The sequence below is a fragment of the Uloborus diversus genome, chromosome 4 (genome assembly GCF_026930045.1).
Source record: "Uloborus diversus isolate 005 chromosome 4, Udiv.v.3.1, whole genome shotgun sequence".
In the NCBI taxonomy this organism is placed as follows: Eukaryota; Metazoa; Arthropoda; class Arachnida; order Araneae; family Uloboridae; genus Uloborus; species Uloborus diversus.
Window position 1 is genome coordinate 192,114,401 of NC_072734.1, and position 72,089 is coordinate 192,186,489.

The following is a 72,089-nucleotide window of genomic DNA, read 5'->3' on the forward strand; positions in this document are numbered from 1 at the left end:
GTTTTAAAACAAAATATTTCAGTTATGAGTAACAATTAAAAATCCATTGTTGACATACTGATGCAAAACACTGTTGAACCTTCTTTCACGCACAAATACCAAACCTGAAGCATCCTTGAAATAACCAAGAATTTTTTCAAAGCTAATTTAAGACCTCTTAATTAATTTTTGGCACATTTTTACTAAGGTAAGTTAATTTACTTTTACAGTCACGTCTGAGTATTATACAGTTTTAAAACATTACATTCGACGAGTTTTCTAATTTTATTTTTTGGATCTACCTCTGTCCCGGACTGGAAAGATTATCTGCACTTTACAGTGATAGAATTACCAGCTACAGTTTACAGTTATATTTTCTAAATGCATACTTTTTTAAAAATGAATTTTGACTTTTAGGAATTTTTACCTTTACCTTAAAAAATTATGATAATATATACCAATAGAGAATAGCTCTGACAAATTTTAATAAATTTGATTTTTCTTGATACATTAAACTATCTTTCAGTGCATGGATTTTAATTACGGTTCCAAAGTTTTTTTTTAGCTCTGCCGACATTGAATCGAATTAACATGTCTGTTTTCAGAATGAAGACATCAGAGATCGCTTTTTTCGCCGCTGGATTTGGCCTGGGAGCCCTCGCAGGATATTATGCATCAAAGATATGGAGACAGGCTAAAGGAAATGATGGAGATATTGAGAGAGAGAGTGTTGAAGTGAGGAGGGAAATGGATGATGAGATGGATAGTGAAATGAGTAATGAGAAGGGTAAACAACTGAATGATGCAATGGAAAATGAAACAGACATAGAATTGACAAAAGCTCTGGATAAACAAACCCAAACCGAAGAAGCGTAAGCATTTTATTCAACTCACCAATTTATTGAGGAAAAAGAAAAAGGAGTTTGGGTCATCAGATGGGGGATATTTGGAGGAATCAGATTTAGGGTAACTTGACAGCTTGAAACAGTTTAAAAGCAGCTAAACTTAACCATCTCAGCAACTTTCTCTTTTGTGAGAACAATGGGGTCGTTTCCAAAAGTTTAAAAGTATTTGTTTTTCGGAAAAAAACATGCTTAAAAACATAGGATCTGACCATTTTTGAAATAATTTGTTGAAGTTTAATATTAAAAAAAATTACTTTGACTGTTTTACTTATTTATCTATTTATTATTATTATTGTTATAATTATTATTATTTTGCCGCGCTGTGGTTATAGCCAACGTGTATATAAACGAACGGATATCTTTTATTTAATTATTTTCTTTTTTTTAGCAAATATAGTTTATAATACCCTTTTGTGGTGTAAGCAGAATTTTGATGACCATTTATACCGATATGCAAGCGTACTTAAGTGTCAAATTCAAACTTAAGTTAAGATAAAATAGGCTAATTCTTGCATTTATATTTATAGCACACCTGACCATCCGGAAAACTTTAAAGAAATAGACGATTTTTGGTTTAAATCGATTGCAGAAGCCACAGAAAAGGGCCGCAACACCATCAAAGAACTTAAAGCTGACTTAATAGACTTTACCGAGGAAGCGAGCCAAATAGCCAGAGGCAATAGCCCAGACAGCTCAGAAGAAGAATATTTTTCCTGTGACGAACAATAGTAATTAATTCCAGCTAAAAACCAAACTACAAACTTTACACCATTTTCTCATCTTTTTTTTTTTGCAAAAATTCACGCCAACTTGTGCAGCACTTCTATTCACCTCACATTACAAAATAAAACTTTTTTTTTTTAATTTTATTGCTGCAGAAAACCTTTTTTTTAAAACTACAATTTTCTTTCAATAAAAAATAATATAACTATAAATATGCTTTGATTTTTTTTTTTTTTTTTTTTTTTTTTTGAGTTTTAAGGCAACACTGATATTTTTAACTTAGTTTTTCTATTTTATATTATTCTACCCATTTATTCAAATATTCAATAGAGCGGAGAAAAAAAACAAAATTTTTCTTTTAACGACGCTATCGCGCGGAAAAGTTGCTATCGGTGAAGACTTCAAAACAATGCCTTTTTATTGAAAATAGACAATGTCTTCCAATCACGCAACGAGCCTGAAAATTCGAAAACCTGTAGAATTAAATTTTTTTTAAAAATCAATTTTTGTAATTTTTTTAACACACATTTGTGTTATTTTTTTTAATAACCATATTTACGTTAGTATAATACTAACGTATAATACTGACGTACTACTACGTACGTCAAAAATTAGCACATAATCGATACATAAATAAATAATATGTAATAGCCCCCATATGTAATAAATACATATGTAATAAAATGAGTATTTTCAAACTTAAAAAAATCTACATTTTTTTTTCGAATTTTCAGGCTCGTTGCGTGATTGGAAGATATTATCCATTTTCAACAAATAAAATTTGCTTTTACAGTCTTCACCGATAGCAACTTTTCCGCGCTTTAGTCTCTCAAAAATTGAAATTTTGTTGTTCTTGCACCCACCTACTAAATAATTAAAAAAAAAAAATCTTCTTACCTACACAATATCGGCAAACAATAAATTTTTTCTAGTAGTTTTTTTTTTTTCTTTCTTTTTTTAACTGGAATAGAACTGCTGCACAAGTTGGCGCCGGAATTATTTGCAAAGGAAGACGAAAAAGAAATCTTTCGAAGATTTTAAAATACCTAAAGATTCAGCTTACTGAAAATAAGTCTGACTCATCTGCAGAACATTCTACGAAAAGTAATTCTGTTGCCGTCACCGATGAAAACTACAGAAGTTTAAGTAATCGACAAGACTGACGCAAACTTTTAAAAGCCTAGCATAAAACAATATTTCTCTATAATATACTAGCAGTACCTGCACGGCATTGCCCGGAGTAGAAAAATAAAAGGTCATTTGGTTCGCCTGTATATTTACAAGTAATGGATGATGACTTTCTCTCCAATATGCTACGTCAATTCATTCGTCCATGTTATGGTAATTTGCTCGGGGCAGAGGAATGAAATCCACCAATGGTGGTAAAAATAAAATCATAGAAAAAGAACAAAATCGAATTTTTGAAAAAATCGCTCCGAGGTTCACACTTCCATGCTACAAGCTAATTTTGTGCCAAATTTCATGAAAATCTGTCGAACGGACTAGGCGCTATGCGCGTCACAGACATCCAGACTTCGAGGCATTCAGAACTTCAACTTCATAAAAAGTAAAGAAAACATTCATAAAACATTATATTAATATTTCTGTCCTCAACTTTACCTTAACCGAAAGTGTAATTATTATGAAACAAGACTCATCCATTTGAAAAACATTCTCCGTATAGAACAAACGTGGAGAAGAAACATTGACAGTTCTGCAACAAGAGCCTGCTTCTGCAATTAGAGCCAAATTTCTACAGCAAATATTCCAAATTGGTTTTCTATTCTTTCCTAGACTGCGTCTTATGGACCGTTTGGCTTGCAAGAAAAGAATTTGAGTGCTTTCGTGGGGACTGAATTCCCTGAATTTATTCAGATCATTTCAATGGCGACATCGACGGCTGACTCTAGTTCTAACCGAATGAGAATCTTCCATATTCCACGGCAGTACTTTTTCAACCAAAAACTATCGGAAATATGACAACGGAATTATTCTTACACCTTTGAACTGAATTGTGAAATTTTATCAAAATAATACCTTTTTAATGGCTGCACAAATATTCAATTTTCGATCAGACTGCACAATAAGGAAATTTTATTAAATTTGTTTTTCGGCATCAAGAAGTGTTTTTACTTTGTCTTTTGAAGTTTCCTTTGTCTCTGTTTTAGCTTGTCTCTAAATTTACACTAGGACGTGACCTGATAAGGTCGAGCATACCCTTCTCTTTTTTGTTTTTATGAGCTATATTCGGCAGTGCGTGCCGTACCTTGCCTTTATCGCTACAAATTAATGCTTAAAAAATTTAAACTACAGTGAAACTTTGGTAACTCGACCACCCCGGTAACTTGACATTTAATTTTCTTATGGTTATCCCAAGCGAATTTTAATGGGTGAAAACCTCTAAACTTGACGCAGATTTGCAGGGAACTGCTAGCAAAATGGAAATTAAGGCTTATTTTAGAGTGAATTTTTTTTTCGCGAATACAATACTTTCTTTTTTGTAAAAGGAAGTAAAAAGTAAATATAACTGGGATCTAAAAGAAGAAATGCTGCAATCAATATACGAAACAAATTAAAAACGTCGATTTTTGGTTGATTTTTCGTAACTTTGCTGCTTATGCGCGAACGAAAAACTGCAAAGGAATGTAAATATTTTCAAAGATATACATTAAAAAGAAGCATTTAAATAGGATTAAAACAAAAATTTTGGAACACTTGGATTTTTATAAAAAATATTTGAAAACTGACCATTTTTTACCTTTTTTTCAAACTCAACTGCTAATGCGCGATCTGAAGACATAAATATTAATTTTTTCTATTATTTTTTCCATGTTTAGGATGGTATTACACAACTTTTTTTTGCTATTGGAAGTTGCTTAGCAAAAATTTCCTGTTTTCGGCCCACCCTATTATACAATAATTTAGTTAGCCGGTGCAGCGCTGGACATCATTTGACGAAGATCGGGATTGTAAGAGAAATGTTTGACTTTATTTGAAAATAGTTGACCTCGCTCGAATTGGAGTTTTTGAGAATTACCCAAAACTACTTCTTCACAACTCCTAAACGTTTTCGTGATTTATATTGTGTGGTTTTTTGGGTGTCTTCCTAGTTTCGCCGATATTTCATTTGCTCCCCCCCCCCCCGATTTTCAGTTTTAATCACACCTTATAGTTTATTAAAAGAGGGGGGGGGAGAATTTTAAATGTCGACGAAACTGGGGTCAGACCTTTTTTTTTTTGGTAACTATTTGACCTCTGCCTGTGTTAACCAGGGTTGCCAGATTTAATCACTGTGAATACGGCACAGGCTTCTAGGAGTGAAAGGGGGGGGGGGGGGATTTTTCAAGGTTGAGGGCAATTACTGGATATGGTGCATTTTTAAGGGGTGCTTGTCTACGTAGAACGTTTCTTCATGACAAATCTTAGGAATTCAATTGTATCAAAGCATTAAACTTTACAAAATGTCGCCGATCAAAGTATAAAAATCGTTTTCAATGCGATTGCCATGCGCAGGGGCAATTCCAACATTAGTCAATGATCAAAGAGGAAGTAATCATTGGTCTGCCGCTCATGCCAAAACAAAAACCAAATTGAAACGAAAATAATTTTTGCGTTTGCTGCCACATGATTTTCTTTTTGCTCTTTTTTTTTTTCACATTTTTTTTTGCTTTACTTAATTTTTTCCACTTAAAATAATGCCTCGTTTTGTAAAATATTGTAATAAGCTAGAATGCGGGACTTTAGCCGTCCCGTATGGAAGTTCGCCGGGACGCGGGAATATTTTTCAAAATACGGGACTGTCCCTTGAAATCTGAGACGTCTGGCAACCCTGGTGTTGACCAATAACTTGAATCGAATGAAAAAAAAATAACTACATCAACGTGAGCGAAGTCGCGGGTAAAAGCTAGTTGTCGATAAATATTAACACAAAAACCAAGGTTATGCTCTTTTTGCGCATTAGATATTTAACTAAACGGAAAAGAGGCCTGTGACTGTGAGGATTACTTGATTCTTAGTCATGGGTGGTTGGTTTGATCCATCTCAAAGGCTATAGTTGACTCCTGACTCCGCGCCATCAAAAGTGAAGAGAGATCAATAAACAATCTTCTTGGCTGCTCCCCCCCCCTCCACACCAAGAAAAAAAAACTGATTTTACATAATGACTAATACAATCAACTCTATATAGTCAGGGTTGATTGTGTTTCGGTATTTTACCGAATTTCCGGTATTTTTATGTCCGAAATTATGTTTTTTTTTGTTATGCTTTTATCTCCCTTTAATTACATAATATTCATCAAATATACCTGCAAGAGCCTTAAGATGGACACCTATCCTTTAAGGTGGACAAATGTCAAAATAATTTCTATAACACCAGCTCAAAAGCAACTTTGTAACCACATTAAAAATTTAATCAAATGTACACACAATATTTTGACTCAGAACTATTTAATACTATGGCAAAGGTGCGCTTAAGTAATAGGGGCCAAAGATTCCCCCCCCCCCTGTTCTCGCTTTGAAACTTTCAGGTATTTTTTGATGAACTCACAATCACCCCTGGTATAGAACGACCTCTTATTTACTGCAACCCTTCCTATAGCGACCGATACATTAAGTACCATTTCCCTAATCCGTGGATGCAATCTTATTTTGCCGTCCATTAGAGCGTCCGAACTGAACCGTTCATTCCAATATAACGTCTAAAACTAAGTTTCAATTTTTGTGTTATCATCAGGGTTAACTATACGAAAACTAATATTGAAACATTTTATGTTTCTAAAGGTAAAATCTTACCTTTGAAAATAGCTATTTGTTGGTATGGGGTAAAAAAAAATGAGGAAAACCAAACCCAAATAGTAAACATTACGAATTATATTTTTTTGAAAAAATTAAAAAAGCAGAAAGCTTCTACAACTGCAGCATAAATTTTTTAAAAAGAAAAAGAAACGAACAGAAAATTTTTTTTATTGAGCAATCACGGTTGCTTATTGTTTTCACTTGACCATCCTTGATGTTGTGTGTTCCTTTTCCAGCTTGGAAGGGGCGTCTGCAGCACCACCGCCCACCGGCGGGGCGGCGGCACGGCTGCTCTGGTCCTGAGCACTGTCCCCTGGAATCCATTTCTGCTGGGCAGCGACGTCCATCTCCTACACACTCATGCTAATACGCATACACACTCGCACACGCCTTTACACACATACACACGCCTACGTGCACACACAAAAGCCTACATACACACTCAACTATACACACGTAGCCTCCCAGGAGGAGGGATATGCTGGGGGGGGGGGTGCACGTTTCTAGAAACAATAACTCTAATAAGTAGTGTCTTGTTGCAACTCGTGACTGCGAAAAACATAATTTGAATTCATAGTTTCAGAATTCAAATTAGAGTTGATTGGTGGAAGTGGGTCACAGGTTTTTTTTTTATTATTAAATTATTATTTTATCTTGTTTCTTTAATCGCTTTTAAAACGAAGCACAACTATGATCAATTATTCGTGCATTTTAAAAACTGACTTAATAACATGCCGTACGTTATAACGACCTCCCCTTATAGCGACCGATTTTGTTTGGACAACAGGGGTCGTTATAACGAACGTCGAGTGTAATCTTCTATCCACTTCGTTGTGTTTTCCAAAGTGTAAGTTTCCATTTCTTTCAGCGTAATTTTTCTCAAGTTAAAGGGATTACAGTACCTTTCAAACACTTTTTTAAAATTTAAGTAATTTTTATATTTTTAGGCTTTTTTATTTTTGCACTTATTAAAAAAAAGTTTTTTGCTAAACGATCACTAAAATCAATCTGTGCATTCATTTGCTTTTGTGTTTACTATTAAATTTTCTGTGAACAATTACGTAAAAAATCGTAATTTTTTTCAAAAAAATTTGGTTTTTAAAGGTTTAACATGCTCTAAACATTTGAGTAATTTATAAAATGCTTATCCAATGCACAGTTTTGTCAAATATGTTATCCCAATTGCAAGAAGTATTACTTTAAAGCTGTATCTTTGATAGAAAAAACTCCTTAGGGATTCTAATGACATGAAAACACACACACACACACACACACACACAAAAAAAAAAAAAAAAAACATCATCGATAAAAAGCAATTTAAAATTTTTCTTTTGCATAAGAACACATAGCGAGCATGGCCTAAAATCACTCATAACTTTTTAAATATTTGAACTAAAGCAATGAAACTTTTCCCCTGTGTTCAGTATAGTTTTTAGTTTTGAAATAAGCAATAAATTTTTTTTTTTGATCGTTTCATCAGTTTTGAGGTACTGTAATTAAACTTTCCGAAATCCAACATCTTTCAAGTCCGGGAAGATCACGTCACCTATCCCTTCTGCCGGAAATAATCCTTTGAGGAGAAACTTTATTCTCTTTTAAAACGAAGCACAACTGTGGTCAATTATTCGTGCATTTTAAAAAATGACTTAATAACATGCCGTACGTTATAACGACCTCCCATTATAGCGATGGATTTTATTTGGACAACAGGGGTTGTTATAACGAACGTCGACTGTAGTTTTCTATCCACTTCGTTGCGTTTTCCAAAGTGTAAAAATTTCCATTTCTTTCAACATAATTTTTCTCAAGTTAAGCTTTCCGAAATCGAACATCCTTAAAGTCCGGGAAGATCACGTCATATCTGCCGGAAACACCGTTTGAGGAGAAAGCCCATGTGAGCATCGCACAACAACACACGCCCCGAATACTCCGAACCGTGAAAACGGAATCACGTTCACGGTCAATCGTTGACAATTCCCATCGTGAAAGGACCCCACCTTCGCGACGGTCGTTTGGATCTCGACATCCGGGTAGGTGCACGTTCCATAAAAGTGTTCGTCTTTGAGAACAAGACCCCAGTTTAAGTGAATCTTCTCGCCGAGAAAGGACCCTTTTTCTGATTGATTATGACACATTATGTCGTGCCCAAGACTTGGATCGTGGTAAGGTATTATTTTTTATTTAATTGCCCAGGGGTGCCCACAGAGGGGGGGGGGGGAGGGGGATTATGGTGCAAGTTGCGCCATCAAAATTTTGGGGGGATTTTTTAAATGCGTTTATTGATTTATTTAAATTTATTTATGGATTTATTAAAAATTTAAGTACAGTCGAACCTCCATATATCGAACTTCCACATATCGAAATTTTCTATGCAGCAAATTTCTATGCTCATTACATAGAAAATTGTTTATATATTTCGAAAAAACCTCTATATATCGAAATTTTTTTCGAGACATTTGTAGATTTTTTTTTCCACTTTAGACTATTCGTCTCATGAAAAATGAAGGTTAGGGGAGAACATTATGTTCACTAAAGGTTGCTACGAAACTCATAAGGAATATGGGGTTGAGGGGTGTGTAGATAGGGCGTTGTTCTGTTCTGGAGTTCCTAAATTCCCGCAAGTTTATTTCAAATCTTAGTTCCAATAAGTAATACAGTAAAATCAGTTATCCCTATTGTCTATTGAATATCATTCCTAGTTTCATACACGAAAATTGACTTTAATTTTAATGTTTTAGGAGATTTTTAGGATAAAATAAGATCGTTTCTATGTATCGAAATTTCCATATTTCGAATTTTTTTCTGGCAATTTGCAGCTTCGATATATGGAGGTGCGACTGTAATTCATTCTATTTTATTCGGTTTATATTTTATTTCAGTTATTTATTTAGTTCGTGTGTGTGTGTCATTGGCGTAGCACAGAACTTTTCTAATAAAATAATAGCAATAATAGTTAAAAATAAATAAATAAATAAATAATATTTAAAAAAAAATAATTAAAAATATTTATGAAAAAAGAGAAAATGAAAAAGAGAGCTAGAAAAAAAAAAGAGAATAAGGGTTGGGAGTTTTTTTTGGGGGGGAGGGGGGATTTGCGCCATTGAACTTGGGAGGATGGGCACTCCTGAATATGCCATCCCTTTGTTCATATTCAACGGTGTTAAATTTAATAAATTATGGGATGATGTATGTAAAAATTTACAAAATCTCACCTGGGTAACATTCAATTTTGATATATACAGAAGAAAATAATTTTATATTTATATATATAGAAATAAAAATATTTACATGAATGTAATGAAAAAACTAAATAAATAAATAAAATAAAAAAATAAAAAGAAAATAATAAAAGAAAAAAAATCTCAATTTCTGTCACTTTTAACTGCTTGTAAAATGCTTAGTGTGGTAAAGTATTGCCAGATTTTTGTTTTCCGCCTCGAATAAGTACTGCTATATTACATTCGGGGAGAAGTGATAGCGAACGTGAGCAAAGAGAGTTGCTGATTAGCGCCAACATCTGTTACTTTCACGAATTACTCGTTGGAAACAGTGTTGCCAAGTTTGACTAATGTTAACCATTTGCTCCATTTTTGCTCACACTTGGCTAAAAATTTTTAAAAAGCATTAGCCAAATCGCTTAGGGGCCATTCATTAATTACGTAAGGATGATTTTGGGAATTTTCGACCCCCTCCCCCATGTCAGGTTAAGTAAGATTTTTAACCCTCCCCCCCCCTATCTTACGTAAGATTCCATTCCGTTTTTCAAAATAATAAAATAAGGAATCTTACATCACTGGAATGGTTATTAACTTCATTATTACTGAATATTTTTTAGTAAGTTTTGGAAAAACAACTATTTAGTAAAAGGAATCTAGACTTGATGTTTTTTCGACAAATATTTTTTGTGATAGTGATTATGATGTGATACTAATAGAAAAAAAAAAGACTTGCCATACATAGTGCAATTCTTTTATAAAATTTTACACTATTCATTCTTTGAAAAGCAAGTAAAAAACAGCTCATCCTGGTGTGATTTTTACCTTCCAGCAGTAAACGAAATGTGATTCCTGCCAAACCACTTGATAGCGCTATTTCTAATATAAAATATCGACTTGAAAATTATTACATAAGAATGGGCGTAACCTCCCTCCCCCCCCAAAGTAAGGGTATGTAGAGATTTTTCAACCCCCCCCCCTCCCCTTCGGGACCAAACGTCTCATTGCTTTGTTTACTTTCAGTATCACTTCTCGCTGAAGCATGGACGCCCACATGCAAAATTTTAGGGGGGGGGGGGGCGGGGGGCTCAGATATTTTCAACATAGAAACCGATTTCAGTGCAGATTAGAGTTATTAAAGTTTGACATTTTTAATAACTTATTCACTACTAGTGGTACCCGCACGGCTTTGCCCGTAATAGAAAAATTAAAAGGTCTTTTGGTTCGCCTGTATATTTACAAATAATGTATGGTGAATTTTCTCGCCAATTGGCTTGTGCCCATGTTACGACTGCACGTTATGATAATTTCGTAATTTACTGGTCCATCTTATGATAATTTTGTTCTTAAAATTGGAATAGAAAAAGAACCACACCGAATTTTCGAAAAATCACGTCGAGGTGCACACACCCCTGCTACAAACTAACTTTGTGTCAAATTTCATGAAAATCGGCCGAACGCTCTAGGGCTAGGCGTTATGCGCGTCACAGAGATCCAGACATCCTACAGACATCCAGATATCCTCCGGACAGAGAGACTTTCAGCTTTTTTATTAGTAAAGATAAAGATAAAGATAGGATGGAGAAGAATTTTTTTTTTTCATTTTTGCAAAGAAAAAGTACTAAAAGCAAGGAAAAGTACTAATTTTAAAAGGGGTCGAACATGATGGAAACCACGGAGCTACAATATAACTAGAGTGCGTGCTAAAGCAATATTTTGGCTGTACACTAAGAAAGCTCCAAAACTTCACTGAGGTACTACGGGTAGCGTTCCGGGATTTCCCGAGTTTCCAACTTGTTTCCAGTGAAAAACACTCATATCAGCGAAAAGTTTTCTGAATCGCTACATGTTTCATCACTGCACTTTTGTATAACAATAACGTTATCTACCAGTGTAAAGATATATTCAGCTTCTTTATTGGGTTTAGGTACTAGCTACGTTGCGCGGCTTCGTACGGTTTACCTCGAGAATAAAAGTTAGGTCAAGTGACGCGTGTTCAACAAAGTAACAGAAAAAAAAAATACTGTAAAATTTCCCGTCAAAATAATGTTTCTTAAATAAAGTTAACGGCAGATCTAAAAGTTCCGAATAAATAAGACGCAACCCTCCATTAATATATAGCTAAATTCCTTGATTATATTCTACTGACAATACTTAACGGCCCAACGGCCTCTGCAGGCGCTGCTCTGAGCACTGCCTCCTGGAATCCGTTTCTCCTCGTCGATGGCGTCCATGTCCTACACACACACACGCGCGAACACACACACACACACACACACACGCACACGCACACATACACACGCTCACACACACATGCCTTTACACACATACACACAAGCCTACGTGCATACACACAGGTCTACGCACACACACAAGCCTGCACACAACTATACATACGTAACCGCCCAGGAAGAAGGGGGACAGGAGCTGTTTGTAGAAACAATAGCCCCCAATGAATAGGGCCCTGTCGCAACCCGTGATTGCGAAAAACATAATTTGAATTCAAAATTTCAGAATTCAAGTTATTTTTTTTTAATCTGAAGAAGTAAATCTATCTCAAGAGTTTTGGAGATTTGTATATAGAGATTAGGGAACATACAATTTTAATATAGATTTTTCCTTCAACAAGGAGCGATTATGATACATCATCGTACTTCTTTTTCAAATATATGCGTAAAAAGGCCTCATTTCATTTCTGAAAATGAACTGAGCGATATTATCTAACTCAACAAGAAATTAGTTATCCTGGTATCAAATTATAAATCAATGAAATGCTTCCCTCGCTTTAAAAAAATTAATTGTTTTTCTTTCAGTCTCTCTCGATCGTGATTAAACCAAAAATAATAACTTGAAGTATTTTTCTCGAATTCAGGCTTTTTTGTTCTTCCTGCCAACGGTGCTGTCGCAGCCGGATGTTCGGGGTGCCCACAGGGCCTTCGAGACATTCCTCCAGAGCCAACCGAACCGTCACCAGAGAGGGCAGCACCAGTCCAGGACATTCCAGGACGACGTGGAAGAGAGCGTGGCACACCAGCGTTTCAGGGGTAGGGATTACCCGAACAGGCCTCCCAATTACAGACCCCAAGGGGAGAGGTTCTACGAGGACACAACACCACGATTTCCCAGGTACAAATACAAATACAAATGTGACGACCTTCATCAGAGCGGTCATTCCAAGCTCGTCAGCTTGCGAGATCGAGATTCTCGCTCACGTGATCGGGTGTGACGTAGAAATGTCGCAAAGTAGTATTCTAATCTACTCGAACCTAACCGCAAGCTAAGTTCGAGTAGATTAGAATGCTACTTTGCGACCTTTCTACGTTACAACCAATCACTTTAGCGAGAATCTCGATCTCGCAAGCTGACGAGCTTGGAATGACCACCCACGCTCTGGGCCCAGCTAGGCTAGTCCTGGTCAACTTACAATCCCCAGTGAAGATCAATGGCCCTCTTAAAGCTACCCTACCCACCCCCTTGCTCATGACCGCCTCTTTCGGTAAGCTGTTCCAAGTGCCCACGACCCTACTAAAGTAGTAGATTTTCCTGATTTCCAGGTTAGCCTGAGATTTGAATAGCTTAAACCAATGACCCCTCGCCCTGCTTTCTGTGCAAAAACTTAACCCGTTAACATCTTTCATTTTGATAAATTTAAACAACTGAATCCTGTCCCCTCTGGCTCTCCTTTGCTCCTGGCTATACATAGTAAGCCTATTAAGAGTCTTGGTATCATAATTTAAATTTGAAAGTCGCTTACTAGTCTAGTTACCCTTCTTTGAACCCTTTCCAATACAGAAATATCTTTCCTCAGATGAGGCGACCAAAATTGAACAGCATGCTCCAAATGAGGTCTTAACTAAACTCCTATATAAAGGCTGAAGAACCTTCTTAGATTTGTTTGAAATTGATCTATTGATAAACCCAAGTACGAAACCTAAAACATTCATTACAGTCTAAGCAGGGGCGTGCACAGAAATTTTGAGGCCCGTCACAAATGTCTGTTATGATCTTTCACCCCTTATTTAAAAAAAATTTGCGCCTCCTTTAGACTCGGGCCCGGGCCAACAGGTGTCCCATCTCCCCTCCCTTCTGTGCACGCCCCTGAGTCTAAGCTCCGACTTTGGATGGCCCACTCTCATCACGTTTCCTCACAAGTAATGTATAAAAAGGTTGGAAAAAATATTGGAAGCACGATGGTATAGGATCATTTATAAACATAAGTGGTCCAATCACAGAGTTATACTGCGATTTGAAATTTCAGTAATTGAGTCATTTTGCTGATGTTCTGTGGAAATTTTCAAATTCGGCAAGAATCAGCCGATTTTTTAAATCAGAAGTAGATCAAATATTTCTCACAAATGACCCTGAGTCAGCTCAAAACTCGACTTTTTCGCAGATAAATGATTATGTATTGTCCGTTTTTCACGAGAAGGCACTTTGCCCCGCCTCCTCGAACGCAGAGATCCATTTTACGCGGGGGTGATCGCAAAGCAATCCTTCAAATGAGACAACCAGACAGCCTTAACGTGGGCGTGCATTTTAATGTGCAAAAAAGACAAGTGTCCTTTACATCACTTGCTTCTCACTTGTCTGATGCCATTTTAGTTCATTTGGTAGAAAGAACACTGAGAGTTCAGACGAATAAGATGATAATGTAACAGAGTTGTCTTTAAGGTATCTCACAAATAAAAGCTTATCGGCAATATCAGCGATGATAAGGAAATTAAATATTTTGAAAGCCAAGAAATGAGAATTAGATTTCACCTTCTATAAAAAATGCGAAACAAAAATGCAGGAGAGAGATCACGTATATGTGTCATAGAGAGATCCATGTAAAATAAAGGTTTTCATTTTTTGCGCTGACTATATTAAAAACGAGCTGATGTGTGCATCACATGACTTCATTTTACTCCAATTCAATGTCATTTCCCCATTATTGGCACTTTTAATGTGATTCAATTGTTTACTCTCTAAATATCACCAACAGTGGAGAAATTGAAACAAAATTTAAAAAATTCAAAAATTGTTAAAGTTGTCGCCAAGTTGGCGACAAAACTTGGCGACCAAAAGACTGGCGATATATCGCCAAGTGTCCGACAAATTATAACACCACTTTAGTTTGCATCGAAATTAAGAATGATTTCCCACCAAAAAGGGGCAAAAGACCCCCTTAGGACCATCCGAATGCAACCAAAAGGGAAGGTGCACAACGAGACCCCACTAGGAATCTACGTACCAAATTTCAACTTTCTAGGACATACCGTTTTTGAGTTATGCGAGATACATACGCACATACATACGTACATACGGAGGTCACGAGAAAATTCGTTGTAATTAACTCGGGGGTCGTCAAAATGGATATTTCGGGTGTCTCTACGTTCCTAGGCATCACGTGTGGTCGGGTCGAAAAAAAAAAACTCAACATTCATTCGGGGGTGAGCAAAATGTAAATTAAGGCCGATTTTTGAGTGAAATTTTTTTCGCGAATACAATACTTTCTTTTTTGTAAAAGGAAGTAAAAAAGACTGCCAAAAGTTAAAAGTGGCTACCATTTTTTGTGACTCTGGTAGCCAGTGGCTATTTTTAAGAATTCCTAGTCTAGAGCTTTAGCTCCAACGTGCCTCATACACTTTTCCAACACGCCCCATCATAGGACATGTTGGGGATCAGCTTGTCGACTGTTACATTAACCATTATTATTTTTTGACATAATTTTACAAAAATGTTTCAGCTCTGAACCAGTATCTTTAATTCACCAAAGTCACAGATCATAAAGCAAAAAATGTTCCAACATGCCTCAAGGTGAATTGAGGCCAGCCACCTCGGCGTCTAGAATATTACCAGATCTATCACTAATCGATATATCACTCTATCCGATTGATCCGATAAATCACTATTCATCGCTCGTTTGGAAGAAGAGTGCCACGATACGAAATTTTTAATTTTCTTTTTTTTTTTTCGCTGAAAAGCCTTCAAAGAACGTTATCTTCTTCGGACAATAATGACAGACTTTTTGTTCAAATACAGTAAAACCTGTAAAGTTGACCACCCTTGTAAGTTGACCACCTGTCTATGTTGACCGCTTTTGTCAGGAACGGAATTAGTCCTATCTCATATAATGAAGGAAAACCTCTGTAACTTGACCACCTCTCTATCTTGACCACTAATGTTCGCCAAATTTGGTTAGGAGAATTGTAAAAAACCCTTTGTAAGTTGACCACTTTGTTTATTTTTTAAAACTTTCTTCAGCAAATTATTTTATTTTATTATTTATTTATTTATTTATTATTATTTTTTTTTCATAGCTTTCTAAGAATGTTTTTAATGCTTTGATGACAGAACAGCATTTTGCTAGCTAAACAGCAGCATAAAGCTTAATGCTGCTCTGTATTCTCCGAACTTGTTTTTCATTTGTTGTATTATTTGAGATAGCTTTTTGTACTCTGTTCAATGAAAATAGGTGTCAGTAGAAAAGTTCAATGTCTTTCCTTTCAGTTGCAATATGTTGTGGCAACACGGAAATTGTGCTAAAAAGAGCAGGCCAGGATCCATACATTTCGGGTCCCCCTGGCAACAAAATATGTAGAGTCCTTCCCTAGTGGCTAGCAGTGTCTATTAGTAAAGTGAATAAGTCTTAGTGCTAGTTTTTTTTTTCTATTTTTTCTTCAATTTCTAGGGCCGTTAGCCCCTTTAAGGATATAAAATTTGACTTGTGTAGCTTTATCGGTGGTTCAAAATCAACACTAATTTAAAACTAACTTTTATTTAAAACTTAAAAGAGAATGAAGATAACGAGGCAGTGCTCGTTCTTGCCAGTATTATGAGGGCTGGCGGCTCCCTTCAACTGATGTAACATAACATCACACTAACATAAGCACAACATAACATAACATAAGCCAAAAGATACAAGACAACTTGCTTAAATAGGTGAGGAACACGCCCTCTTACGGCAAATCGCAACACTCCCCACCTAAACTCTACTTAGAGTTTACAAACTTACCAGATAGGACATCTGTTTCCTTCTACATGATATGACAAACATAACATTTCTTCTATGACTACCTTGTCAAAATATAAACAACAATTATTAACACAATACAGTTTCAAATACATTTAAACAAAAAATTTTAATATGCTTACTAAAATTTTCAAATTTTGTGCACAAACTTAACAGTCTATTTGCTCAAGTGAGCTCTAAGTTGTAAATTAGTTGAACAGGTCTTCTGATAATTCCTGTCTTAGTTTTGATCGAACAAGAGCGCACTTTGTTATCCCTGCCATGAAAAATTTCAGTAATTTTCCCTAAAGACCACATATTTCTTGGGAAACGATCATCTTCGATTAAAACAACATCATTAGGCTTAAATTCCTTATTTTTTGAACTTTGCTGACACACATGAGCAGATCTTAACATTAATAGATAATTTTTTCGCCAGCGATTCCAAAAATGATTTAACACATTTTGCTGATGTTTAAATTTTTTAACTGTGGATTTTCTAGATCCTAATAAATCATCCTTTGAAATTCTCGTTGGAGGGAGGGATAACAATCGCTTACCTATTAAAAAATGTGCAGGAGTGAGGGGAGAGGGTTCTGAGGGATCATCATATACGTAAGTAATGGGTCGAGAATTAATTATTGCTTCAATCTCAATAAACACCGTTTCAAGTTCATTGAGAGAGAGCGATGAGCGCCCAACAATTTTTCTTAAGCTTGTTTTAATTGTTCTTACCATTCTCTCCCAGAATCCTCCCCACCATGCACCTCTTTCTACAATATATTTCCAATTTATATTGTAATGTGAAAATAAATCTTGAACAGAAGGATGACCAAAGCATTTAAATACTTTTTTCAACTCAATATCTGCTCGTTTAAACGCAGAAGACCATTCTCATCAATTTCAGGATGCAACAAATATAGGCTGGAATTTTTGTCGATATTCTTTCCATCGGATAGGGTTTCAATTTCCTTTTTGAAGTGTTCCATTTGCGTGGTTTTACTCCAAAATATTTCGGCAGTCATAATTTCTTCTGCTGCAATTGGTCCACACAACTTCTCAGATTTTGGTTTGCAGTTATTGATGAATCTCATTATCCATGCGGTAATACGATACACTTTCTTCAAAGTGCCGAATTCATCTAAATCAAATAGTGAACTATCAGATTGCTTGGGTTCACTATTAGCGGAAATTTGTAGGACGTTTCGCGATTTTCTGCTTTCAATGGACATTTCTCCCTCGTTGAACTTTGCTATTTTCTTTGGCCATAACTCTTCGGATTCGGTAAGCCAACTAGGTCCATTTCGCCACAGTGGATCAGAAGCCATTGTTTCAGCTTGTTCTCCTCTTGTTAACATATCTGCTGAATTATTTCTTGAATCGCAGTAGAAAAACTGATTTGGACTGCAAATTGCCTGAATTTCTGCTACGCGATTGCTAATAAAGGGCTTCCACTCATTTGGAGATCTTCTTAGCCAGTGTAGTACTATTGTTGAATCGCTTCAACAATACAGTTTTTCGGTTAAGTTCGGAAAAATGCCTTTCAAATATTTCGCTAATCGAGCACCTATAAGAGCTCCCATTAGCTCACATCTTGGCAAAGATAAAGTTTCCAAAGGTGCAACTCTACCCTTGGCCATTATGAAGGAAGTTTTAATCTCCCCGTAACTATTAGAGTATCTAAAATAAGCAACCGCTCCAAACGCTCTAGAAGAGGCGTCGCAAAAAATGTGAATGCTCAGTTCCGTGTAATCAGCCTCACTGAAGAATTTCCTTGGGAAAGTCGGATTTTGTAAGAACTCAAGTTCTGAGCACCAATTATTCCACCTTCCTTTTAAAGCACTAGGAAGACTTTCATCCCAGTTTAGACCTAACAGCCAAATATCTTGTAACAATATCTTCATCCGCACAGTAAAAGGTTGAAGAAATCCCACTGGATCGAATATTTTAGCTACAGTTCTTAAAACTGTCCTTTTTGTGTCGTCTAGTTTGCTTTTCACAGATTCAATTACAGCAGTTAGCTCTAAATTAATAGAATCATTAATGGGATTCCAATTCATGCCTAAAAATTTTGATTTTTTACTCAAATTTTTGTCCTGTTTAATATTATCCCTGAGCCACAAAGCATTAAGTTCATTTGAATTAGATTTCAATTTTCTCAAATTCATTCCCGCGTCACGGAAAATATTTACTGCATCTACAGACAATTTGTATGCATCTTCCACCGTTTTAGCACCATAAAACAAATCATCTACATAAATTGATGAATTAAGCATTTCAAATACATCAGGGTTTTTAATTTTATATTTTTTAATATGATATTTAATAGTAGCGGCTAGTATAAATGGGCTAATACTGGTACCGAACGGCGTGCGGCACATACGCAAAATTTTGAACTGTTCGTTTGATTCCCCAAACCAGAGAAATCTCAAAAAATCCCGATCTTGTTTAGCTATCCCAATCATCAAAAACGCCTTTTCTAGGTCTCCACTAAATGCTATTTCATGCTCCCGAAACCTAAGAATAATATCAAGAACGGACGGATTCAAGTTAGGACCAATTTCTAAACAATCATTTAAGGATTTACAATTTTCAGATTTAGAAGATGCATCAAATACGATACGAACATTCGTCGTTTCGCTATTACGAATGACTGCTCTGTGGGGCATATAATAATCTTTATCTTTGATTTCATTAGCGCATTTCTCAACTATATTTTCGTTTAACTGCTGTTCTATTATTTCCTTATACTTCGCTAATATTTCTGGAGTTTTATCCAGTTTTTGTTTTAAAGTTTCAAAGCGTCTTTTAGTTACCTCAAAATTATTTTCGAGACCGTCAGTTGTGGTTTTCCAAAGTAATTTACATTCGTATCTCCCGTCTACAAATCGCAAATCTGTTTCGAAGCAATGAATTAAATCTTCGTCTTTTTTCGAATATTTACTAGAATCTTCAATTATACCCATAGAATCCAATTCCCAAAATATTCTTAAATCATTTAAAACAATTGCATTTCCTACCGATACATTTGAATGCTTCGAAAAGTTAGCTTGCTTAAACGTATTTCTGTCTAAACCCACTAAAAACCACCCAAATATAGAGTTAACGACCTGAAGATCTCTATTTATGCGTTTTCTCGCTGTCAACACTACATCCCAAAATTTGTCGGCCCCAATTAATACCCCCAAATGTCGTAAATCGGAGACATTATCTACAATATCGGCCGGCTTTAGTCCCAAGCACTGCATTTTTTCGAGTGAGCGTAAACTTGGACCCTTCACAGGACATGAGGAAATTGTGTCGGTTACCAAACATTCTAATCTTATTTTGTTTTTCAACTCCCTGTCGCAAAGTTCAATTACTACCACAGGATAATTTTTAACAATGGGTTTTTCCGCTCCGAATGCGAAAACTGATAGTTTCTCAGTGCGTATGGGTTTTAAATTCAAAGATTTAACCAAAGTGTCTTTTATGAAAGAACGTTCACTACCTTGGTCCAAAATTGCACGCGTAGTTTTCGAGTCTGATTCTGTACAAATTACTACAGTACACGTTTGTAGCAATACATTTTTCGCGCTCAAAGCATTACTAGAGTTCTGAGAAACAAAAGCGTTTGCATTTACGTTAGGAACTACAGATTCATTATTTGAATTAGAAGCGACTAAAGTATTTTCCGAAGTTTTAAGTTGCTCTAAAGATTTACTTGAGTTAGAACGTTCGTCACTGTTTCTGAAACAAATCGATTCATGATGATTTTTCCCATTACATTTGAAACAAACACTTTTATCATTACAAACCCTACTCAAATGAAATTTCTTAAACCATTTAAAACATCTGTTATTCGTTTTAAGCTGTTTTATTTTTTCCGTTGCACGAATGTTACACTTGTAGGAACTATGCGCATTTTGGCAGAAGATGCATACTTGATTTACGGAAGTATTCAATGCACTGGCTGTAGCAATATCTCTATCGTACCTTTTACTAACATTCTTTTGATTACTATAACCTTTAGAAATTGTCGAAGCTTTATTTTCATTACATGCTGCTAAAGTAATTTCCCGACATTCCACTTCTTTCTTTAAAAATGAAATTAATTCAGAAATTTCAATATCACCGTCCTCTCTCTGCTTATTAAATTGCAGTATTAAATCATGAGGTAGCTTTTTTTGCAAAATAGGCATTAATAAGAGTCCGAAGGACTTAGATTCTACATTCATTGCCTCTAAATTTCTAAAAGCGATTTCAATTTCGTCATGAATTCTCCGTAGCGCTTGAACATTGGAAGAGCTCTTAACCTCTTCTAAGTTAATTATTTTGTTCATAAAAGAGTTAATTATGATATCTCTTTTGCCAAATCTATTTTTTAGCATTTCTTTACAATTATCATAGTTTTCGCTTGAAAGATCGAATCCAGACACAACATTAGCTGCCTGACCGATTAAAAGGGCTTTTAAATACGCGAATTTTTCGACTTCTGAAATTGTTTCATTTTTGTCTATTGTGCTTTCAAAGCTGTTCCAAAACTTTGCCAATGCTTTGGATCTCCTGAGAACTTTTCTATAACTAGCTTAGGTAATTTAACTGAACCTTGTCTAGAGTTTTCATTAATTCTAGCATTTGTACTTTGGTTGCTTGAAGAACTTAAATTTCGACTGCCTTTAATTTTATCTTCTAAATAACGCAATATTCTTTTAGAAAACTTTATGCATTTAGCTTCGTATTCATCATTTAAAGTTACTTCTTTTTCTATTTGTTCGAGTTCAATAAATTCTAACATTTCGCTATCAAGCGCTGTCAATCCGTTAGACCTTGCAATTAAAAGTTCATAATCGTCGCGTAATTCTCCTTCATCAATTTCACCTACATGTTTTAACTTTTTCTCAATTTGATCGACTAATTGAGTAGTTAACCTTCGCAAAACAGTTCTCTTTGCTGTAAGTTTTTGAAACTTATCGCTTTCCAATTCTTGGATTGAAGTCATTTTTTTAAACTTATTTTCGTACAATTGAAACTTGAGATAAACTGAATAATGAAGTTTATGAGCCTACCTTAGTTTCTGTCGAAGCTTTAATTCACTGTACAATCTCTTTTACTCAAATTCATAGCAGCTCCATTCGTGGCCGTAATGCACCATATAAAATTTGACTTGTGTAGCTTTATCGGTGGTTCAAAATCAACACTAATTTAAAACTAACTTTTATTTAAAACTTAAAAGAGAATGAAGATAACGAGGCAGTGCTCGTTCTTGCCAGTATTATGAGGGCTGGCGGCTCCCTTCAACTGATGTAACATAACATCACACTAACATAAGCACAACATAACATAACATAAGCCAAAAGATACAAGACAACTTGCTTAAATAGGTGAGGAACACGCCCTCTTACGGCAAATCGCAACAAAGGACGCGGGCCTCTCGCATGTGGGTACGCAGATCTGGACTTGCTAATGAGTAAAGTTACATGTTTCTGGTGCAAGGGATTAAGAGATAGGATATTTTGATTTTGCCTTTATGAACTGGGAGAGTCGAGCTTGTTGCTCTTTGTGCTATAAGTTTTACATAAAAAAGCTTCAAAAAGAAAGTTAGTTCAACTTGAGATTAATAAAAAGTATGAAATATTAAAATTAACTGAACATGGAAAAAGACAGAGAATACTAGCTGGTATATATGTAATTTCTAAAACTAAAGTGTCTAATATAGTTAAAAACAAGGAAAAACTAACAAAATTATTTGAATAGTATTTTTAATTATTGTTTCACTTTCAATAATGTTAAACCGTGAAAGTGAGTTGAACAGAAAGAGTAAGGGTGAATTCCTCTAAAAACGAATACATGGTGCAAGAAATGACAAAAAACAAAAACAAAGAAAAAAATTATTACCGCCCTTTATGAGTTGACCACCCGTCTAAGTTGACCGCCAAAGTACTGCACCGCGAGTGGCCAACTGACACAGGTTTCACTGTACTAATCACTGGAGAGCACAGCGAACTTGCTTATCGTAATGCAAATTGCCTGAAGAGTCCAGCTTCTAACGCTTCTTCTGTAAAATTTCATTTATTCGTATTGTGGCACTCTTCTTCCAAATGATCTCCTATTTTGATACAGTAAAACCTGTAAAGTTGACCATCTTTGTAAGTTGACCACCTGTCTATGTTGACCGCTTTTTTACAGGTACGGAATTATCCCTGGTCATATAAGTCAACCTCTATAAGTTGACCACCTGTTTAAGTTGACCACTAAAGTAGTGCACCGCAGGTGGTCAACTTACACAGGTTTCACTGTACTGCTTTTCAGAAAAAATAAGCATTCCTTACTCGTCAAGGTGGTCAGGAATCACTATTTAGTTATTTTTCATTGACTTTCCAATACTAAACTATTTATGAAGTCAACTGTGGTATATAATGTATAGAGTAAAGAAATTAAATAGAGAGGCCCCGCTATATTAAGAAATTGAAGCCGGAAGTTGCACCGCTGTATCCCAAGATCCTTAGCTTCTTGAGATACATCTTGATTCAAAACACTCCATTACTGAATCTCAATTGGTAGCATAGAGTAAAGAAATTTACATAAAGAGTAGAGTCTATGGTAAAAAGGAGATGAAATTGAAGCCGGAATTATGGAATGCAGAGGTGTAATTATGGGTGGGGTTATGATACCAACCAAATAAAGCAGCTGGCTGATTGGTTTGCATTTTAATTCATGTTGTAATGCAACTTCAAAAATGTGCCTCATAAACTTGCAACAATATCTAAGTTTAAATTAACAACCAATTGAGATGCAGTAATGGAATGTTTTGAATCAAGATGTATCTCAAGATATTTAGCAAGAAGCTAAGGATCTTGGGATAGAGCGGTGCAACTTCCGGCTTCAATTTCTTAGTATGGCGGGGCCTCTCTATGTAATTTCTTTACTCTATGATTGGTAGTTAATTTAAACGTAGATATTGTTGCAAGTTTATGAGGCACGTTTTGGAAGTTGCATTACAACATGAATTAAAATGTAAACCAATCAGCCAGCTACTTTATCTGGCTGGTATCATAACCCCACCCATAACTTTACCTCTGTATCCTATAATTCCGGCTTCAATTTCATCTCATTTTTACCACAGACGGGGCCTCTCTATGTAAATTTCTTACTATAATATTACTATAATAAATTCTATATATAATGTGACTCTGATAAGCAGTTACCAACACTTCATCTCACCTCTTGAGGAAAAAAAAAATAGAAAGAAAAAAGAAATCAGCTCACACACCAGTTGAAAGTTAAACGAAGCCTGAAAGACTAACTGAAAACACCAAAGAACCTGTCAAAGTGCTCGTTGAGCTGCAAAACCTGGATAAGGTGGCTTTCTTCTTTTTATTGAAATCATCCGTCCATGCTCGAAGCACAAAACAATCTTTTCCACAATGATTTCTAAAAGGACTGTCTGAGTGATGGGAAAATGAAATCTGTCAAAATAATTTCAGATTGTATTTCAACGAGAATCAGGAACAATTACTGCATTGAATATAAGAGATTAGTTGTATTCACTGTATCAGAGGATTTCAACCTGGGTTTCACGGAGGCGAACCGTTTCCCAGAATTTTAGTAAAATGTATAAAGATTGAATTCTTAAAGGTGGTTGACGTGTAAAAATGAACAAATGTTAGTTGCACTTGTTTAATTTGTAGAATATATTTTGATAATTTATACTTACCTTTAACTATTCTATTAAGATGCTTGTACTGGGACAAAATCAGGATGCAATAATAAATTTGTAAATTCGAGTTGCATATCGCAGTAGCACAGTATTTTGCGCCTGCTTTTTGATCACTCAAGAGGTATCGTTTTAGAAAACGGGCAGCTCAAAGGATTAGCCTTAAAGTGTAAAAGCTGGATAACCCAGCCCTATATGAAAAATTTCATAAACAATAGCATTCAATAGCAATAAGATTAAATTTTTCTCAAGAATTGCAATGAGATATTTGGACAACTCGCCTCAATGGGGTCGTTTCCAAAAACCCATTTTTACGTAATATTTTCCAAGTTTTTATTTTACATTAGAAATCGCGCGACTCAGTAGTTTGGCAGAGATGATATTTCATTTGCGTCTGGAAGGTAAAAACGAATTATAGGATTAGCTATTTTTGTATTTGTTTTACAAAGAATGAATAGAGTAAAGTATAATGAAAGAATTGCACTATGTAAAGCATGTTTTGTTTTTTAAATTAGTATCGCATCATATACAAAAAAATGTCGAAAAACCATTCCATCTATAACTTTTTAGCAAACATTTCTTTACACAAAAAGATTTAACTCAATAATAGCGAATTCAAATGATTCCAGTGATGTAAAATCCGTTATTTTATTATTTTGGAAAACGAAATGGAATCTTACGTAAGGATAGGGAGGGGAGGGGCTTTAAAAATCTTACGCACCCTTACATGTTGGAGGGGGGGGGATCGAAAATTGCAAAAATCATCCTTATGTAATTAATGAATGTCCCTAACGCGATTCCGAATTAAAAAAGAAATCAATTTTTTCGAACGATCCTTCTGTTCATTGTTTCAATGTCCAATCCAAGTGGTTCATTGTGAGTCTTTCGCGACAGGTATTCATTGGATAACGACTTGCCTTACGATGCCGGAAGTACCCCCAAGTATACACGAGGCTGGAAGGCCGCTCGCAACGAGGACCGGGACCGTCGTCCGGTGAGACAGAGGACGACCGGCGCACGCAGAGACTCCGGTTACATACAGAGCAAGAACGGAAACGTGATCACCGAAATCAAGAGGAATCCGAAGATAGTTAAGTACATCGCAGGTGAGCTCAGAAGAACGTTTGAACATAGGTGCAATAGGGTAGTTCAAAAAAACTTTTTTTCAGCTAGAGTCCAGGACACCCCCTAATCTTTTTAGACTTACTGATAGTATTATGCTTTAAAAGTTTTAGCTTCTTACTCAAATTTTAAGAGGGTGCTCAATGACCCCTCCATTTAACACCTTAGAAAATGCTACAAATTTAGAAATATTTCACTTCCCCAGGTGCTTTTTTGAGCAATCACGATTGCTTATTGCTTTCATTTGACTGTTTTGATGTGCTATGATTTTATTTTCGCGCCAACACCCTCCGCAGCATCACCGTCGACCGGCTCCTCACGATGCTGCTCCTATAGCGAAAACCGTCTCCAGGTTGCATCCATGTCCTACACACACGCGCATACATACACACACACACACGCGCGCATACACACACACACGCATACATACCCACACATACACAAACACATACACACACATACAGACACCTACACATACACACACACCTACACACAACTACCCACACACTCATGCCTGCACACAGACACAAACACATATGCCTACACACACATACACATCCCCCCTACCACAAACACTCATACACACAACTACCCACACACTCATACCTGCACACAGACACAAACACACATGCTTACATACACACACACTCGTGATTGCGAAAAACATAATTTGAATTCCAGATATCAAAATTCAAATTAACTTTTATTTTTATTTATTTTTTTGTAAATAATTATTTTATTGCAATGTATACGCATATTACTCGTGTATATTATAATATATAGCGTTGTTTTTTTTTCATTTCAATGCATTTTTTAATCTCCCCAGCCTGTACTGATGAAGTTTGGTGCAGGGGGCTGAGCATCCTCTTTCAGTTGAAATCAGAAGCTGAAATTCTTCCAGTCTATTACTATCCACAAGTTTAAAAATATTGAGGAGCGTGCTGGTATCTAGGAGAATCTTTTTTTTTTTACATGTATTTTTGAACCACCGTAAGGTACAAGCACCTAACTTGTACATAACAAGTAAACTGATTTCTGAAATTTTCAGCTTATTGTTCTCAGCTGTTTACGATGCAGAAAGATCAAGAAACCAAGAGTGCAAAACAAACTAGTAGCTAATAAAAATTAGCACTCACCACACCAGTTAGCTACCAGTTTGTTTCGCACTCTTGGCTTCCTTAAGAGGCTTATTCCGGGCTGATGAGTGCTAATAAGCAGAAAACTGCAGTCCTCGGATGTCATTGACTGAGCTGGCGGTGTATTTCATGTATTTCTGCCTTAGCCCTGGCTCAAGCCGCTATATAGATAGAATGACGCATCAGCTTAAGTTTAGCCATTTTGGATCGGATTTTTCATTGCTGCACTGCTAGGGTTATCACAGCAAAGTTTCGTGTTTCGCCAAATTTGCCGTAAATAATATTTCATTTACTAAACAATTTACGTGCAGCCATAAAGTAAAAAGAAATTTACATAGAGAGGATCCGTCTATGGTAAAAAGGAGGTGAAATTGAAGTCGGAATTATCGGATACAGCGGTGCAATGTTGAGCGGGGTTATGATAACATGATCGCTTCACGAGAACAGTTTTCACCAATCTCGCAAAGAAACCGAATAAAAGCTGGCGGATTGGTTTGCATTTTAATTCATATTTTAATGCAATTTCAAAAACTTGCTTCATAAACTTGCAAGAATATCTAAGTTTAAATTAACAACCAATTGAGATTCAGTAATGGAATGTTTTGAATCAAGATACAGTCAAACTTTCATATCTCGAACCTCCTTATCTCGAAACCCTTGATATCTCGAAACAAAAATTTTCCCCAGCATTTTCTATAAAAAACCCTATGTATTTTCCATAGTTATCTCGAAATTTATTTTTCGAAACCCTTGATATGTCAAAATTTTTGCACAGAAGCAAGAATCAATTGTCGTTTTGCTTTGGCAATTTTTGTAGTAAAACCAGTTCCAGAGACATTTGCTTAACGTTTTTCATTCCTTTTCTTGGAAATTTTGTGAATAGGGGATTGTGGCCGGATAATAGGGGAGTATTGGCATGAAGGGGATGCAGTGTATTCATTAGAATCTTTGTGCATTTTTCTCGAACATGTTCACTTTGAGGAAAGGGGTTGTATTTTTCGTCTGTCAACAGTTTTCAAGCGAAAACGGAAAATTCGTTTCTCATTTTCATCATTCAACTTTTTTAACTCCTACAAAATGGCTGCTGAAAACTTTTTGAATGTGAGGTAACTGGTTAAAGACAAAATTAGAATTTTTAAATTTTTAGGTGAAAAAACCAAAGTTGAAATTGTTGTTCATTTCAAAATCTTATCCTGTGCACTTTCGACAATTAGAAAATTTTAAATCTAGTGAAATATTGAAGACTACTTTATTGATCGTAATTCGAAGTGGTCCCATAGTACATATATAAATGCATATAGCGTACGCGTGTGTAAATGTGAGTTACTAGTGTATTTTTTTAAAAACCTTGATAACTGGAAAACTTGATAACTCGAAATTTTTCCCCGTCCCGTGAGATTTGAAATATCGAGGTTGTACTGTATATCTCAAGATACTTAGCAAGAAGCTAAGGATCTTGGGATACAGCAGTGCAACTTCCGGCTTCAATTTCTTAGTATGGCGGGGCCTCTCTATGTAATTTCTTTATGCGTGCAGCTAATAATCGCTCGCAGTGAACAATCAGCAAACGCGATAATTCGCCAGAAAAGGCAACCACTCAAACACGCGCTCCGATCCAAAATGGCTGATCTTAAGCTGATGCGCCGGCTCGTGTATATATAGGGGCCTTAGCCCTGGCTAGAGCCGCTATATAGATAGGCCGACGCATCAGCTTAAGTATCGCCATTTTGGATCAGATTTTCATTGTTGCACTGCTAAGGGTTACCACATCAAAGTTTCGGATTTCGCCAAATTTGCCACAAACAATATTTTATTTAATAAACAAGTCACGGGCCGCTAATAATTGCTCACAGTGAACAATCAATAAACGTGATAACTCGCCAGAAAAGGCAACCACTCAAACACGCGCTCCGATCCAAAATGGCTGATCTTAAGCTGATGCGCCGGCTCGTGTATATATAGGGGCCTTAGCCCTGTCTATAAGGCGGTAACTTATTGAAAATACAAAACAATGTTTATCGAAGAATTTTCCAAACCATCATTTGACGCTCGGGGCTCTTTCTTTCAGACAAGAACGGTTTCGCCGTCCGGGAGGACCTGGTGCAGCCCCTGCAGCAGACGATCGAGAGGACGAGGCTGGAGTCACGCCCCCGCATCGTGACCGCCCCCCGGACGCCCCTCTCGCAGGTGGTCTCGTCCGCCATCCGGGTGACTGGCGGCCAGGAGGGGGGCAAGTTCCGCCCCAAGGTCATCGATATGAAAGTGGGCGATCAGACGGTGGGCTTTCACAAGATGCAGTACACGCTGGGCGAAGTCAAGAAGGGATACCTGTGATTTGGAGTGTCAAAATGTACATAGCGTTGAATAAATGTAATTTTTACAATTTCTCTGCTCAAATGTCTTATCTTTATTCATCTATTGCAAGCAATGATAAAATTAAAAATTTTAAGAAACCCCAACTAAGTCGCAACTGTAGCATCAAGAGGGAAAATAGAAAATTCTTTTAAAAGCTTTATACTATTAAAAATCAATGGCAAGTACTTTATTTGTTAACAAATAGAAACTGGCAACAGGTAAAAGTTTTTAATCATTGCTTATCATTTCTTTGTAGAGTGTCGGATTCGGTGCCGGAGGGTCCTGAGTTCGAACCTCGATGGCCGAAGACCCACCGTCGTCAATAAAGGGGACTGTGCGACGTTAAATATGCTCGTGGTCTCAATGTCCTCCAAGTGAAACGATACCTCTGGGGGTGCTAGCAACAGGTAGCTATTAGCTCCTGGACTAGTTCTAAATTCTCATTAACTGCTCGATCCGGTGATGGTGCTGCCATCTATCGATATATAAAATAATGGAGGCAAGGCACTTAGTATGCAGTCCTCGACATAAATACAGTTATAGTCAGTTGTGACTCCGAATAGGAATATGAATAGGAATCATTTCTTTGTCAGGCAACAATGAATTCGGGTATCAATGGCGTGAATAAAGCCTTAGCCGTTATTAAAAGCTGCTTTAAAAAGCGTTATAATTCCAATTCTATGAAACATGGAAGTTCCAAACACATTCTATCAGACGCGGAAAAAAAATCTCTTTATTTTGGTATTAAATTTTAAATTTTTTAACTAAGTTTCACTGCAAAAATAGTGAAGAACCATTTAGTGGTTTTTAATTAATATCTTCGTCAATGAATGTCATCCAAAGACGCAACCTAGCTAAGAACACTCTCAATCATTTCGAACAATTTTTTTTTTCAAAATCGGTCCATCCGTTTAGTATCACAGACAGACACACAGATACAGACATGTCAAACTTATAACCCCCTTCCTTTGTGTGTTGGGGGTTAAAAAGTAAAACGGAGTAAAAGATGAACTTATACAGAGACCTCTCATTAATCCGGTCCCCATTAAACTGGACTTCGCTTAATCCGGACATCCATTCAGATATACATTCTGTACAAATTTTAAAAAAATTAAAAACTGAGCGTATGTATGTACGTATGTATGTCCAAGTCAAGGGCGCCCATATAGGGGGGCAAGGGGGGGCTCCAGCCCCCCTCTAAGATGAAAACTTCCTTGCTTTTTTTTTTTTTTGCAAAAATGTAAAAATATTTCTTTTCTATCCATCAATGAATAAGTTATTAAAAATTTCAAATTTTACTACTTCTAATTTCTACTGAAATTGGTTTCCATGGGGAAAATGTTCTGCTAAACCATTGGGAAAATTTGTGAGGCCCCCCCCCCTTAAAATTTTGCATATGGGCACCCATGGTTCAAGTTACTCCCCCCGAACGCCAGTGACCATCAAAGTATCGATCGATTCGTAATTTTCCCGTCTTTATATTTGGCTATTTAACATAATCCTCCGATAATAATTAGTGGAGATATCAATTAAAAACTATAAATTAGGATACTTAGATTTCGACACAGCATTCCTATTTTCCGAAGGCTTTCCTCCATTCAAATGATTATTCAGTGCTTCATCTCAACTTTCCGTAACGATGCTTTCATTAAAATTTATAGTGGGGTGAACAAAATCACAATGAGAAGAAAGATCTGTTGCCATTTTTTGTCTCGAATATGAGCAAATAAAATTCTGACTTTTGTTTTAAAGGCTTCTCCTGTAATCGGGGGATTTAAAATATTTACTTTTTGGTTATTTTTCCAAAATCTGCCCAAAAATTTAACTGATTTTTTTTCCTTCCAAGCCTGAGTGTTGAACACACGTCACTTGACATAACTTTTATTTTCGAGGTGGACCGTGCAAAGTCGGGCGACGTAGCTAGTGCTTTTATTAAAATTTTTAGCAGGAACAAAATCACTGAGAAGAAAGATCTGTTAATTTTTTTTCTCTCGAATATGAACAAATAAAATTCTGGGTTTTGTTTTGAGGCTTTTCCTGTAATCTAGGGATTTAAAATGTTTCCTTTTTGGTTTTTTTTCCGCAATCTGCCGCAAAAGTTTACTGATTTTACTTATTTATTTATTTATTGTTCAATCCTGATTGTTAAACTCGCATCACTTGACGTAACTTTTATTTTCGAGGTGGACCGTGCAAAACCGAGCGACGCAGCTACTATTTGTACATTTGCCATATTTGTATTTTTGTAGTTTTCTTTTTGCAGTTTTATATTTCATTCTCCTTATTTAAAAATACAATTTTTAGAAAAGACAGTATCGGCAAAAGAATTCTCCTAGATATTACTCGACCCTACTGCATTTTTTAAACGACACTGATAACAACAGTTGAAAGTCAACAACATTTACACACGGAATTAAAAAGTTTGATGTTTGCATATATTTTCTCAATCATTACACCTGTTCTTTTCAAAAAACAAAACAGTTCACCATCATTTTTGACATGCGGTTTTTTCCCCCCCAAGTTCGTTATTATCATTTATATTAACTCAAAAAAACTCTAGACTAGGATTTCTGAATAATAACTACTAGCTCTACCATAGCAACAGACAGAGGTGCACACAGGGGGATATTATGGCGCAAGTTACACCATCAAAATGGGGGGGGGGGTGATTTTTAATTTTTTAAAGTTGTTTATTTAAATTTATTTATTGATTGGTTTTTAATTTCATTTATTTATTTAGTTTGTGTGCGTGTGTCATTGCGTTGCACAGAACTTTTCTAATAAAATAATAATAATGATAAAACAATAATTAAAAATAAATAAATAAATAATAAATAACAATTATTAAAAAAAAATAATAAAACGTATTAAAAAATAAATAAAATAAAAAAGAGAGTTAGAAAATAAAAAATAAACATGGGAAGAAGGGTTGATTTTTTTTTGGGGCGGGGGGGGAGGATTTGCACCACTAAACTCTGAACTCTGGCAACAGAAAATGGTAACCACTTTTGTATTTTTGGCCGCCTTTTTTTAAAAAAGTATGCAAGCAGTACATAACGTAAAACCCTATTCGCTTTTAGCATTATTTACAACAATAATGACACCCCGCGATAACTAAAAGGTAATGACCCCCTGCAAAAACAACAACGTTTCACCGGATAAATTTTTTAATGTAAGGATTTTAGCATTCAACGAAAGTAAATATTTTAAATCTTTAAACATAAAATTTTTGTCACTTATAAAGTACAACAGCGGTTAGAAAAAAACGAAATCTGATGGTGCAATGTCTTTTGAGATTACTCCAGCCATTGTCAGCTTAAAAGGAACTCTGGATAAAAATAAAGAAATTTCTGTTGTCTGCCTCACCTACTATACTCACCGGACATTACACCACCCGATTTCTCTTTGGGGCGTCCACAAATTATGTCACGCTTTAAAGGGGGAAGGTCATGAAATTGTAACAATTTATGACGCGGGAGGACAGGGACAGGTGTAACATCAAGTGTTTTATAAGAATACTAGCAAATGTACCCGGCGTTGCCTGGGTCAGTAATAATTGTAAGAAACAATCGCTAATTTCTTTCGTTTTCTGTTTTAACTCAAAGAACTCAAAACAGACCGCTTTGACGTGATTAAAAATCGAGCTTCTTCCTTACCCATAAAAGTAAAATAGCAATAAGTGTAAAGAACCAACGAATATTCATTCAGAAGCGAAAGCACGAATTTAAGCACATTAAAATTTTGAAGAATTTACAAAATATGAACTAACAAAAACAAAGATCACTTAAAAAACCGTGCGCTTCATTTAATTAAATAGTACACACACGCACACAGAAGAAGAAAAAAAAGCTCTCTACTATAAGCTTTAACTCTGAACTAAAGCTCTCCTACCCTCAGGGTGCGAAACGTAGAGTTTCCAAATGTTTAAATGACTTTAAACTCATGTTTGCTCCGGAGAAGCCTTGATTCAAAATTTTCATTACAATTACTTTTAATATTGCTGTTGTTAGGCAACGAATTTTTGTAAAAAAGGGTTTTATGTTTAATCACATAGAGTAAAGAAATTACATAGAGAGGCCCTGCTATACTAAGAAATTGAAGCCGGAAGTTTCACCGCTATATCCAAAGATCCTTAGCTTCTTGCTAAGCATTTTATGATACATCTTGATTCCAAACATTCCATTACTGAACCTCAATTGGTTGTTAATTTAAACTTAGATATTGTTGCAAGTTTATGGAGCACGTTTTTGAAATTGCATTAATACATGAATTAAAATTCAAACCAATCCGCCAGCTACTTTATACGGTCTCTTTGCGAGATTGGTGAAAACTATACTCACGAAGTGATCACGTTATCATAACCCCGCTAATCATTGCACCACTGTACCCCACAATTCCGGCTTCAATTTCATCTCCTTCTTACCATAGACGGGGCCTCTCTATGTATATTTCTTTACTCTATATATGGTGATGTAACTATGTATGGTGAAAAAATGGTTAAAATCCCTCCAGTAGTTTTGACGTTTACCCCGGACATCCGGACAGAGATTAGACCTTTATGTATAAAGATAAGGATGCAACTCCTAAGAAAGCAATAAATGTCATGCTTGCTCCAGAGAGGCCTTGATTCAAATTTTACATTGTGATTACTTTTAACATTCCTTTTGTTAGGCAACGAATTTACCCAACAATGGATTTTATATTTAATCATTCAATGGGGAAATTACATGAAATTTGCTGTTTTCCACCATAACTTTTGAAAACTAAGTTTTTAAGGAACAAATTATAGCCTTAGTTGTTCCCCGATTATGTAGCTATCTATGGTGAAAAAATGGTTGAAATCCCTCCAGTAGTTTTGACGTTTACCCCGGACATCCGGACAGAGATTAGACCTTTATGTATAAAGATGTTTATATAAAGTAGGGTGACATGCTATAAAGGGGGTGGGGGAGGTGAAGTGTGGCTCTTGTGACAAAAAGAGGGGACAGCATAAAAAGTTTTAAAAAAAGTGTTACATTTGTTGTGGACCGCCACGTATTCCGATCGCTATGCATCAAAAACAGTAAATCAACAAAAAATAAAATTAATATTAGCATTCTTATGTGTTCGTAAAAGCAGGAATAAAGACGTTCACGGAATAAAAAGCATTAAAATCGTTTATTTTGCTGTGCAGACTATTAATTTCTTTCTTTACGTCGTGAACTATGTTTTGGTGACCTTCTGAATTAAATATTTTAAACATGAGATTTAAGTAAACAATTTTAAAAAACGAACAGTTGACAATCGTGCATGATTTTGAGTTCTTTAAATTTTGCAAAATATATTCTCCGAAAATACAGAATATTTATTCAGCGTTTTTGTTTAAAATCAATTTTTTTAAATCGTCTGCTAACTGCAACTGAAATCTGCCTATGACCGTGGCGGTCAAGAGCTAATGTTCTTTTCGCCTTGTGTACAATTTTGTTCTTCAGCTTTAGTAGCAGTATGTGGTTAATTTGCTTGAAGTAACCAGAAAAAAAGGTAAGAGCATATTTTAAATATCATTTCATTCTGATTCAAGTCATAAAATTGGAGTATTTTAGCCCCAATTGTTTCGTTACTGTAAAACTTTTGGACTTAATTAAAATAAATAGAAGGGGGAAAAAAGCGAAATCATACTACATGGAATTTAAACCTCCATTTTATAAATTACACTCAAAAAATAAAGTTTTTTTTTTTGATGAACATATGTCTTATACCGGCTAAAAAAAATGCATTTATTTGGTTAGAATTAAAAAAATGAAATTTTATCGTAAATCACTAAATAACTTTTCTATTCCTACGTGATAGACTGTTTTAAATTGTACGGTTTAGTTTTTTTCCCCTTTCGAGTCCATGGAAGGGGTTGGATACATCGAAGATTGAAAAATCTATGTATATATTTGAATTTTAGTAAAAGTATTCAAATGATGTATACTAAAATTTTATCTGTCGAATCAAAATTTAGTCTAATGTTGGAATTATAATGATCCAATTGGAAATATTTAACCGAATTCAAAATCATTTATGCAAGATAATTTTGTAGAAAGTCCTACTTATATGTGTATTGTTCTTTTTGCGCTGGGACAGCACTGCTGTGGGAAGCAGAACATATTTTACAATGTATCGCTCATTTGGACGAAGAGTGCCACAATACGAAGAAATGAAATTCTGCAGAAGAAACGTTAGAAGTTTAACTCTTCGGGCAATTTGCAGCAAGAAATGTAAATTCGCTGTGCTTTCTGGTGGTTAATATTCCAACAAAAAATCTGTCATTATTTTCGAAAGAAGGTAACGTAATTTGAAGCCCTTTAAGGAAAAAAAAGGAATTTAAAATTTTCGCATTGTGGTACTCTTTTAAACGAACGATGTATAAAAAAGTCTCGTATATACACTGTTTCGATACTAATCGGCACGAATTGGTCGTGTTATTCGAGGGATATCTGTATATATATACATAATATGCAAACAGTTACACATAAAAATGTTATATCTTACATAATTAAAAACTGAGCGTATGTATCTATGTATGTCCGAGTTACTTCTCCCGAACGACAGTGAACTGACCACCGAACCAGGTATCGATGGATTCGTCATCTTCCCGTTTTCATGTTTGGCTATTTGACATAATCCTTCGATAATAATTAGCGGATATCTCAATTAAAAAGTATTAATTATGATGCTTGGATTTCGACATAAAATCCCTAATTTTCGAAGGTTTTCCACCATTTAAATTATAATTCGGGGCTTCATGTCCACTTTCCGCAACAATGCTTTGATTAAAATTTATAGCGGGTGAAGAAAATCATTGAGACGAACGATCTGTAGCCATTTTTTTTTTCTCGAATATGAATGAATAAAATTCTGGTTTTTGTTTTGAGGTTTTTCCTGAAATAGGGGATTTCAAATGTTTCCTTTTTGGTTATTTTTCCGCAATCTGCGGCAAAATTTTACTGATTTTCTTTCTTCTTTTTTTTTTTTTGTTAAAGCGTGATGGTTGAACACGTGTCACTTGACATAACTTAATTTTCGAGGCAGACCGTGCAAAGTCGGGCAACGCAGCTAGTATACATAATTTGTTTTTCTAAATTTTCCTATAACACATAATTTTGCGATTTCTGGAAGTTTCATTGAAATTGATCTGATTGAATAAGCTAAGATTGTAGTAAATTTTGGGAAAAGTTCAGTTGTGCATGAAACAAAATATTCTGAATCTAAAGGACTGAAATATACTAGAAGGTCAGATTCAAAATGTCCAAAAAAACTTGCAACCCCTAAATGTAACTACTTTAATGATGTGGAATTTGAGAATGTTATTCCAAGGACAAAACTTAAAAAAGTACTCGTGAGTTACACAATTTTTTTTTCAAATGAAATTTAAATGTTTTCTCCTAACTCCCTTATAACCCCCGGCAGGGGCGGATTCAGGGGGGGGGGTCAAAGGGTCAGCTGACCCCCCTGTGACAAGAATTTTGTTATCTTTACTAATAATAAAGCTGAAAGTCTCTCTGTCCGGAGGATGTCTGAATGTCTGTAGGATGTCTGTGACGCGCATAGCGCCTAGACCGTTCGGCCGATTTTCATGAAATTTGGCACGAAGTTAGTTTGTAGCATGAAGGTGTGCACCTCGAAGCGATTTTTCGAAAATTCGATTTTGTTCTTTTTCTAATCCAATTTTAAGCCCATTTTTCACAGAAATTTAATAAAATGGGAAAGAATCTTTATCTTCTTTACTAATAATAAAGCTGAAAGTCTCTCTGCCCGGAGGATGTCTGGATGTCTGTGACGCGCATAGCGCCTAAACGGTTCTGCCGATTTTCATGAAATTTGGCACAAAGTGTAGCATGGGGGTGTGCAACTCGAAGCGATTTTTCGAAAATTCGATGTGGTTCTTTTTCTATTCCAATTTTAAGAAAAAAAATATCATAAGACGAGTCAATTACGAAATTATCATAACGTGGAGCCGTAACATGGGTACAAGCCAACTGGCGAGAGAATTCACCATACATTATTTGTAAATATACAGGCGAACCAAAAGACCTTTTGATTTTTCTATTACGGGCAAAGCCGTGCGGGTATCACTAGTGATTAATATTACCAATCTTTAAATTTTTAAATTCTAAAAAATAGTCACGTCACAGTTCAAGGGATTGACTGGGTTCATTTACATGGGCCATTGCTATTTTCAGTTTTTTTTTTTTTTTTTGTTCATTTTCAAAAGTTCAATCATCTCAAATGAGCTTCTTTACTAATAATAAAGCTGAAAGTCTCTCTGTCCGGAGGATGTCTGGATGTCTGTAGCATGTTTGTGACGCGCATAGCGCCTAGACGGTTCAGCCGATTTTCATGAAATTCGGTACAGAATTAGTTTGTAGCATGGGGGTGTGCACCTCGAAGCGATTTTTCGAAAATTCGATTTTGTTCTTTTTATATTCTAATTTTAAGAAACTTTTTCCGAGCAAATGATCACAACGTGGAATAGTAAATTACTAAATCATCATAACGTGGAACCGTTATGAGCCATGGGCGAGCCATTTAGCATAACCAATTGGCGAGAAATTCATCCTCCATTATTTGTTAATATACAGGCGAACCAATGACCTTTTAATTTTCTACTACGGGCAAAGCCGTGCGGGTGCCACTAGTAACCGTTAAAAGATTGTAGGAAGGGGGTATTTTTGAATGAGTTTTCATCTTATTGAGGCGAGGGGGAGGTGTGCACCCCTGCTTAAGAGAAGCTTTTTTACGTAGGATACATAACGCTGGCTATTAAAACTTGACCCCCCCCCCCTTCCAAATATTTCTGGATCTACCCCTGACCCCCGGGAACACAATGGAAGGGAATTCAAGTTTGACGTGTCTGTGTGTTTCTGTCTGTGGCACTCTAGCGCCTAAATGGATGGACCGATTTTAAAGAAAAAAAATGGTTCGTAACGAGAGTTGATCGAGAGTGTTCTTAGCTAGGTTGCGTTTTCGGATGACACTAATTAACGAAGATATTAATTAACAACCTCTAAAAGGTTTTTCGCGATTTTTTTAGTGAAAGCATCTTTAAAAATTTAATACCAAAATAAGAGTATTTTTTTCTGACCCGGATAGAATGTGTTTGGAGCTTTCATGTTGTTTAGAATTCGAGTTTTAACGCTTTTTTAAAACCAACTTTAAGTACGGCTAAGCCTCTATTCACGCGATTAGTAACCGAATTCACTGTTGCTGACAATGCAATCAAAAGCAATGATTTAAAATTTTTAACTGTTGCCAGTTTCTATTTGTTAGCAAATAAAGTATACTTGACATTGATTTTAATAGTAGAAAGCTTTCAAAAGGATTTTCCCTCTTGATTCTACAGATGCGACTCAGTCGGGGGTTTTTAGAATTTTTTAATTTTATCGTTGCTTGTTAATGTAAGAGGAATACAAGATTTTAACATGACGGAAAAATGTACTCCTCCAAAATAAGACTTTTTAAAATTTTGCCTTAAAGTGGGGAAAAATAAAGTCTCATAATAAAATAGAATACTTGTAATTGATTTTTAATAGCCTAAGGCTTTTTAAAGGATTTTCAAAAATTTTCCCTCTTCATTCTACATTTGCGACTCAGTTGGGATTTTTTTTTTTTGAGCAATCACGATTGCTTATTGTTCTCATTTGACTGTTTTGATGTCCTATCTTTTTATTTTCCCACCGCCACCCTCCTCACCGTCGACCGGCTCCTCACGATGCTGCTCCTATAGCGAAAGCCGTCTCCAGGTTGCATCCATGCCCTACACACACGCGCATACATACACAACTACACACACACTCAACTACACACACACATACACCTACACACACACGCGCACACATACACAACTACACACACATACATACACATACCCGCCCCCCCACACACATATGCCTACACACACATACACATACCCGCCCCCACACACACATACACACATTCATATACACAACTACCCACACACTTATGCCAGCACACAGACAAACACACATGCCTACACACACATACACACACTCAACTACACACACACATACACCTACACACACACGCGCACACATACACAACTACACACACATACATACACATACCCGCCCCCCCCACACACATATGCCTACACACACATACACATACCCGCCCCCACACACACATACACACATTCATATACACAACTACCCACACACTTATGCCAGCACACAGACAAACACACATGCCTACACACACATACACATACCCCCCACACACAAACGCACATACCCCCACACACAAACACACACGCCTACATACACACACCCTTGTGATTGCGGAAAACATAACTTGAATTCAAGATGTCAAAATTCAAATTATTATTATTTTTTTAATTTCTAATTTTAGTTATTATTTTCCCCGTTATTTCCTTCCCTGGTTATCTCGTAATTCTCCATTGAATGAGGTTTCAAACTTTGAAATAAATCTAAATCAGCAAATTTAAAACAGGGTTAGCATGAAAGAATATCTCGGTTTTAAAAATTATTTTATAAATTATTACTTACCACTTTACTATCAATTACTACTAGGTCCTCACTCTTGCATTTCACTAGTACAAGCAGTTAATCAGAGTAGCTTTTAATTTTGAAATCCCCATTATTATAGGGGGACCCACTTAATACATAGTGAGGGGACCCACTTACCCCTTTTGGCAAGAACTTACGAGGCAAATGAGATCCTTCTTCTTAAACACTTATTAATAACTAGAAAGTCGCCCGTCAAGGTATGACGGGTGAAAATTGCTTCAACATTTGAACGAAGCACAAGCAGTTGCCTGTTTGGTGATATTTTGGTAGTTGAAATTGCAACCCTAACTCCAGTGGATTAACCCTTAACTCCAGTAGATAGCGTTCATTGTTTTCGTTTCTTCGTTCCAATGAAATGACACAGTCTTACCCGTAAAACTGCTAAGTTACCGGATCGAGTTCAGCCTTGTCACGATAAAGCCTTTCCCTTCATGTTAAACATTACCGAAACATATTATCATGCCGTGGCGCGAGTTTCATTGTTGAAACACGCGGGTTACTCGATCATCGGCTATTAATTATATGAGGATATTTTTTCGAAAATTGCTTGTTGCTGAATGAACTTTTAAGTTAAACTATACGTGAAAAATTAATTGCCGTAAAAAAAATAATAAAAGCTAACCGGAAAACACTTCTTTGAAAAATGAAAAAAAAAAAAAAAATACACATTCATACGGTATGAACTGATAATCGCCTCCTTTTTGAAGTCGGTTAAAAATATAGTCAACTGGTGATCATAAAAATTGGTTTAAAAAACGGACATAATTTGCAATACATTGAAGATCTCAATGCAAGAAGGGGACAGCTCCACATTTTAAAACTTTTCAGGACTCAATTTAAAACAAATGACAATTCATTTTTAAAGATTTTGTTTTAACATTTAATGTTAGAACTTGTTTCAAAACGAGTTTTATTCACGCTTAAAAATAAAAAAATGACGTTTCTATACTGTACGTAATTGTCATTTATCGGAACTGTCTTATTAAGATCGTCTTATCCTGTTATATGCTCCAAACGCATATAACGGAGTATCTAAACAGAACCGTCTGAAAAACTTGGGCAAGTCCAATGGGGTTGCTTCCTTCAGTCAAAAGCACTACTTTTTGTTACTGAAATTGATAGAATAAGTTTAAAAAAATTAAAAAATTACGCAGAAAATACTTTCATTTTCGCAATAGTTATTTTTTAATTCATTTTTTTAAATGACCGATTTTTCAAACAAAGCATGGTCTTTATGACGTCACAAATGATGCATTTTGGCGCATCTTTCTACCGCATTTCCACGTTGTGATAATCAAGAAGCGAATTCAATATTGCTGCACAAGATCATTTGAGCGCCTGCTTGGCACACACTCTGAGACAAAAAGAACGAGATATTTTTTTTTCGAAAAGTATTGGTTTTCAAGAACGCGTACCTAAAATAACACCGAAAGTGTGACATATGTATGAAGACAATTTCACAATAAATTTAGTTAACTTTTAGTTTTATTCGGAACACATTTTTCCTGCCGTTTCTGAGATATAATCGAAAACCACAAAATTTGGCTCCCCTTCCCACCTTTAACTCCCCCCCCCCCTCCCCCAGCGTCGGACACTTTTAGTATATTTACTTATTAATTACTTCTAAGAAATTTCTTACTATGGAAATGCTGGCTTTCTGCTCTTCCTCAGTTCACTTTCGTTAAATAATGCAATGAGTATGGAGCTAATTCATACTGCATAAACGTAGTTCTGCAAATCCTCGTCCGATTTCTTAGTCAGGGGCTGTTCATAAATGATGTTACACTTTTTCTCAACATTTTGACCCCCTCCCCATTTGTCACAAAGTACTTTCCATAAACAAATTTTAATAAACATATTCGTATTAAAAAATGATTGATATCACACTTCTTACTCTTTCACTCCCCCTTGTAACAATTTTACGACCCCCCCCCCCCCAACCCTTAAACATCGTTTGAGTTGTACTAATCCACAAATACTTCTTTATTGTCCATCAGCATTGTTGAATTCATTGAAGAAAGAGGAAGTGCGCGATCCTTTCGAGTTGGTTTGAAATTTGAGAATGGCAAGTGTTCCATATTTTGCCATGAAAGTGCGTGTTTGAAATTCTATAACGTTTCATTGGTTGAATAAAATATAACAAAGTAACATATCAAATTGAAGGAAATTTAAAGCTCTACAACTTTGTCATTGACAATTTTCATGAATACTGATCCTGAGAGACACTAGGAGCAAACGTTTGACAAAAAGAGAGAATTTTTCCAAAAATCATCGATTTTTCATAACATATACCCAGAAAATTATTGGAAATTTGACAAATATGTGTAGAAACATATTCATAGTAACTTTTTTTAGCTTGAATTTTTATTTTAAACGCATTTTTTCCACCGTTTCCGACATTTTCTCAAAAAACCCAGAATTTTCTTCCCCCCTTCCTCCCACCTTTAGCTCAACCCCAGGTTCGGCGACTTTTAGTATGTTTACTTACTAACTACCCCTAACAATATTCTGAAGTCAAAAATTATCACATTCCATGCACGCTACACCCCTGTTTTGAGCACTCATTGACTGGACTATTTGGTAACTGAGGCATCCAAATAATGAGCCTCGTGACAAAAACCAGCAAGTTTTAAAATAGTATACATTGAATTACTGACGAGCTTAATCGTTCTTCGCGTGAAATGTAGTAGTCTGTCACAGCCCCTCTGCTTAAAATCTTCTGCACTAATAAGAAAGCTCAAAATTTGTCTGGATATCTATCAGGATATCTATCCGGATCTCTGTCGGGATGACTTTCTGTGACGCGCATAGCGCATGAACTGTTCGGCCGATTTTCACAAAATTTGGCACAGAATTAGTTTGTAGCATGGGGGTGCGCACCTCGAAGCGAGTTTTCGAAAATTCGATTGTGTTCTTTTCTACTTTAATTTTAAGAACATTTTACCGAGCAAAATTATCATAACGTGGACGAGTAAATTACCAAATTATAATAACGTAGAACCGCAACGTGGGTGAGCAAATGAACATAGCGAATTGGCGAGAGATTTATCATCCATTATTTGTAAATATGTATACAAACGAACCAAACGACCTTTTAATTTTCTACTACGAACCGTGCGGGTACCACTAGTAAGGAATATTAGTTGGACATATCTCTTTCTTGCGCAAAATGAAAGATCATGTTTTCCTTCACACATTTCAATGAACCTACAAAAGCTGGAGTTGCCCCCTTCTTGCCAGAGGTCTTCACCTTATTTGAAATTTTATTCGTATTTTTTGCAGTGACAAACGCAATGAATATTATCACCATAGTTCATGTTGGCAACAAATTGAAATACAGTCAACAACCAGGGCTCGATTCAGACGCGTCAATTTTGCAGCCCCTACACAAAATTTGATAGCCTCCACTGCGCTTCCACGCCTAGGTCCGGGTTCTACCCCCTGGTCAGGCATGACCGACTCAGCCGTTCATCCCTTCAGTGTTTCGATAAAATGAGTACCAAGCCTGCTCGGGAACTAAACCCCGGGGGTTCCATGTTAGGGTAGCCACCTAATCGGAACATCCGCCTAGCACCCCAGAGCCTTTGGTCAGAGAGACCGAGATGGACACAGTAGGTTTTGGACCTCATGGGCTGTTGTGCCATTGGGTTTGGTTTGGTAACAGCGTCCACTTCATAATAACTAGTACGGATGGTAGGTGAATCTCTCCTCTGGGTACTGGGGCAAGAGATGGTACTAGTAGCCCTGTTAGTTGCTGCTATCCTGCATGATGTAGAAAAACTTTTGAATGAAAGCCTACCTCGGACCGGAAATTTTAACGCATTTGACTCAAAATGTGACATTATTCTAATATTATATCTCATTGCACCTCAGCCGCATTTGTAAAAACGGTTCTTTTATAAATTTAAAACGCAACCAGTTCGTCTGAAAGCAACACAACAGTGAAAATACCTTCAGCTTCCTAGTCGTCTAGCTAAAGTCCTTTAGGCCAAAGGGATTTGAAATTAGATTGTGACAGAACCGTATGTTCATTTACAGTACTATTTTGGTTTTATTTCTTTTTCAGGTTGGTTTTGTGTTGGTGCGCGTGTTTCGAGTAGTAAAAATTTACCAGTTGTGTGTGCGCGTACCAGTTTGGTTCGGGGGAACTCATCGCATCCTCTTGGATGCTCATTTCACCAAGAACTTTCGGTGGTAAAGAACTCTTGGACATTATTGAGAAGTCTAACATCAATTCACCCGAGAGCCTTAACTGGGCTTTGGATTCCTCCACGTTGACTCTATGATGTTCCGTGAGTTTTTAACTTCATTTTAACTTTTACTTCCGAAATTCCAGTTAGGTGATAGAATGCTCAATTTGATTTGAAATTTTTGAAGTAATTTTCGTTTTTCCAGTAAATTACCGCCCAATTAACCAGGGCTAAAGCAGAAATACATGAAATACACCGCCAGCTCAGTCATTTCCAGCCGAGGACTGCAGTTTCGTGCTTATTAACACTCCTCAGCCCGGCATAGGAAAGTGACTGAGTTGGAGGTGGAAAACCTGTTAAGGAAGCCAAGAGTGCCAAACAAACTGGTAGCTGATATAAGAATTAGCACAGACCAGACGAGTGACCGAAGCATTGGTTCGGTTTAACTCGAAGATTGAAGGCAAGGCATGGTAGATTGCCAGGGATCACAAGGATTGAAGGAAGGTAAGGCAATGGGCGGTGATTTACTGAATTTACCATGCCTTGCCTTCAATCTTCGAGTTGAACCGAACCATTGCTTCGGTCACTCGTCTGGTCTGTGCTAATTCTTATATCAGCTACCAGTTTGTTTGGCACTCTTGGCTTCCTTAAGAGGTTTTCCATCTCCAGCTCAGTCACTTTCCTATGCCGGGCTGATCAGTGCTGATAAGCACGAAACTGCAGTCCTCGGCTGGAAATGACTGAGCTGGCGGTGTATTTTATGAATTTTCGTTTTTGTTCATTTTGTAATTTAGGCTGTAAGTTTGTAAATTAAAAGCAAAAGGCTTTAAGCTTAAAGTTTCAAGCGAAGGAAAAAAAGAGATTTACAATATTGCTGTTTGACATTCGTTTCTAGTAATTGTTTCGAGGGTTTGCTGTATTAAATATTTTTTTCCATGTCATATTAGTTTGAATTTAAGTGATTATATAAATGTTATGTGATTTAATTGTTTGCTATATAATGTGTTCTGAGTTTTCGTGGGTGGTTTTGCATTTTTTCGTAGTGCATCATTGCTTCATCTTTTTTACCGTATATGTATAGAACGAATATAGTGTATTATGTTGAACTTCAATTTAAATGTCTATATAATTGAAGTGTATCATTGAAATTGAATCAAAATAGAGTATAAAACATGTAGAAAAACAGCCACGGACATTAATTTGCATTAGATGTTTATGCATTACAGGGATACAAATGAAGGTAACTGCGCCTAAATTTTGCTTTTTGAAGCTTTTATTATACTTGCTCTGTACTATTAGTTTCGAACAAGCTTTTCAATTCTTGCCGAAAAAAAGAAATAATAGTTAATTGTTAATAAAATTAATCAATATCAAGCTAGAATAGGTGGATTATGGACTTTCGAAACTTTGCAAATAATGCAGGTTTTTTAGGTTGCCCTACGTTTAAATCATCAACTGAAAATCACCATGTGTGTTAAAATAGTTAGAAAATATAAAAATCTAGTTTTAAAGATTTATTGACGCAAATAATGAGTTTTTTTTCTGTTCATTATATAATGAATGCTTAGTGACTGTAATTATAAAAAAAATTAAAACAATTTAACAGTGCAAAAATGAACATATTTTGTTAGTTCATTAAAAGCTGAACGCTCTCTGATTAATTGTTAAGTTTCGGAAGTTGTAACTGTTGGGAAAACAATGAAGACTATTTCTTTTGAAAATGCTTTTTTGCATGAACATGTTGGAACTGATGTGATATACCCCACCCTTGGCGACTTTTTCCTGTTGGCGCCAAGAAAGCGTCGCCAAGAAAACGATGTATGACGACATATGTCATACATCGTTCTTAGCGATGCTTTTTTAGCGCCAACAGGAAAAAATCAGATAAAAAACATGATCAAAGCACTTCAGAACACAATATATATAAAAACAACAAAAAAGCACAACAAAAAAACATCACGAATATATGCTTCAAAAATGTACAGGGCCGGGGTTTTTTGTAAACATATTAAAATACAATGAAATAAATTATTGTATTAATTACAAGTCGAAATGAATGCATTAATTTTTTTTTCATCATTTCTCCGGGATACGAGCCCTCGGTCTCATAGTACTTTCGTAATGAGACCTGCCTCGGTCTCATTACGAAAGTACTATGAGACCTCTGGCTCGCCAGGACCTCGCTCCGCTCGGTCCGTTATCCCTCCGACTGTTAATATACATTACAGTCGGAGTATGGTCACAGTTATGTATATTTTCATGGAGACACCCAAGGGTGGCTCCTTCCATTCAGTGTACAATAATGACACAGTTTTAAGTGTGAAATATGCACCATTATTGTGCAGATTTATGAATAAAATTCAGCATTTTTAAGAGTACAACCGAAAGAACTTTCAATTGTTAACATAAAATTCAGTACCTAAAGGAGGCACGTTAATAGAATGTCTAAATAATTCGTGGCATCGATAAGAATTAACTTTTAGAACAAAATAACCGTACTATTTCTGTAAAATCAATTTACATACAGTAAAAATAAAGTTAAAAACTACAAGAACCCTTCAAGGATTTGTAAAAACAAAGAATTTTGGAAGCGAGAGGTTTTTTTTTTTGAATTCTAAAATAAAGAACTTACCTTTTTATATGGTATAAATATTCACACTCAGTCTAAAACAATACATCATATGACAATGGCACGTTACAGATACACACCACGTTGGAGTTAACTTTTAATTAACCTTCAAGTTTGAAGAAACTGGCATTTTCTAATGTTTTTACTTCAAAACACAACTACTGAATTTAAACTAACACAAAATAAGCATTCCTGTAAGGTATATTGCACGAAACAACACCACGTATCTCTCCTGCGTGAAACCCAAACAACCCAAGTAAACAAGTTTCAACAGATCTGTAAGATTGCTTTCGGGTTGCTAAACACAGGTTAGTTTGGCCAGGGATGCCATGCATAAAAAATTATCGCCTCATTGGCGAGAAAAATATTTTAATTTTGTGCAAAAAAATCGAATGTCGCGAAATGGGGGGGTATATCACATCTGTACCAACATGTTTTCAGAAGTTGGCGACGAGCCACGACGTGCAGAAACGCCGTGTCACAAGTATTCAAAGTCTGTGTTGGTAATTGCGGAGGTGTCTGTGGGATGCAATAATTCAATAGATGTTCATTCATTTCGATGAAAAGCAATTTTGGAAATTAACATTCCACAAATATCCTTCGGTTGTTTTTATTGTCCTCTGTTATTCTTTGGCGATGAATCACTTCGATGTAATGACCTGGTCAACTATGAAACTCTTCACACAAAAAAAAAGTGAAAACCGCACTAATCACCTCACGAAACTCTCTGTAAACTGACAGAGTAATTAGAAAAATATTTCCTAAATTTTTTTTCTTCGCACTTTTGTTCTCGGTTGAATCAAATCTAAAACTAAGGATTGAACTTGATTAAAGCGTAAAACCAACGTGTCATTTGCTGATTGGATGTTTGATGTCTTGTCCTGCATTCCTATTGGTTGACCCTCTTTGGTATAAATACCGGTTTCCACGTAGTTGTTGTCAGTTTTCTCGCGACCTTCGGTTGTGTTGGTGAGCTTTTTGCACTGACGAAGAGGCTCCATTGTAGCCTTGAAATAGCTATATGCTGTATTTTCTTCGGAATTTGTGCTCTATTTACGTTGGTTTTTCTCTTTATTCGTATTGTAGCACAAAGTTTTTATGATATTTTTTTCATTTAAGGATTGAATTGTTTAGGCTTCACAGCTGACGACAAGTAACGTTAGAGCTGCTCATCTTCCTCCAAGAGTGGTCTTGAATACTTCGGCGCTCCCTCAAAAACGATACTCCCCCCCCCCCCCCCAAAAAAAAAAGTTTAGGTTTCACGCGTCAGGATTAAAATACAGCACACAACGGTATTCATCCGATAAACGTGTTCTTAAAAGAGCGCATATTTATTCATGACTTTATTTTGTTTGTTGGTCCACGTTTTGAGTCTTGGTGACATTAAAACTTGACCGCGGAGAGATGTCTGTTGACTTTGAAGCGAAAACATCATTTAAAATAGGTACAGGGGCGTGCACAGAAATTTTGTGGCCCGTCACAAATGACTTGTACGGCCATCCCTCCGTATTGTTTACCCTTACTCCCTACACAGATTTCACCGTTTTTGAAAATCTCGAGCTCTTTTCAGGTCCGAGCCAACAGGTGCAACTTCTTTCCACCTGTGCACGCCCCTGAATAGGTAGAATCAGTCAGAAAGCACCGAGTAGTAAAATAGACGCGTTCTTTCTTATCCCATCTATTACAAAATAGCAAACATGTTACATATGTTTCCGTATCAAGGACCGAAATTCCCTGAAAATCTGAATCCCTGAAACGACAGCATACTTGCAAAGACGACTAGGATCATTTACTAATCGGGTTACCTAAAAAGTGAACTATCGTATTTTGTTCTGATTGCTATTTCCAAACTTCAAACTATTTCAAATCCACGAGAAAAAAACATTTCATCACTTTAATTTAAGCTGTTTGTTGTAGTTTCAAGTCATGCACGCTGAGAGATCTAAAGGAAAACGTAAAACTTTACTTAATTTTTTGAACTCCTTAGAATTTTTTCCTCATTTAAGATACAGATTTAAAGTTGTACCATTACCTTATTACAGTTGTGTATTTTGGACAAAACTGCGTTGGAGAAACAGTTTATAGGTTTTTAGAATACAAACAAAAAATATAGATGCAAAATCTTTTTATTTTCGAAACAAGTTCCCAATAGAAATAAGTCGGTGAATTTGAATTTGTTTAGAAAGCCAAGATCTATCTTTCATATGGTATAGTTCCAATAGATGGCACCACTACAATTTTGATTCTTTCAGGCTTGAAAAGTTTTAAAACTCGCTCCGACGAAAAGAGCTGTCAAAATCTTTTATTTTTTGTAAAAATTTTTTTATTTTATGGAACTGGATAAATACCAGATAGTGAACAAATTGTCGAGTTTTCTTTCCTTTTAAAATTTTGTTTCATGTTCCAAGATTATTTGGTGGAAAAAAATCTTGTTTTAAGTCAGGGACGGATACAAGGGAGACGGGAACTTTCTTCAGGTATATTTTCGATATTACAGTTCCAAAAACCCAATTTCGCACAAATTTAGGAGAAAGGGAGTTCTTTCCTTGGAATTCTTCCGGAATTGAAGTTGTGAAAACGGAATCGTAGAACGTTCCTTATTACTCAGGGATAGGGACAGGAACTTTTTACATGATTTATTTTTTTAAATTGAAGTTCCGAAACCTCAATTTTAGATGATTTTAGAGATAGGTTAAATTGCTCCCTTAGAGAAGAACCTGAAACGACCCCTTTTCCGAAAGAAACACAAGTGTAAGACACCTTTGATTACGTAAGGTTAAGCGATGGAGTTCAGTACACTCCTTCGAAAAATTTTGGAAATTGAAGTTCCAAAGAGTAAATAGTAAAATACAATCGCAACCTCCTTGAACATTTTCTGGATTCGTCTTTGTTTTAAGTAAAGTTGACTAGTCCGAGTATCCGTATCCGCGGATATCCGATGGAAAATAAGGATCTGTATCCGTATCCGTTACTTTCTTGGCGGATCTTAAACGGATCTTTTCCATTCTAAAAATTATTAAATATTTGAATTAAAGACTCTTAAATTCCATTTTAATTAGGTTTTATTCCCTGATTAAATTATAAGTTATAATTTCTGAAGTCAATTTACCCCCCGTCGCAAAAAGGAAGGGGTAATAAGTTTTAAAAGTGTGCATCTGTGTGTCTATTAGTTGCATCGTAGCTCCTAAACACATGAACCGATTTTGATAGTTATTTTTTTCGTTCAAAGGTGACTTGATCAAAAGTGTTCTTAGCATGACCTAGTTTTTGTAGAACTTTAGCTACCGGAGATATTAAAAACCTACTTAATGTTTTTTACAATTATGGTAGTAAGAACTTAATCTTGTTAAGTAAATTTTGATGCTATTCTAAGCCTTTATACGCGTGATTAGTAGAGATTTCATAGTCGGAAGATAAAGAGAAAAAGCTCGACGGTTTAAAATTTCTATCTCCTGTCGGTTTACATTTGTTAAGAATATGTATTCTGACCCGCGAAATTCATCTTAGTATGAGGTGGGCTCTCCGGGGAATGTTTTTTTTTTTTAATTTTTAATTTAATATTGGTTTTTGTTATTGGACCTGCGGTTTGCGTAATTCTTCATTTTGGTTTTTCTCGGCATCCTTCAAAAAAAAAAAAAAAAAAAGAGAGACTAAATTATCTATTAACTAGTCGTAAAGGTGTTCTCGGCTCTGTTATTTCGTCAGTCGGGGTAAGTTGGGTGGAATGGGTCAGCGCTGCATTAACATTGAAATAAAATACGAAAAATTATTTTTAGCCTGTCCAGAAGCAGCTTTACACTCTTGCTCCTGTAACCTACATCTACCAGTCTATCTAGAAATAATTTTTCATATTCTATCCAAGCATTAATGTAGCGCTGATCCATTCCTTCCAATTCCACCTCAATTTTAACGGAGATTTAAAGAGTGAATAATTGAGTCTTGTTTATATTTTCGCCGTAGATGACATTTCTTGAAGAAACAGTGCCATTACCCTAACGGGAATACTTTCCGTGGCAAATTTTACACTTGGGTAGTTAATTTGGGTAAAAAAAATTTTGAGATCCGTATCCGCGGGTCTTGATACTAATGATCCGGGTCCGGAATTCGTATCCGCGGATCTACTTTTTTAACGATCCGGCACATCACTAAAAGTTAACCCTCTTAAAAAAGGAATCTTTCGAACGAAAAGATTCAATCTTGGTTCCGTTTATTGGATTCGTGAGAACATACATGCAATTAAATTTTATACATAGAATTAATTCGAAATATTTTTTAAAAAAATTATTATTGTTTTCAAGAATTCAGTTTAACATGACTAAGCAAACGTGGTAGTTTTAAACGAAAAAAGTGTTTGAGACAGCACACAACAAGGCATGTATTTTTAATATAATTCTAATAATTCCTTTAAAATAAAATTTTTGAAACTTTGCTTTTATTTTATTTTTTTGTAACTTGTATGCTTTAGCTGTACACACTTCCACTCTTTAATGGGGTTGTAGATAAAATTAGTTTCCACTATGAGGAAATAACCAAAGAGATAACATAAAGTGATTTTTATATTTATGTATAGATGTTTACGTATATGTGTTTATAGGAACTTATCTTCTTAAAACAAATAAAATAATAGCAAAAACGAACGAGTGTACATTCAATAGTTAACATGATTTTAAGTACTCTTTTTTAAAACTAGTGTTAGGTAATTATATTTAAAAATTAAAAAAAGAAAACAAGTATTGCATAAACGTGGTTTGCATAAAAACTTCAAACTTCCCTTTTTACTTTTTACGAAGTAAAGGAAGTATTGTACTCAGGAAAAAATTTTGACTCAAAAATCGGCCTTAATTTCCATTATGCTCGCCCCCGAATGAATATTGAGCTTTTTTTTTTTCAACCCGACTACACGTGGATACATGCCTAAGAATGTAGAGACACCCGAAATATCCATTTTGACGATCCCCGAATTAATTACAACGACTTTTCTCGCGACGTCCGTATGTAGGTATGTATGTGCGTATGTGCGAATGTATCTCGCATAACTCAAGAACGGTATGTCCTAGAAAGTTGAAAATTGGTACGTTGACTCCTAGTTGGGTCTAGTTGGGTACCTCCTCTTTTGGTTGATTTCGGGTGTTTCTAAAGGGGTCTTTTGCACCTTTTTGGGGGGAAATCATTCTTAATTTCGATGCAAACTAAAGAGGTGTTATAATTTGGCGAGCACTTGGCGATATGTCGCCAGTCTTTTGGTCGCCAAGTTTTGTAGCCAGCTTGGCAACAAATTTGGCGATTTTATTTTTTTTTTTTTAAATCTGGTTTTAATTTGGCCACTGTTGGTGATATTTAGAGAGTAAACAATTGAATCACATTAAAATTGCCAGTAATGGGGAAATGACATTGAATTGGAGTAAAAGGAAGTCATGTGATGCACACATCAGCTCGTTTTCTGAACAATATTGATGTTGTGTGTGATCATACAAACAGCGAGAACTTTAATGGGTTTGGTAAAATAAGGTTTTGAGCTTAGTGTCCAAAACTGCACTCTCTGAGAGTTGAGCTTGGTATAGCACGCATACCTTGTGTGTCACCTAAGCATACAGGGCTTTATCTGAGAGTAACTGGGTACGAATAAAATAATAGTTTAAAAAACTAAAAAAACACGCTTTCGTAGCAAAGTGAACTAAAAAGTGAAAAATAATCTTTGGATGATAGTAGTTGACCAATCACTTAATTTTAATGCAATACAAAAAACCGTGGGGGTGCTGTCTATTTACATTTTTGCTTGGACAACAAATGGAAGAAATTCAAGACAACTGATAAGAAGCCCCCCACGCTTTTTTGTATTACATTAAAATTAAGTGATTGATCAACTACTATCATCCAAAGATTATTTTTCACTTTTTAGTTCACTTTGCTACGAAAGCGTGTTTTTTTAGTTTTTTAAACTATTATTTTATTTTTCTGTTTCTTAGTTGGAGTGTTTTATGTTGGAGAATTATCAGGCGACGAAATTATTTATAAAACGAGTGCGAGGTAATATCTTAAAATTAAGACAAGGGCACCCCGATGGGAAGCTACTGTGAGTCAGCGATGTATGTTTGCGTAAATCATGTTTATATTACTTTGAAAATTCGAGATGCATTTGAATAAAAGTTTTGTTCGACAATGGTCTGATCAGCAATGAATTTCCAATTGAAGGCTCACCTAAATTTTGGCATGAAATGAGTTAAAAACAATTATATTTCATGTTCTAATTACCTTAGAACATTGGAACGAATTTTGTCTCATGCAGAAAAATTAAAGATTTTCGTAGATATTTTTAAATAATTTTTGCGAGCATTTTTTAATGTATTTTTTTAAATTTTTCCTTTTTTACATTATTGGATTTATGCCAAAATATTGATTAAGATGGGAGGAAACTAACAATTAAAAGAGTTAATTAATTAATTTGATTATAGAATATTGCATTGTCATCGGGTCTGAGGTCGCGTGCCAAATTTCAAAAGAATCCGATCGCAGGAAGTGGGCGAAATTTGAGCTGCAAGATTCCGTAACAAGATACATACATACATACAGGTGAAGCTAATAAAAGCGTGTTAAAAATGTGACTTAACCACTTTTTTTTAGCAAATAAAATCACGTTTAATTTTCCTCAGGAGACTAGGGATAAACTGAAAACCTCCATTTATTTTGCCATGAGAGCAGTGTAGACAGAACATCACACTGTAGGATGTTTACGGTGCACGTTTATGCATGGGGCACGTTTACGCAGTGCCCTTTTTTTCAAAGCGAATTATAACTGGAGAGCCAACAGTCACAACAGATTGACTCTGCTCCCTAGCAAATATCCTCACAAGTTTTTGAGCATCAGTCGAGCTTCGGTCTAGCATGCAGGAAAAATAATCTGTTTTTTACCAAGTCGAGTAAATTTTGAATTGGACGTTTTGAAGCTTATTGTGAACTAGTGGTACCCGCACGGCTTCGCCCGTAATAGAAAAATTAAAAGATCTTTTGGTTCGCGTGTATTTACAAATAATGTATGGTGAATTTTCTCGCCAATTGGCTTGTACTCATGTTACGGTTACACGTTATGATAATTTCGTATCTCGCCAATTGGCTTGTGTCCATGTTACGGTTACACACACACGTTACGATAATTTCGTAATTTACTCATCCATCTTATATTTTTGTTCGTACAATCGGAATAGAAAAGGAACCACATCGAATTTTCGAAAAATCGCTTCGAGGTGCACACCCACACGCTACAAACTTACTTTGTGCCAACTTTTATGAAAATCGGCTGAACGGTCTAGGCGCTATGCGCGTCACAGAGTTCCAAACATCCATACAGAGAGACTTTCAGGTTTGTTATTTAAAAAGAAAAGAAGAAAGATAAAGAAGTAAAGAAAAGAAAGATAAAGAAAGAAAATTTTCAGAACAAATTCGTTCCCATTTTATTAAATTCCTGTGAAAAAATAGGCTTAAAATTGGGATAAAAAAAGAACAAAATCGAATTTTCGAAAAATCGCTTCAAGGTGCACACCCCCATGCTACAAACTAACTTTGTGCCAAATTTCATGAAAATCGGCCGAACGGTCTAGGCGCTATGCGCGTCACACACATCCTACAGACATCCAGACATCCTCCGGACGGAGAGACTTTCAGTTTTATTATTAGTAAAGATAAATAATACTTAGTTGAGAAAGAACAAATATATAAAAATTAGCAGAATTTTACCCTTTTCTGAGAATTGTATTTGTATGAACTGAAATGTTATTAATTTTTTTGCACGTTAAAAATAAATCCAAGCTTGGCGACGGGGCAGGTTTACTCGATGACGTCTGAACACCTTTTCGCACGTGACTCTTTTTTCGCTCTGAACTGTCTCAAACCTAGTATTTTCAGTCTATTTAGTTTTGTGAAAATCACCATTTAATTTTTTATTGAGTTACAAATTCGTATCTTATAGCTTACAATCATGTAGTGCTGTCTTCATGCCCATTCAGCTTTTACTTTATACACTATTCAGTCTGTTATAAATTTGCTTTATTTTAACGATGGCAAGACACTATGTTCAAAACACAAACAGGGAACCACGTTGGGCGTCAAAATAAATATGCGTAAACGTGACCAGTGTCCGGGGCAAATTTATGCAACCGACTTAGATTCAAAAATAATTTTTTATCCGTTAAAGACACAAACTGAGCAAGAACTGAATATACAAAATTTGACGCCATTAATTGCTTCATTAAACCGCAACGTTTAAAATTTCCTATGTTAAAACATAAAACTTAGAAAAATCATTGAAAAAAAAACCTCGTAAACGTGCATCGGTCTACCCTACACTTTAGTCTACATACCCTTTAGAAGCTGAAGAAGTTCGACACCAAAAGTACTCAATCTGTGGCCGGTAGGTCGCATGTGACCCGCTGATACTGTCAAAGGTAATATTACACCATTCAAAAACAAAAACCATAGGAACTATAAATAAATTATGCGCTTAGTTTCGCGAAATGCAATTTCTGTTAGACTGACTTTGAACATTTTTGCGCATGTTTCATTTTATTCCAGTCCTTCAATAGCGTCATTCTCACTGGCAAATAGAGTTTGACTGACGCACTGTGTAATGCTCTCGTTGGATTTTTATTTTTAAGACAAATGATAAAATGACTGGAGCAATGCTTCTGCATCAAGTTTTTGCCAGAAGATAAGCGATACCCAAGTGGAAACAATTTGAAACATTCAGATGGTTTACGGTGACGATTTTTCAATACAATTGTCCCTCTTGATTTCGACGTTTTTTGCAAAAAATCAGACTTCTGTAGTTCAATCGGTTCCTTGCTCTCCAGATATAGCCTGCTGCGACTTCTGGTTGCTCCCCAAACTCAAAAAGCGATTAAAAGGTTAGTTCACCTCCAGTCGTTTTGTTAGTTTACATGAAATTAAAAAATCTGACGAGGGCACTACACTTGATGTCAGTCAAACTTCGTTTGCCAGCGTCTGGCACTAATTTTCGCGCATAAGCACAAACGGTCCAAGTCAGCTTATGCAAGCGCGCTTGATTCATATCCATCAGGTTTTCACACACACACACACACACACACACAAAAAAAGGTCAGATACTTTTCTTGCAGCCCTTGTACACAGAAGTGTCGTTTACATCAAAATTTAATTTTCTAAACTATAAGAAGAACCGAAAGCTTAGCTGTTTCTATTCATCTCAGAGTACAGCATTTATGGGGTAGGTGGAGACACCTAAAGGGCTCTGTAAGAATTATTTATGTAAATTAGCTCTACACTGGTAAAATTGTTTATATAACCGTAACCGCACCTGATGCGGTACCCTTCTTGATTTCCTTTCCAATCCGTAAAAGTCAGTTAAAACCATGGGTAGTTATGTAGCTACGATAGAATGTTTATGTAAAGAAAATAAAGAATTACGTTTGAAAGATTTGTGAATTTTCTTAATACCATCTTGAATACGTGAAATACACCGCCAGCTCAGTCATTTCCAGCCGAGGACTGCAGTTTCGTGCTTATTAGCACTCATCAGCCCGGCATAGGAAAGTGACTGAGCTGGAGATGGAAAACCTCTTAAGGAAGCCAAGAGTGGAAATGACTGAGCTGGCGGTGTATTTCACGTATTTTTGCTTTAGCCCTGGCTAATGGGCGGTAATTTACTGAATATACCTTGACTCGTGTTCAATCCTCGAGTTGAACCGAACCATTGCTTCGGTCACTCGTCTGGTCTGCTAATTCTATATTAGCTACCAGTTTGTTTCGCACTCTTGGCTTCCTTAAGAGGTTTTCCATCTCCAGCTCCGTCACTTTCCTATGCCGGGCTGATGAGTGCTAATAAGCACGAAACTGCAGTTCTCGGCTGGAAATGACTGAGCTGGCGGTGTATTTCACGTATTTTTGCTTTAGCCCTGGCTAATGGGCGGTAATTTACTGAATATACCATCTTGAATACTTGAAATAAGTTAGTTCAGGCTCACTAAAAAGAGCTGGGAAGGTGAAATTCATGACTAAATGTTTTAGTATTCTTTCACATGACAAGCAAAACCAGTTGAAACCAGTTGCTTATCTCTTGTAGACCAGCTGGCAAAGGTATGGTAAGAGATGACTCAAATTTAAAAAAAAAAAAAAACCTTTTTACAGTGTTAACTCCGGACGCCTGTTTGGAAATACGTGAAACTGTCAAAATCTCTACTACATGTTACTTAGTCTGCATTTACTAACAATTTAGTTTACACTTATTAATTCGATCATTGTTTCTGCTCATGATTTAATTGTTTGGGCGATTTTATCTTCAAAATGATGTCAGTTTACATTTGGCTGATTCGGCCTCCGAATCAGCCAAATGTAAACTGACATCATTACATTTGGACTCAGATGACTTACAAGCCACAATTTCTCATTCGACTTACAAGCCACAGTTTGATTATTATTGGGGCAGAACTTACTACGATTATTAACCGATTGTCGATTATATCTACCGAATATCTATCATCAACCTCGTGGGGAAATAAATGGGGTGCTCATATTTACCCCATAGTAGGGTAAAAGGAAACATGACTTCTTTCGCTAACAAACAGTCATAAAGTCAAATTTTTCATATCTACTTGCTCCTCAGTCTTTTAGAGTTCCAACGTCACTAGCTTAGTGACCAGCGAAGTAAAAAGGCCTCCTGCCCTCGGGCCCCATCTCGTCATCTCCGGCGCTTATCTCCTTCAACACTGACCTGTCAAGCCGAGTTTGGTTGGTAGGTTAATTGACTTGTATCCGTTTAATAAATTCCGATCCGATCGGTGCGGAATATCTCCCGCGTACATCACCCGAAAGGGGAGGGTCGGACGAAATCTGATACCCCAACGTATTTACCGAAGCCCTTATCGGGCGGCGAGATTTGAAATATGGAATTTTCGCCCGTTTTTTATGGATCCGGTCTTAATAGATGGTTTATTTCGTTAGCAAATCTTACGCCCTTTTCCGTCTTTTCTTTTCGTGCCCAGGGGCCGCTTTTCACACTCGGCTCTGAGGAAGCTCGAATTTGGTTTTTCGGAATTTATCACTTCGATCCGCTATCAGAGATGGAGCTCTGATAGTTTATGGTAGGCTGGCGGAGCTCCCTTGAGGAGCCCCTGAGAGAATCTTAAATTCTGGAAGCGATCTCTTGTTCACCAGGTAGAGGCTGTACCTTTTTTTTTCCTCTCTCTATCAAGGTGTTCGAAAATCATCAATAACTTGAATTTCAAGTAAAATCTCAGAGCGGATGCCAGCAATCTTAGTTATCTCATTTTTAAAAAAAAAATAAAAGTACGGTTTCAAAGAAATTCTGGAAGGAAGTCGTGACGGGCCTGCATCCAGGAGACCCCATAGCTCCTACAGCCTTGAAATTTTGTACAAAATTACTTCAAGCCCCGGTGGTTTGTTGCTGGGTTTTTTTTTATTTTTTAAATCGAATTAGTTTTTTCCGTAATTAACTTTAAGTTCAAATTTCGCGTAAATTGCCAATTATTGCCTATTAAAGGGGTGAAAAATTACTTGCACATATTACTATTATATATCGTTGGAAAGGGTAAAATTTTCTGCGATCTACGCAATTTGTTCCAATGCTCGAATTCAAACGGCGGGAGTTTTATTTGCGGTTTTAGCTCGAACTTTTTTAGGCTCAGCTAAAATTTAGGCACTGCTTTCTTCATTTAATCTGTCAGTAAAAAGCGAAGAAATTGTCCCACAGATTTCCTTTTGACACCCCTGGAAAGAGAGACTTTTTTTGCTTCAGATCTAACTCAACCTATGGTCTTAAAAACTAAGCTTCTATCTCCAAAGGAAAAAAAGTTACAAGCCGTTAAAAATCAAGTTCGAATAATCTCATCTCTATTAAAATTATTGACGTTTTATTTGGCACTGCCATAGATACGTCTTTTCGATTCGCTTGTTTCTTCTTTTCCTTATTCACAAACTTAAAGGGTTTCGATTTAAACGGAAAATCTTAGGCTAAACTCAATTCAAGCCCCGAGCTAAAGAGCAAAATATATTACTGGGGACCACGAATAAGAAAGCGGCTTTCCAAAGGTACAAAACTGCGGCTTTGCAATGCTCAGGAGCCTCTTAGCACTTACGGCTATGCAAGTTGGTACGAATTCTTTTGAAACTCGGGGAAGGGGTGCTTTTTGTTCTAAAGGGACATAAAAAAGGGACAAAGAAAAAAAACTATAATGCGTTTTAAATTTGTTTCTTTCTAATTGACGATTTAAATCTTTGCGAATCAAATAAGAATACGAAGCAACCTTCGGGGTTTGGTGAGCGTTAGCGAGCAGGAGATAGAGTCCCTCGTTAAAAAAAAACTTTCGTATTTTTTGGTACTCCCTAAGATTGCTCAGACTGAAGACATAAGTCTCACCTGCACTTTTTAACGAAATTGAGTTATTGAGTCACCAAGTGGTTTTTTGTAATATATTTTACCTAAGGTCCCTATACGAGCCGACGCATCGGCTTAAGATCAGCCTTTTTGGATCGGAGCGCGTGTTTGAGTGGTTGTCTTTTCTGGCGAGTTATCGATTTGGTTTGGTGATTGTTCACTGTAAGCAATTATTAGCGGCACGTGAATTGTTTGTAAAATAAAGTATTATTGTCCGCAAATTTGGCGAAATCAGAAACTTTGCTATGGCTACCCAAGCAGTGCTACAATGAAAAATCCGATCCAAAATGGCTAAACTTAAGCTGATGCGTCGGCCTATCTATATAGCGGTTCTAATTTTACCTAAATGCAATGTCTTACGGTCATTTGAGAAAGGAAAATATCATCATATATAATAGCTGATTGACTGATCGCGTAATGCTCTGACGTCACCAACAATGAAACTCGCGCCATGGCATGATGATTTGATAATATGATTTGGTAATGTTTGACAAGCGTGGAAACGCTTTATTTTGAGGAGGCTGAACTGGATCCGGTCACTTAACGGTTTTACTGGTAAGACTATAATTTCAGTGGGATGAAGAAACGAAAAAGTGGTCAACAATGAACGCTATCTACTGGAGTTCAGGGTTCATGCACTGGAATTTTGGTTAAAAGTTCAACTATCAAAATATCACCCAACAGACAATTGCTTCGTGCAAACGGAGAAGCGATTTTCACCCGTCATTCCTTGACGGGCGATTTTCTAGTTTGTAAAAGATTTATGAAAACGTGGTATTTCTATAAAATACATGTAGGAACAAAAACTTTTAAAAAAGCTATATCTCAGTTCGACTACAGATACCTTTTTTTATGATTAGCACGGCAGAGTAGGAGTACACCTGAAAAAAAAAAAAGTAATAATAATCGAAATGTGGCAAGAAAAAGCATTGACACTAGAACGACTGATATTTTCTCTATACCTCGAAAGACTGAAGGGGCCAGTGTGGCCCCTACCCATTTTTGGAGTGAATTCTTTTAAAAATTCTTCCTGAGTGTGTCCACATGCCCAATGCACCTTCTTTCACGACTAAATAAAAACTTAGTACTTAATTATTTTTAGTTTTTCTCTCTATACTGGGCAAAAGGTTGAATTAGTTTTCCTTTCTAAGAGCAATAGCCACCGTTAGGATGGTAAGCAGTCGGTACTGTTTATAGCATTTGGATATCCAACCGGCTGCATAAAGAGGAAGTTACAGGTTAAACTAGAGTGAATGGCAATTTTTTTATGCTACAACAATTAGGAGAAAGGAAAAAAATAAATTTTTTAATTGTCAAAATGCTTAGGGGCCACTGTGGCCCCTCCCGTCTTTCTAGGTATAAGGATCAATATCAACAGTACTATGGGGCGAATGATTAAACACGCATTCAAATGGTGTCATGTAATGAAAAGTCAGAAAATTCCATTAAGTTCCGTTAGATATTATCCGAGTTATTAAACAGCAAACTACGCGAGGGGCCACACAGACCCCTCCGTCTTTCTAGTGTTAAAAAACGAATTGAATGCCTTTTCTAGCCATTATACAATTCAGGCACAAAATTTGTTTGCGTGATTGGTGCGTGGTGTAATTTTAACTACATCTATGGAGTTAAGTCCCTTCCATAAATGAAACTAGAGGCGCATTGGCAGAGTGCGTGAAGCAAGAAAAGCACAGGTACCCCAATGTTATAAAACGGTATCCTGATCGTTTTAAAGCAGTTGGGTAATGTTTCAGTTGATTGTATGCAAAGTTGATTTGGTTTTGATATCTGATCTTTGATAAACTAGAGTCGCCCGTCATGGTATGATGGGTAAAAAATGCTTCTATATTTGACCGAAGTTCAAAGACGAAGCCTGTTTGGTGATATTTTGATAGTTGGAATTTTAACCCTAACTCCAGTGGATAACTTTAATTGTTGGACATTTTTTTCGTGTCTTCATTCCCTTGAAATGACAGTTTTACCAGTAAAACAGTTAAGTTACCAGTAAAAACAGTTTAGTTACCAAATCGAGTTCAGCCTTGTTACAATAAAACCTTTCCCTGCGCGTTAAAATTACCAAAACATTGCCGTGGCGCGAGTTTCATTGTTGAAACACGCGGGTTATTCTATCACCGGCTATTATATACAAAAGGATGTGTTTGATTTCATGTAAATGAAATGAATATTAAAGTCCACATAAACTATATAAGTGCATCGAACAGCGTATAAGTGATCTAATCCGTTGTAACTTATCATAGAAATTTTCAAGTTGTAGAAGACCCTTTTTACTTCCTTTTACAAAAAAGGAAGTATTGTATTCGCCAAAAAAATGTTCACTCAAAAATCGGCCTTAATTTCCATTTTGCTCGCCCCCGAATGAATATTGAGTTTTTTTTTCAACCCGACCACACGTGGATATATGCCTAGGAACGTACAGACACCCGAAATATCCATTTTGACGATCCCCGAGTTAATTCGACGAGTTTTCTCGTGACGTCTGTATGTACGTGTTTATTTGCATATGTGTGTATGTATGTCGTATAACTCAAGAACGTAATGTTCTAGAAAGTTGAAACTTGGTACTTAGACTCCTAGTGGGGTCTAGTTGTGCATCTCCCTTTTTGGTTGCATTCAAATGCTTTAAAGGGGGTGTTTTGCCCCTTTTAGGGGGGAAATCATTGTTAATTTCCATGTAAACTCAAGTGGTGTTATACTTTGGCGGACACTTGGCGATATATCGCCAGTCTTTTGGTCGCCAAGTTTTGTCACCAACTTGGCGACAAATTTTGCGATTTTTTTAAATTTTTTTTTTTTTAAATCTGTTTCAATTTGGCCACTGTTGGTGATATTTAGAGAGTAAACAATTGAATCACATTAAAATAGACAATTATTGGGAAATGACATTAAATTGGAGTAAAAGTAAGTCATGTGATGCACACAGCAGCTCGTTTCAGTCTGTTGTCAGGTTGTTTTCGCTTTGATTCTTTCACTCTGTTGTATTAATCATTTTAAATTCATTTTCTTCATCCACAAGTCCTATGATCTGATACTAACTACATAAGAATTTGGAGATAAATAAATCGTTAATGTAATCAGAAAGTTACAAATATAAGAGAAAAAAAAAACTGTCGCCAACGGGTAGTAGCGAACAAGAGATTTCCAGAGGTATTTTTTCTCGAAGCACGCGCGTGTGGTCAGTGGCGCTCCCTTTTCTAGTGTGGTCCTCATCCAGGATGGATCTGCCAATCTCAGCTCAGCGGGACGTCCCTTCAACGCTTGCACAAACAGCACAATGATATAGCGACCCGACAAACTTTCGCTTTTCTGTTTTTTTCATTATTTGTTTACAGGTGTTTTTGACAATGCAGATTGCTTCTACCTTTGTTACTTCTTAGGAATGGGGGTCGTTTCCGAAATTTTAAAAAGTATTTTTTTTTTTCTGAAAGAGCATGCTTAAAAACATGGGATCTGACCATTTTTTAAATAATTTGCCAAGGTTTAATATTTTTAACAATTATTTTAAGCGGTGCAATTTCATTGTTTACGCTTCTGCCGATGACATCACAAATGATGAAATGCCATTCAGTGTTGCCATTCACATATCAAAATATTTAATTCGCATCTTTACTCACTTGTATTGGCAACTATGTGGTTGATAGCAAGCGTAGAGCGCAATTTTAATTCGCTTCTTGATTATCATAACGTGGAAACGCGGTAGACAGATGCCCCAAAGTACATCATTTGTGACGTCATAGACCAAGCCTCATTTTCAAAATTGGACATTTAAAAAAAAAAAAAAATTAAAAATGAAGCGTTGGGAAAATGAAAGTTTTTTCTCGCTCCATGTTGCATTTTTTGCTTATTCTATCAATTTCAGTGACTAAAAGTAGTACATGCTTTTGACTAAAGGAAACAACCCCATTATGAAGTAAATGAATTTCTGTTCTCAAGTAAAATGAAATTCTTCAAACTTCATGAAAAAGAGACTGCTAGGGCCTCCACGCGAGGCGGTGACTGGAATTCAACTTTTCGAAAAGTTACCTGTCAACTAGTTGACGGGTGTTTTTCGTCGTGTCCACTCGGGTCAACTTAATTGAATCAACTCTTCTCTACATAGCATAAAATGAAGTCCCCAAAAAGCGTCTGTTTGTTTGAACGCGCAAAACTCGAGAACTACCCAGCCGATTTCGCTGAAATTTTCAGTTTCTGTTTTTTTTTTTTTTTTTTTTTTTTTTTCAGCACCGGAAAGGTTTGCAGACCAGCTCGAAAAAAATTTCACTAGTAGTTCTTTTTTTTATTCCAATTTAGGCTTAATTTTCACATAAATTCTTAAATATGGGAATGAAAATTTACTTGCACATATTAATATTACATATCGTTAGAAAGGGTAGAATTTTCCGCGTCCTACGCAATTTGTTCCAATGCTCTTACTTTATTACGGCGGAAGTTATTTGCGTTTTTAGCTTGAATTTTTTTAGGCTTAACTGAAATTTAAGCACTACTTGCTTAATTAAAGCTATCAATAAGAAGTGAAGGAATGGTCCCGCAGTTTTCTTTTTGACACCATTGGAAAAAGCGATATTTTTTACTCCAGATCCATATCGACCTATGGTCGAAAACTAAGCTTCTATCTCAAAAGGAAAAACAGTTACAGTCGAATCCCGACTTAGGCGAGGGATGCGTTCCAAGACCCCTCGCGTAAGTCAAAATTTCGCGTTGTGGCGAAGGGTGTGTCTAAAAGCTTTTACAAATGTACCCAATTACTTTAAACACTTGTAAACACCACCTAAAACTGTTTAAAAATCATTTCTCAACTATACATTATTGTTTCTTACATAAAAAACTGAATTTTTCTTTGTATTAAAAAAAAAACCGCTTTATTCAACCCAAAATACTGCTACGATGCACAAAATCAATGATCAATGGGAAAAAATAAACCAGTACGGTGTACGTACTTTATGTAGTAAGAAAAATAAATACACTATAGTTTTAATGTAAAATAGTTCCAGTAATGATATTTGTAACTTAATCAAGTGAAGATGATGATTTATGCTGCGTGATCAAACCGTTATTCTTATATAATTTTAAAATAAACAATACAATTGCCTCACTATTTTTATAACGTTTCCCTTAATGATTTCTTGAATTCACAATACAAGAGCAGTTTCCATTTTCATAATTTTTGCATTTTCTTTAAATACTACTCGGTGAACTTTTACGGATTTTTTTTTCTTGACTTTTAATTATACATATGGCAGATTCACTCATACCTAATTGTCGTGCTACCTTCAACGCATTTTATAGTTGTTCATGCACATAACCTTTAGCTTTTCTTTATAATTGTCAAAACCTTTCTCTTTTTCTTTCATCTTCACAAACTTTAGATGAAACGGCGCTCTTAGGTGTCATTATGTTTCATCAACATTCACATTTAGAATGAAATAAATAAATGGAAATTGAGGAGTATTTGTATAAGCGATGTTCAGACTAGTACGATGTTGGAACTTCCGCTCTCAGTAATGCTAAAGGGATAATGGCCCATTCACGAAAAAAAATTCTAGTAGAAAATAACAAAGCCGATACTTACACACCACAATTCCCTTCCGAAAATTTTCGTGTTGCGGGCGAGGAATTCACGTTAGATCTAAAATTCTTTACGTGGGAAAAAATCGCGTTATAGCCATTTCGCGTAAGTCGGATCGCGTTGTAGCGGGAGTCGACTGTGCAAGCCTTTTTAAATCAAGTTAAAAACACCTAATTTCCATTCAAATTGTTAACCATTTTCTTTTGCATTTTAATTTCTTACTTATTTTATTTTGTGTTTCCATGGTTACGCTTTTTAAATCCATCTTTCTCGATTTAAGTTCTTAAAAGTATTTTAATATCTGCCGCCATTGTTTGGGAGGGAAATATTGCATGGTGTTTTTTTTTTTAAATTATTATTTATTTACTTAACCCTGATTTTTGATGAAGAAAGATGAAAATAAACAATGGATTCAAAAAATTTTTTCCGTGTAAACGGAAAATAAAATTTGTTAAAAACTTGTATAGAGAACAGATTTTTTGAACTTCATTTAATTCGCTTGTAACTGTTTTTCTAATGGAGATACAGGGTTAAACTTACGACCATATGTCGAGTTAGATCTGGAGTAAAAAAAAAGCAGATCTTTCCAGTGGTGTTACAAAGAAAACTGTGGGAAAATTCCTTCACTTTTTATTGATGGATTTAATGAAGAAAGTAGTGTCGAAATTTCAGCTAAGCCTAAAAAAATTCGAGCTAAAAACGTAAACTCCCGCCGCAATTAAGTTAGCATTGGAACAAATTGCGTAGAACGCGAAAAATTCTTCCCCTTCCAACGATATATAATATTATTATTTAAAAATAATTTTTCACCCCCATATTCGGGAATTTATGTGAAAATTGGAATAAAAAAAGAACTATTCATTGAATTGTTTTCGAACTGGTCTGCAAACCTTCTCGGGACTTAAAGTAACAAATTGTGAAAATTTCAGCAAAATCGGCCGGGTAGTTCTCGAGTTTTGCGAGTTCAAACACACAGACGCTTTTTGGAGACTTCATTTTATACTACGTAGAGATTTCTTCGATTGTTGCTATTGCAAAATAATAATACATCGCAACTCCAGAGCTCGAATACGCTACCTTGCGGTGATTAATACTACTAAAGAAAAAGGTAAAACATTCCATTCCACGTGTTTTCTTTGGGATAAATTACATACTTCAGACAGTTTGTGGTGTAATGTAATTTCAGAAGGGAATAGAAAAGAAAGCATCCCGCAAACACGATGAAAAATTACTGTCATTCACTAACCGTCAAAGCAAGTTATTAGTTACGGCATTTGTTTGTTTTACCTTTTTCATCCGCCATTAGACAGTGACTGCAGCGCCCCTATAGTTCATTGAAGTTACGAATTGATATAACAATAATTTCTAGCACATACGATAACTTAATTAAATGTGTGATACAAAGTACTATAAAACATTCCATCAAAACATTTCATTCAAATATTCTACCTCTAATTTCTTCTATCGTTGCTATTGCAAAAACAAAATAATAATAATGTATCGCGCAGACGATAATTAAATGAATGATACAAAGTAATATAAAACATTGCAGACGATAATAGATTGAAAAATAATATATTTAGAAAAAAACAGACTGAGCTGACTATAAACTTAAGGAGCAGTAATACATAGTTATAGAAGTTATCCTTTAAAGGGAAAGTGCCCAAAAATGTGTTCCAAATCTGCCTCGCTAAAGGAAAATTTTTTAAATTTGGACCACCTAAAAGGACAGAGGATGCATTTGAGAATACGAGGGCTCTTCGGAAAGCATCGAGGCTGACTTTATTATGCCAAAACATACATACATAAAAAAGTTTTGAGTCAATCTCCTTCGAAATATGCTCCATTGACAGTAGCACATTTGGCCCAACGATGTCTCCAGTCCTCGAAACATTTCTGAAACTCAGACTTCGGGATGGCCTGAAGCTGTTGCATCGAATTCTGTTTTACGGTTTCAATGTCCTGAAACCGGTGTCCTTTTAAGGTGTTCCTGATCTTGGGAAAGAGGAAGAAATCTGAAGGTGACATGTCCGGCGAGTAGGGAGGACATGAGACTTGGGTTGTTCCGTGTTTTGTTAGGAACTGCTGCACAAGATTGCTGTAGCATCATTCCATCGCACGATCCTACGGAAATGTGACACTACTGCGCAATTTCTCGGACTGTTAAACGACGATCAGAGCGCACCACAGCCTGCACTTGTGCAATCTTGTCCTCATCACGAAGAGGTGGACGGGCGTCCAGAACGGGGATCACTGTCCACTGATTCACGACCCTCCTTGAATCGCCGGAACCACTCCACGATTCATCGCTTCATCTCCAGATATTGTTACTTCATCTCGTAGGTACGGTCCCCGTTTCAAAGAGCTTAAAGCAAAAATTGATACAGATTCGCTGCTCCGTGTTGTCACACATTTTCTGTTTTCGACGAACGCACGCAAACACTCCACATGAAGAAGTCAGTGTGGCTGCTGAACGAGGCACTGTACACACCTGCCGATTTTTGTGAGACGAGGAGAAAAATGCACGTGCATGATGCGCACTGTCCCACCGCTAGGGGTTTTCTGGAATAAATAGAATACATTCAGTCCCGATACTTTCTGAACAATCCTCGTATATTTGGGCACACTTGTGAAATCACCGCTTTCTTTCGCGCAATTTTAATTTAAAGTTTTTTTAACTACCAGTTAATAGAATCTCTCCCCATGATACTGCTAGAAATTTAACTTCTATAGGCTGCTTTAGAATGGGGTTGTTTCCTTCAGTTAAAAGTAGTACTTTTTGTCACTGAAATTGATAGAATGAGCAAAACAGCATGGACACAGAAAATACTTTTATTTTCCAACAGTTATTTTTTAACTAATTTTTTTTTTAATGTCCGATTTTTCAAACAAGGCGTGGTCTTGATGACGTCACAAATGATGCTCTTTGGCGCATCTTTCTATTGCGTTTACACGTTATGATAATCAAGAAGCGAATTGAAATTCGATTCGATTCCGAGTCATAACTGACTACAACTGTATTATGTCGAGGGATCTGCATACTAAGTGCCTTGCCTCCATTATTTTTTATACCGATAGATGGCAGCACCACCACCGGATCCAACAGTTAATGAGAATTTTGAACTAATCCAGGAGCTAATAGCTAGCTGAAATTAGCACCCCCAGAGGTATCGTTTCACTTGGAGGACATTGAGACCACGAGCATATTTAACGTCGCCCAGTCTCCTTTAATGACGACGGTGGGTCTTCGACCATCGAGGTTCGAACCCGAGGCCCTCCGGCTCCGAATCCGACACTCTACCGATCGGGCTACCACGGCCGAATTGAAATTGCGCTCTACGCTTGCTGTCAACCATATCGTTGCCAGCACACGTGAGTAAAGATGCGAATTAAATATTTTGTTCTGTGAATGGCCACACTGAATATCATTTCATCATTTGTAATGTCATTGCTTATACTTCTACCGATGACAGCATACCTATTTATGTAATTTTTAAAAAATATTAAACTTAAACAAATTATTTAAAAAATGGTCAGATCCTATGTTTTTAACCGTGCTCTTTCAGAAAAAATTACTTTTAAAATTTTGGAAACGACCTCATTAACCTAAATATAAGGATATTAAGATTAACACTAATTTTGGAGTGTTATAACTAAGAAATCATGTATTTATAGTTCAAATCAAACGTACAAAAATAGTCTTTAAATTTAAAAACGATATTTTTTAAAATTATCTTAATATATTGACAATTTAGTTATTTTCTGGAATTGCACATAAATTGAGATGTCGGTCACTTTCAACTATTACAATGTCTCCGAAACTAGTTCCTTACTTCTCTCAAACTAATTACGAATTTTGTTCTGTTACTTCACCAAAAGGTAATTGAGGTAGAACTTTATTCTTTTTCTGCCATCTGCATGAAGCAATCCATATTTAACGATACAAGACAAGAATTTTAAATTGGCGACATTAACAATTTGGCGAATGACGTCACAAAATTGCCTTTTGTTTGTTCTTAAGTTTAATAACATTGTAAAGTGTAAGCTCGTTTCAAGTGAATCAATCGCTTTTTTTTTAAGTACATATGCATGCATTACGCGCATTAAGAATGAAAAGTATAACTAGAACAAAACTATAAACTATTAGTGCCAATTCGTTTGAAGTTTATGACTCTTACATTCATTTAAGAACGAAAACTTCGAGGAGTTATTAGCGTTCTGTTCATTTCACAAATGCGACTCATTATTATTCTTTTTAAACTTATCTTGCTCAGGTAATTGTAATTGAAATCGTTAAAGTCTCATAAAGCATGAGACGCGGAAAATGGCTGCGGAGCACGAAGTGATATTCTTCCTACGACAGAAGGGAAAAAAAGATAAAGAGATCATTAAATAAAAACGGATCAATTAGTTTGAGCTTGTTTAAGAGGAAAACCTTCTACAGTTGAAATTTTCAGTTTCTTCGTTTCCTGGATGATACAAAGGAATCCAATAAGCGAGCGGATACAGGGGGAAGGTCATGGAGGGGGTCTTAACATCCATCCCCCTAAACCGTCAACAATAGTATCCATTCACATTGTGTTCAAACACTTAAAATGTAAAAGATCTCAATAATCTTTTCAATTCATGACCCCCTCCCCCTAAAATGGTTGCCTATATCAGCCCCTGGTAAAATTCTTAAATAAACTGTTAAATACAAAAAAAAAAAAAAAAAAATTGAATTTTGACATCTTGAATTCAAATTATGTTTTTCGCAATCACGAGTGTGTGTATGTAGGCGTGTGTGTTTGTGTGTGTGTGGGGGGGGTATGTGTGTTTGTGTAGAGGGTATGTGTATGTGCGCGTAGGCATGTGTGTTTGTGTCTGTGTGCTGGCATAAGTGTGTGGGTAGTTGTGTGTGTGGGGTGTATGTGTGTGTAGGCATATGTGTTTGTGTCTGTGTGTAGGCATGAATGTGTGGGTAGTTGTGTGTGTGGGGTGTATGTGTGTGTAGGCATATGTGTTTGTGTCTGTGTGTAGGCATGAATGTGTGGGTAATTGTGTGTATGTGTGTATGTTTTTGTGTGTGTGTGTGTGTAGGTGTCTGTATGTATGCATGAATGTGTGAGTAGTTGTGTGTATGCATGTGTGTATGTTTTTGTGTGTGTAGGTGTGTGTAGGAGTATGTGTGTATAGGTGTATGCATGAATGTGTGAGTAGTTGTGTGTATGCATGTGTGTATGTTTTTGTGTGTGTAGGAGTATGTGTGTATAGGTGTATGCGTGTGTATGTGTTTGTGTGTGTGTGTTTAGTTGTGTATGCATGCGCGTGTGTGTAGGACAAGGATGCAACCTGGAGACGGCTTTCGCTATAGGAGCAGCATCGTGAGGACCCGGTCGACGGTGATGCTGCAAAGGGTGGCGGTGGGAAAATAAAATGATAGGACATCGCAAAACAGTCAAATGAAAACAATAAGCAATCGTGATTGCTCAAAAAAAAAAAACCTATTTTGTAGCAAACTCGCATAGACACACATATTTTGTTTGACAGACCCAAACAAAATATCAGAAAAAAATTTCACGAATTTTTTTAACCTAAGAATGGATCTACAGTCTTCTGGTTCAAACATTTGTCTTTTGAATAAAGCACGGTTAATCTAACGCTTTGTAGTTACGGTACAGCAACAAGTTTGTAGCAACGCGATAGCTGCAATTTTCGCGGTAACTGCACATTTGCAGTTACAGGGGAAGAAAATATTTACTTTTGAGTCATGAAATTTTCTTTCTTCCACAAAATCGTCTATTTTACTCATTTGATGCTGATCTTTTCTGTGGCACCATTGAGTGGTTACTATTAGAGATGACAAAAACATGACTGCTAAAAATAGATTCTTAGAAATTAGCTGTGTCCCAAGGTACAACATTCTCCCCCTACTGCTCAGCATACTATCCGCTAGTCATATGTGGCCCGTTGTTACTGTATGGAATGTGACTTGATCCGGAGTGTTCTTAGGCATTGTTGTGCAACTGAGGAGCCTCTTACCATATGCTGCCCTCGAAGCTGATACATGTGGCCGGTTGCTATTGCCAATGTTGTGAATGGAAAACTATGGCCTCCAACCTTCTAAAATAAATGATCATTTTCATTCAAATATTGAGAATGATGAAAATGTGGAGCCAAGTAGCAGGCCCGTCGTTACAAAGTTTTCCGGGGGGGGGGGGGAGGGGGGTAAGAGTTCAAGACATTGCATAGAAAAAAAATCATCAAAATACAAGCAAAAATGCATAAATACATAACATAATGTTACAAAGTCCGGGAGAAGGGTCAATGGCCACCCTCCCTTTTTCACAATTGTTCAAATGACGGGCCTGCCAAGTAGTCAGAAATCTATAGAAAAATATAATTTGTGTGTGTATGTTCCATATAGAAATCCACAGTTTACGTCGGATTTTTGCCAAACTTGGCACAGAGGTTCTAGACGCTCAGGAATAGGGAAGTTTTCGATTTTTCAATTTTATTTTTATATGATAGAGTAACATGTATGAACATCATAGGTGAAAAATTTTTGCGATACGATAGGTAGTTTTTTTTAAATTAATTTTTAAAGTTCAAGCGCTTGTGACGTCAAATGGCATAGGAAGTGACGTCATGCGCTCTTCCGATAGGGGAGAAGCGAAGGTCACGCATTCGACTTCGAAGGCGAAACATAAAAGGCTTATCCTCGCGTTTCTGGAACATTAAACCTCTCATCCTCTCGGAAATATTCGAATATCATCATTGATGTCACATGAGGAAGATTATTTAGATTGTGCTTTAACGAATCCGGTCTCCATAGTGTGTTCAAAAGGATTATTGAATTTCTAAAAAATATAAATATCAGCCCGCTCAAAATGTCCGTAGCGAAAACAAGGGATCTTCGGCGGAAGGCTGCCCATTCGCGCCCTGTGACGTAGGCTCGTGACGTTTCAGAAGCGCGCACTTTTGCGCACGGATTTTTAAAAATTCATTAAAAATCAACCACGGTGTTTTAAAATTTGGCGGTGGTGAATTTTTTAGTTTTGAGGGTCAATTAACAATATCCAATAGCCAAAATATGAACATTTAATAGGTTGCAACTTCCCTTGGAGGGGAGGAAAACACACCAGAGCGCGGTTTATGCGAATTCACAGTTAAACTCGGATGTTTGCTAAACTTGGCACAGAGGATTTTTGATGCTCAGGCATTCACATAGGGTTTTTTCGCCCCAATGGCTTCTAAGGGATGTTCACCAGAAAACCCCGTGAAACGGAATGTTTACGCCTAGTAATGACAATAACTGAATATTTGGAATTTGAAAACAAATTCTGGGAGTTCTCAATTTAAATTTTGAGTCATAAAAGGGCTCTTTTCTACACGTTAAAAGGGAATTGTTGCAATATTTTTCTTTTTAACCGACTTCAAAAAGGAGGCGGTTATCAGTTCATACCGTATGTATGTTTTTTTTTTTTTTTTGTTTGTCCACTCACAGCGTCTCACCTAGTGAACCGATTTTGATGATTCTTTTTTTAATGGATAGGGGATGGCTCAACTTAGGTCCCATTACTTTGTTTGACCATATTTGTATTTTAGAAAAAAAATTATGGGCAAAAAACCATAAATTTCATGCAATTTCCCTATTAAATGATTAAATTTAAAACCCATTGTCATGAAAGTTTGGTGCCATACGACAGTAACATTAATAGTAATTGTAATGATAATTTTGAATGAAGGCTTCTCTGAAGCAACCATCAAGTTTCTTCAGGGGGATATTTCGATAA

General features: G+C 36.2%; 1 protein-coding gene across 1 annotated transcript; it reads left to right on the plus strand.

Moving 5' to 3' along the window:
- The first annotated feature begins 585 nt into the window (after positions 1-585).
- On the plus strand, positions 586-28,898 carry LOC129221074 (uncharacterized). The gene is made up of 3 exons (XM_054855511.1): positions 586-851; positions 25,201-25,412; positions 28,633-28,898. Exons 1-3 carry the CDS (start codon positions 586-588, stop codon positions 28,896-28,898), a joined length of 744 nt encoding a protein of 247 aa, XP_054711486.1.
- The last annotated feature ends 43,191 nt before the right edge of the window (positions 28,899-72,089 follow it).

Bases quoted from the DNA above. Each gene is read 5' to 3' on its own strand.
- LOC129221074 (XM_054855511.1), top strand. From the start codon at position 586: ATGAAGACATCAGAGATCGCTTTTTTCGCCGCTGGATTTGGCCTGGGA. The intron at 852-25,200 runs GTAAGCATTTTA...CTTTCGCGACAG, and splicing joins CAAACCCAAACCGAAGAAGC to GTATTCATTGGATAACGACT. The intron at 25,413-28,632 runs GTGAGCTCAGAA...TCTTTCTTTCAG, and splicing joins GATAGTTAAGTACATCGCAG to ACAAGAACGGTTTCGCCGTC.